The following is a 59,910-nucleotide window of genomic DNA, read 5'->3' as shown; positions in this document are numbered from 1 at the left end:
CTCCCAGGACTGTGCTAGGGTAGTACAAATTAACACTTGTCTGGAGCCCACAAGGGCATTTCCTGTTCTGAAGGAATGCCCTGCCTAAGGGATGTCTTTGGGGAACGAGGCTGGCACTATCCTTGTCATGTTTTGGGCCATAATCCTGAGAGTGTCCCGGGCAGCCTCAAGTAATTGTTAATATACAGTTGGACTCTAGCCAAAAAGGTGTGTTCAGAGGTAAAGTATGGCTGCATGTGGGTCAGCAGTGATGGAGCAGAGGTAGGAAACGGGCCGAGTGATTCCCTGGTGGTCCAGTTAATCTTGGGCCTAGACCAGGACCAGTGGAGGGTGACTGGTTGACTTGGGGGCTTCCTAGCTCCACCTCTTACTTGCCGTGTCCCCTTGGGTGAGTTGTTTCTATCAGTAATGATTGTGAGAATAAATGTTAACATTTACAAAATGCCTGACAGAGTATAGATGCTTCCTAAGTGATGGCTGTTATAGTGTTTATAATACCCTGAAAGGTCCTAGGGGGAGAGCCAAGGCAGAGAAGGGTAGGAAAGGAGGATGCCTAATGAACTAAGTCTCTGGAGGGCCCAAGACCAAGGTAAGATTTAACCTCTGGGCTTCATGCACTAAGTAAACCCAGATTCTCTGAGTGAGTGGTGATGAGAGGGAGACAAAACTGCCCAGGGTTGGAGCCCCATGGCACCACTGCTTAGGGGTCACATTTGTGTAAAGGCATTGACCTCTGAATGTCAGATGGTAACATATGTTCAGTGAGAACAAGGGAAATGGACAAAATGATTACAAATGATTTCTGGCCTTTCCTCCTCTGCCTCTTGAGCATTCATATTTGTTGTTTTACCTTACCCTCCGTCAGCCTGTACCCAGGGATGTTTTGGGGTGAAGGAAAAGATGCTTATAGCTCTGTGTGGGCTTTTCCTAGGCCAGGGATCTTCATTCTTCATTGGGAAATACCCCAGGTCTCAAGGTTTCAGCAGGAAGACAGAAAGGGTCCAAGACTGGGACATGGGAACCAAACCCATTGTCTTCTTGTGAATGTTATCCAGGCTTTTTCATGCATATCTGTGCTGTTTTCCACCCTGTCACTGGGTACTCCCAGATCATAGACCCCTTGTCTGCTAAGACATCTGTATCTCCTCCAAATGCTTAGTACCGGGCAGTGCACTCTTGGACACTTAGCGGATGTTGCCTGTTGCTGGAGGCAGAGAGGACTCTGACCTCCCCGTCTGTATCCAGAACGGGGACTCACTATTTGAAGGGGGGCAGGGGAGCTGCTGCCTTATTCTGCACTGCACACCATCTGTTGTGTAGGAGCTGTCTTCAGCCAGTGATGGAATCTACTACCATTCAGTCTGCTCCCCTCCGCCACCTCCTGTCTGTAGCCTTGTAGGGCAGAGAGAGCACGTGGCCTGAGTTGCATGTGCTACTGGAGTCCTGAAGTCTGCATGGAGAAGGAACATCCCAGGCTTTCCCTCTCTACACCACAGTCTACATTCTGAGATTTCCCAAATCCATCTACTACACAATTGAATTCCTGAGTATGTAGTGGTATCTTTTGCTCCTTAATTCTTTCCCAGCTTCATCTTGTTTCAGATTATAAGCAGCCTGAGGACAGAGCCAAAGCTTTCTGTCTTGGTTCGTCTAAGAGTATGGAGCACTATACTGGGCACATAGAGACTTGATCAGGACCCCAAGCAGTGCCCCCTCCTCGCCTTCATCTCTCCACCGAGGGAGAACCCAACTTTCATGTCTCACTCCTACTCGTGTGGCTGTTCACCAATATTCATGCTTGCTGGACTGTCAGAAGATCCTCCTTTCTTTGTCCTCTGACAAGAGATGAGCAGAAGGCTAAGAGCAGCTAGCCGGGCCCCAGAACTCCCCAGCTACTCTGATCAGACACCATTCCTGCTGGCTCTTCTTGCACTGGTTCCCCTAGCACAGGCCAGAAACAGCTGATCAAACACATCAGGACAAGGTCAGTCCAGGGACCCACAGTTCTCTCCAGGGAAGGTTTCATAGACCTGCCATCAGGAGGGTCTGATAAAAATGGGCTGGGGGTAGGGAAGGAGGCCCCTGGGGCCGGCACAGGACTGTACAACTTTTCATTCCATTTAAAGTTGAAACCTGTGCTCCACACGGTGCAAACCAAAGCAAGCATTTCCAAGGAGGCCAAGGCTAGAATTGCCTCTGAGCATGGAGAAATGAAGCTAAATGAGTAGCTGTGCATGCATTTATGAATCTGTGGGGGTGAGAGATGTCAAGTAAGAGTGAATGTAGGTTTGGGAGCATGGGATTGTTAGATGGCCGCAGATGACTTAAGATCCTCCCTTACTAAACTATAAGCCATTCAATGCAAGGACTGTGAGTTATCCCTTTTATTGACAAGCCCCTCCCTCATTCCACCCCACCTCATCCCTCATCCAGGCGGTTAGCACAAACCCTGGCACATGTCTGTAGAACTGAACCAACAGGTGTCTGAGTGCACAGATCTGTTCCAGACCTAAAGTGGTGGAAGCCTCTGAGGTCCTGTTATGTGCCTAGTCCTTTGTTAGATGCTGCGGAGGGTGGAGGCATGTCAGGCCAAAAGGAAGCATGGTTCCCTTCTCCTGGGCAACTGACAACCTGGTTGGCAAGGCAAGGGTTGTATATGAGAAACAAGTGCCAGCACCACGCAGGCCAGTCTAGACCTAAAGCTCGGGGTAGTTTCAGATGCTGTGCTTATTTTCTTGTCTTTTTCATGGGGTGTGTGGGGGGGGGGGGGGGCGCAGAATGGTATTTTTTAGAAATATTCTCTTAATAATTACTGTTAATTGCTTACTACATGTTGTACACTGGACTAAGAGCTTTATATAATTCTTATTCATAAAATCATAGCTCCAACCCTGTGATGTAAGTGTAGTCATTATCCCTGTGTTACAGACAAGGAAACCAGTGCCAGAGAAGTCAGATCACTTGTCCAGAGTTGCGCAGCTAAGAGCAACAGAGCTGGGATTTGAACCCTGGCTGTCGGACTGCAGAGCTGACTCTTTAACCACTGTGCTGTATGAAAAAGGATTTCTCATATAATCTTGAGTCAGCCAGGATATTTAGCTTATCCAAACTTCCCCTTCCTTGAGCTGCCTGGTTTGTCACCCTGGACTGTTGTCATGGCTCCTACCCAGTCTCCCTACATGCTGCCTCTCCTTTCTCCTTCCTTCTTCCATCCCACCTAAAACTTGGCTTTTATCAGCTGGAAGTGTGGTGTCCAGGAGGAAAAAGAGCTGTGTCCTGTGCCTTGCTTTGGGACTAGATCAGTTATGACCTGGGACCTGTCACTTTTTGGGACCCCTGCTGCCCATCAGAGCTTCTCCACTCCCCAGTGACCCTTCATGAGACCTGCCTCAGTTTCCCTGGTGGCCAGCGGAGCTCCCTTGGCACAGGTACTCAAGGTTGGGTTCCTGGCCAAGGCCAGGCAGCTCGGGGAAGCATCTTGACTTCTGACTCCCCCATCTCTCTCCTGATCCTGGGATCCTAAAGGAAAAATGTTTTCCAGAACAGCAGCTGTTTTATTGGAGAGTATTGGATCAGAGGACAATATAAAATGCAGTGCATAGTTGGTGGGAAGGTACAGTAATGCAGCTACTGTGGAAAGCAGTATGGCGGTTCCTCAAAAAGTTAAACATAGAATTATCGTATGACCCAACAATTCCATTCCTAGGTATAGACCCAAAGAAACTGAAAGCAGGGACTCAAACAGATACTTGTACATCAATGTTCATAGCAGCATTGTTCACGATAGCCAAAAATGTGGAAACAACTCAAGTGTTCATCAGCAGATGAATGGATAAATAAAATGTGTGACATACATGCAATGAAATATTATCCAGCTATAAGAAGGAATGAAGCTCTGAGACATGCCGCCACATGGGTGAGCTTTGAAAACATGCCTAGTGAAATAAGCAAGGCACTTAAGGACAAATGCTGAATGATTTTGCTAATGTGGAATATCTAGAAATAGCAAATTTGTAGAGACAGAAAATAGATTAGAGGTTACCAGGGAATGAGGGGAGGGGAAAGGAGGAGTTGTTGCTTAGTAGGTGTGTCTGTAAATTATGGAAAGTTTTAAATTATTTTTTTAATGCAGTGACTCAGAGCCTGGCTTTCGAGTTATTCAGATCTATGTTCAAATCCCTTTCTGCCCCTTATTAGAGATGTGACTTTGGGTAAATGAACTTCTTTATCTTGATTCTCTTGTCTGTAAAATGGAGGCAGTAAAAACCTGAAGGTAATTGTGGAGATTAAAGATAATGCATGCCAGCCTCTGGTACAGGTCATGGCATGTAGCAAGTGCTCAATAGAAATAGCACCAGTCATGTTACGTGGGGATGAAAGTTCCGGGTCCCATGCGGAGCCCAGCTGGGTGCTTCTGAAGCTCATTAGGTAAAGGAGGCTTCTCTAGGAGAGAGGAAGACAACACTGTGTCATTCCCAGGTTGGACAGTGAGTCCCTGGAGGCCAGGGCTTGGTCCTAGCCATCTCTTTTTCCCCCGCTTCCTTGGGGCCTGACACATGGCCTGGCACATAGCTAGTGCCCAGGAAACATCTGTTGAATAAACAGGTGAGCAGCAGGACCAGGAGGAGAGCCAGGTCTGTAGATGCCTAGTCCAGTTCTCCTTGGAGCCTCCAGAACAAGATTCTGCAGCCCAGAGGGTGTCATAAATGCAGGAGACCTCCCAGGATCAGTGTGCTTTCCTGGATCTGACCTCGCCCCAAGGCCCTGGACCCTTTGGCCCCAGTGGAATTGGTGTCTTCTTCTGGCATCAGCAGAATGGGTTGTCTTGGCCTATTTGGTACCCCCATTTCTGTCCAAGTGGTGTATTGGCTTGGAGCAGGAAGAGGCCTCACCAGGTGGGGGTAGGACTGCCAGGCAGGTGAGGCACAGAAAGGAGACAAGGTGGCAAAGGCTTGGCCCAACTCAGGAACCCGTGTTTTTGTATGGGGAACAGTAATCCCAAAAGGTGTTACACTTGAGTGGCATGTTGCTATTTTCAGATCATTTTCACATACATTATTTCTTTTGATCCCTACAGTGACATGATAGATTTAGAGTAGTAGAGTTTATTGTTAACCCCCTTTTATAGTGAAGGAATTCAGATGTGGCCTCACCTGCATCTTAAGGTTCCTCAGCTAATGAGAGGTGGAATTGGAGTCCAGTTTTCCCACCTCACTGGGTGGCCCCTTGTGTGATCAGAGAGCTTTCAGTCTTTTACGTGTTTAATTCTGGCAGCAATGCTCTGAGGCTGGAGGAGCAGGAATTACTATTTTGCAAACAAAGAAATTGAGGTTCCAAGAGGCCATGTCTCATCCAGAGTCACACAATGGGCATGACCGTGAAACTGCCGTCAGAGCAGCTGGACCCGGCACTATGTCCTACAAATCAAGGCCTGGCACTGCGTCCACTTTCCAAGGAAAAGTAAAACATGCCATGTGAGCGAGGGGACTCAAGGCTCAGCCAGAGTCCTAGTCTTTGGATGGCCAACAGCCACCATGTGTTAACCTTGACCCCAGCCAGGGACCTGCGCGTCATTCCAGGCCTTACTGCTGCCTGCCAGTGTAGGCACCACATAGGCAGCCGGTGCCCAGATCTGCATTGCCTGGTGGGATTCCTGTGATGTTTGTCCACAATGGTGGAACTGTCCAATGTGGTGGCCGCTAGTCACGTGACCGGCAAGTACTTGAAATGTGTTCAGTGTGGCTGAGGAACTTAATTTTCCATTTAAATAGGCGCATGTGGCTAGTGGCTACCATGTTGAAGAGCATAGAACTGGACAGAGGGGGCCGAGGGTCACACGGGAAGTGGCTGAGCCTTAAAACCCAGGTCTGTCAGATTCCACAGCCTGTGGCGTTTCCACTGGTGCCAAGTGTCAAGAGGGAACGGCACTGGGGTGCTAAGCGTTGGCTGCAAGGTTAAAATACTTAGTTTCTTCCATTAAGGCTCTCCCTTGCTTTATGCTCAGTCAGTCAGTTCTGTCCCCACCCTGCACTCGCCTTCACCGTCATCCTCATGTTGATACCATTTGCTAAGCTCCGGTCACCCCCAGGCAGTGCACCAGGGGCTCTACCTCCATTGTAACTGCTCCTGATACTTGCTGTAACACTGGTACTGTCACCCCATTTCACAGACAAATAAGCTGAAGCTCTAAAAGGTTAAGAAACTTGTCCAAGGCCACCCAGGTTTTGCTGAAAGTGTCACATTGATATAAAAACAAAACGCCCGTAGCCCGTATTGCTCCTGTTTCTCTCTAACTCCACACCAGAGCTAAAACAAAATTGGAAGATGCCACAGAGGCCGTCAGGAAACCCCTCTCCTGTCATTTTTTGGAAGATGTCATCACACTGGCATGCTACCACCACTGGGCACAGCTAGGAGTTCTGCCCCAGGGAGACTAGGGAAGGGGACCAGTAGAGGAGCTGGGAGGGACAGGCAACAGAAGCAACTAGGTTTGGAAAGAGGAAGCTTCCCAGAGCTGGGAGAGGAGGGGTTGGCCAAGGAGAAGAGTGGAGCATGGGGCAGAGGCTATCCCTGTGTGCCTTGGTCTGAAATGAACTGGAGCCCAGGGACAGAGAATCAGGGCTGTTAAATGTCAGCCCCACTGCTACTCAGCGCTGTGACTTTGGGCAAGCTGCTTTTCCTCTGAGCCTTATTTTCCTTATCTGTGAAATGGAGAAGATGCTAGTCCTCGCCTACCTCTTAGGAGTATAAAATTGTCATGAAGGCCCTTCTGTGGTGTCGGGACAGGGAGGGGCTCAATAAGTGGTTGGTTAGCTTCCCTGGGCCAGACCCCAAAAGACCAGCTGTTGCAGGAGGAGGATGTGCTTCATAGCATGTCCTGTGGGACAACAGGGCAGAGGAGGTCTATGCCAGGAGCCCCAGCCCCGGCCTCGGCGAGGCTGTGACCTTAGCACCAACTGTGAGAAGCGAGACTGGTGGCTGGTGCTTTGGGGCTATGAGTTTTTCAGGGTAGGCCTGTCTGCCTGGGTCTTGGCATGGTGGAGCCCCTGATGCTTTATCAAGGCCAGAACCCCCAGGTTGATGGGAAGGCTCCCTGAACCCACCACTCAGGACCTAAGAAGATGGGACCCCCCTAGCTAGCATGGGCTGCCCCCTAACTCCTAAGCAGAAACTTCCCCACAAGCCTCCCTGGTGGCCCACACCCAGACTGCCAAGGGGTGGGAGGAGGTGGCTAGGCCTCCAGGACCCAATATGGGGCCATACACACAAGCCAAGCACCCATCAGGGTCAAACTCACCTGCCCCTTCTGTCCTCCTCCTATGACCCACCCCCAGCCCCATGCTCTGCCAGCCTCTTCCCACCCTGCTTCTCCCCATCCTTCAAGGCCCAGCCCAAATGTTTCCCACTCCAGAAAGTAGCCTCTAGATACCACAGCCAAGAGTGACTTCCCCGGGACTCCTCCGATACCTTGTAGAATTTGTTTTGATGTCCTAGTCTCCACAGAGCCCTGTGCCTCTAGTGAGTGACACAGAAAACAGAATGAATGAAGTAGCGGAAGAACAAAGAAAATGCCAGGCCTCAGGCTTCCTGAAACAAGCACTGGCCCCTGCCACACCACTCTCACATCCCTAAACTCCTAGAATTCATTTGTTAGGCAAGTATTTATCAAGCACTGACTACAGGCCAGACTGTTCTAGGCACTAGAGACATTAACGTGAACAAAACAGGCTAAAATCCTGGCCCTCATGGAGCCCACCTTTTAGTGGGAGAGACACAATCATAAGTCAAGTATACAATGTGCTAGATAATGGTAAGCACCAGGGAAATACAGTGGGGTGGGGGTGGGAAGGGTCCGGCAATGTTGTGATTTCAGAAAGGGGAGCCAGGAGAGACCTTGCTGATAAATGTCATTTGAGCAAAGTCCTTATGGCTTTGAGGGAGCAGCCCGGTGTCCAGGGGAAAAGCCAGTGCAAGGGCCTGAAGCAGGAGTACGTATGGCCTGGTTGAGGATTACTAAGGGAGTGAGTGTCGCTGAAGGAAGTGGGCAAGGGAGAAGAGGAGTAGGAGATGAAGTTAGATTGTTCCTACAGTATGCAGAACCTTCCAGGTCATTTTAAGGATTTGGCCATTTCAGGGTTTTGAGCAGACAGGTGCTATGGCTGCTGTGCAGAAGATAAATATAGGGGGCAAGGGTTGGATGCTGGGAGATTACTTAAGGGGCTATCATATTACAGCAGGGATTTCACAAAAATAAAACGTTAAAATGAACAAAAATTAAAACACTCAAAATAAATTTCTAAGTGGCTCATTTGTTAGCCAAGGCTTGGACCAGGGTGGTAGGGAGAAGGGGTCAGATTCTGAAAGCCAAGCCAACAGGATTTGCTGATGGATTGGATGTGGGCTCTGAGAAACAGGCCTCAAGGATGACTGCCAATGATTTTGGCCTGAAAGTGAAAGAATGATGTTACCATGTGCTGTGATGGGGAGGGCCTCAAGAAGGCAGGATGTGGAGGAAAGATACGGAGTTCACTTAGGGACATACTAAGTTGAGATGCGTATTAAATGCCCAAGGAGAGATGTAGCACAGGCAGTTGAATTATGAGCCTGGAGTCAGGCAGGGGTCAGGGGTGGTAGCAACCACCCTGTTAAGAGGGCCTGTGTTGTTTTCTGGGTGCCACTGGCACTGGCATCACGAAGCTCTCCTGGAGACCTAGAATGCTGCTCAGTTCCACCACATCTTCGCTGTGGGGAGGACACCAAGCGTCACAGTCTGCCTTTCCTTTGTTCATTCATCCGTTCATCCATCCATCCATCCATCCGTTCATCCAACATGGCCTCCACATCTGTCTTGTGACCAACACAGTGCCAGGCACTGGGGACACAGGTGAGTAGGACGGCCTGTCCTCTCACCTCACAGTCTGTTACAGAGTCTCCGTCCTCCTCAGGCACCACCTCTGGCCTCCCTTGGCCTCAGTCTCCCCAACAGTAAAATGAGGAGTTTGGACCAGACAATATTTAAGGGCTCCACCCACTCAGACCTCTGCAGCCTCACGAGGCCAACTTGTCCTCTTCTGAGCTGGGCTCCTCCAGCCTGGGGGGAAGGATCCATGCCAGCTTCCTTCTCCCAGAACACCCATCTGACCAGCAAATGTGCGCTGACATCAATTTTGCCGTCTTCATGTTCCACCAAGAAGTGGTTAACTGTGGTGAAGCAATAAAGTCAACTTAGCAAGTGTGGTGCAGGCTGCAGAACTCAGGTGACATGGGTTAAGGCATGCATTCTCAAGGGGGCAATATAGCCCCCAAGGGGGTGAAAATTGGCCATTGAGGGGTGAAAAAATATCATTTTACATATAAAGTATATACATACACACTATATATATAGTATATGTTTCTATATATGGTATATACACAGATCTACAGCATATCTGTAGTGTTAAAATTTCATGGGGTAGAAATTAGGAGGGTAAATGTCTAAAAAGACTCCTTAGGAGGTATAATGAAAAAAAGGCTGAGAAGCATCGGGATAAGGGAAGGAGAGGAAGCGTCAGGGCTTGGAGCATGCACTCCTTCAGCCAAAAACAACGATGGGAGAGAGAGAACTCAGCGCTGCCTTAAGAAGCACACAGTCTAGTGAGGGGCCAGGAGCTGTGCCAGGGCCATCGGGTGGGAGCAGGGCAGGGAGCTGGTGAAGGCTCCGGGGCCTGGACAAGGCAGGGCTGAGAGGGAAGCATAGCCAGGGGCCAGGCCAGCCTATGGGCTCCCAGCGACCTGGCTAGGCTGGAGAGAGCAGGTGCCTACACAGATTCCCTTGGGTGGGGGGTGGGGGTGCAGAGTAGAGGAGGGGAGGGGAAGGAAAGCTGGGAATTTCCTTCTTTCATATCTTTGGCTCAAAATAACATCTTTCCACGGGAAGATGCCTGGAGCCCCCCCCCCCCCCTTACAGCTTCATCTCTCAACTTCAGGCACTGATCTTGCTGGCAAACTAGTATAGTAGAAAGAATTCTAGACCAGGTGCCAGAGTATCTGGGTCCTGGTCCCAGCTGTGATCCTGATGTGTGAGGATCCTTGAACTGGCCACATCCCCTCTCGGTCTCAACGTTCCTGTCTCTAAAATGGGAGATAAACACACTGCCTTCCTGCCTACTTCCCACAAGGGTTGGACTAGGGAGGCACCTAGGAGCCATCAACCATGGCCTACAGCTACGTGAGCTCTCACACACACACCAGTGATGAGGGATTGCTCCCTAATAGGTGAGGAGACTGAAGCATCGAGAAGGTAGTCACTTGCTCAAGGTCACACAGGTAAGTGGGTGGGTGGGTGGGTAGGTGGGGATTTGAACATAATGGCCAAAAGCAGGCACTGGTGGGATGAGAAGACACAGAGGTTGGGGTGGGCTCAGGCTTTCCCATGGGGGGCCTTGGGCTGCCTGTCAGAGAGCCACGATCTCTCCCTCTTCTGGGGGCTATTGGCAAGCAGAGCACCTGCTGAGAGGTGGGCTCGGGGCACAGGAAGCCCTGGGGACCCTAAAAGCTGTCTTCCCAGATTTTTAAACTGTCAGAGGGATCTGCTTAGAACTCAGATCTGACCACACCGGGCCCTGGCTCCAAGCCCCCCACAGCACCTGAGATGAAGTCCTGGCAGCTTTGTTGGCCAGAGGGGCCCTTGGAGATCTGACCTCTGCCAGCCTCCCAGCCTCATCACTCACTAGTCCCTGCCTCAAATGTCTCTCTCCAGAATGATTGGATTGCCAGTAGCCTCCCCTGCCACGCTGCTTGGCCCCATTTCTGGGGCAAGAAGGAAGAGCAGCTCCCTGCTCTCAGCCTCTGTCTGTGCTGTCCCCTGTCCCTCCTCTTTTCCTTGCCAGCTCCTGCTCATCCTGATGCCCTACTGTGTGCTGCTGCTGCCTCTCGGTCATTCCTTGATCCTGGAACTTAGCTGGTACTGAGTTGTCTCTGTGCCTGGTCCACAGGCAGCCTTGCGATGTGTTCTTAGCTCCATTATGCATATGAGGAATGGAGTCTTGAAAAGTTAACTAACTCACCCAAGGCCACACAGCTATTAGGAGGTGGAACCCCGATCTGAGACCCTGACATCTCTCAGCTATCTGGAAGAGCACTCACGGGGGAGAGGGGCAAATTGTGAGATGTGCTGCAGAGATGAGATGGCCTTTCTAGACCTTCCCAACATAGGACTCTTGGGCCCTGATGATAGTAATGATAGCTCAGATGTCACCTTCTCACAGTACCTTCCTTGTCCGCACTGCCTCAAGCTGTCCCCACATCACTTTCCATCCTTTTATCTTCCACGAATTTATTCATAGCACTTACCACGATCTAACATTTTATAAGTTTCTCTACTCCTGGGTCTGCCTCCTCACTATGCTGTAAGCATCCAGGGGGCTGGGACTCTGGGTGTCTGCTCCATCAGTGGATTCTCAGGGCCTAAGGCAGCCTCATCAGTGCCTTAGTATTTGCTGAACGAATGAATATCGTGTGCCAAGCAGCGTGCTAAGCCGTCTGCGTCTGTCACATATTTGATCCTCCCAGCAATCTTCTGAGGTCGGAGTTATGTGCATTTTACAGAAAAGGAAAGGGACTCCTGCAGAATTTGGCCCAGGGTCACTGATAGGGGTAGCGCTTGGTGCGGGTAGTCTGATTCCAGAGCCTGCATCCTTGGCCACAAAGCCAGGTGCCAGGAAGCAGGAGCCCAGAGAGGGAAGGGAATTGCCCGAAGTCACCCAGCCAGCTTGGTGGAAGACAAGGGCTTCACGACAGCTTTGTTCTTGGCACAGCCCTCTGCTGGGTCCCCCGACGGCCTCAGGCGTGGAGCAGGTCATCTTTTCAGTTCTTCCACTACATCTTTTAAGTAAGCCACATAAGGGCTTTGCAGACTTCCTAATTGTCCACAGTTCAGCTTCGCCGTTTTTCCTCCCTTTCAGCTTTTTAAAGGAGCTGTGGCGTCATCAATTCTCCAGCTCCCCACCCTTGGTGAGGTCTCAGACCCAGAATGGGATCCTCTGATGACTCTGGCTGGAGCCTTTTCAGCTGCTCATCTGCCTCACAGCTGTTCGAACTCTCAGAAATTATGCCTGCCCATCTCGTTCTAATGATGTGTGCCAAGCTGATGTCAGAGAAGACAAGCCCTTGTCACCCCGACACTGCCCATGAGACCTAAGTTCCACTCCTTACTGGCCAAGGGACTTGCAGCAACTTCCTTGCCTTCTGGCCTCAGTCTCCCCAACCTGTACCATGGAGGGCTGCAGTCCAGTGTCTTAAGGGTTCTTCCAGGTGTTCTAGAACAGTGCGGACCAATAGAAATAGAATATGAGCCACGTGTCATTTTAAATTTCATTTAAAAAGGTAAAAAAAAGAAACAAGTGGAATTAATTTTAATAATACATTTTATTTAATTTAACCCAGTACATCCCAATTATTTTCATTTCAGCATGTGATCAATATAAAAATATTAGTGCGCTATTCTACATGTTTTCATCCTAAGTTGTCTCAATTCAGACTAGCCGTATTGCAAGTGCTTCACGGCCACATGCGACTAGTGGCTCCCATATTTGACAGCGCAGTTCTAGAATTCTCTTCTTGTCCTCCCTCCCAGCCTTTACTCTCAGTCACCCAGGAGAGCTGGTGGCTCCTTCCTGGGGCCGGGGGCTGCGCTGGTTCTCCCATTCCCCTCCCCACCTGACCGAGGGCCGGTCGGGACCGCAGTTACAGGACCCCGGAGCCAAGAGCTCCAACTCTGCGGCTGGTGAGGTGGTTGGCGTTGAGGCTCCCTGTGGCCCCAGGAAGGCTCCCCTCCCTGCTCAGCTTGGAGGAAAATGCGGGAGGGGAAGGTGACATCTTGTGGAAAATAGATCTTAGAACCTGAGTGTGCCCGCAGCTCAGCTTCACCTGAGCCGGGCGCTGGGCTAGCCCTTTCCCTGCAGCATCTCATTTTGCCTTCCTGAGAGCCCTGAGAAATGTGACACATTCTTGTCCTGATTTTACAGAGGAGGAAGCAGAGGCTAAGAGAGATGAAGTGACTCCTTTACTCCTAAATCCCTTTGATTCCCTCTCCTCTTGCACATGTGAGTCCATGTGTATGTGTCCCCGCACGTGCAGGGCCGAGGGGCTGTGTGGAGATTACCTCCCTTCCCAACTTTCTCGGGTTCTTCCTCTTCATTTCTCCGCTTCCTGCTGTTTTCCTGCTCTCTGCTGTCTGCTTGCCTCTCCCTCTTGGTCCTGAGTTCTCTGTGGCTCTCACTGTGTGTCTGGGCCTCTCTTGCTCTCTTTTCTCTGGCTTTTGGGTCAGTCTGTCCCTGTCTCTATACCCCGCTCCCCTTTCCCCCCTTCCCCCCACTTCTCCTGCCTTTGCCCCCAGGTCCTCTTATCTTTCCCACCTCCTTTCTCTGCCGTTCTCTGCGCCTCAGCTCCCCCTCCCCACTCCCCCACCCTCGCCCTGCCAAGTCTCTAGCTCTTTCCAATCTCTTCCTCCTCCTCTCTGTGTCTCAGCGTCTCTCTCTCTGTTCCTCCGTCTCTGCTTTCATGTCCCCTCCCTCCCATGGCCCCCTCTCCTGTCACTTGTTTTGCCTCTCCTCCGTGAGTGTGGATGAGCCCGGCTCCTCTCAGCCTCTGCGTCCCTCCTCCCCAGGAAGGCAGGCGGCTGCGGTGGCAGCCAGCTAGGGTCCCCACTGGATGACAGCCGAGCCCAAGCATCCCTCGGAGCTGTCACCGAGGAAATCACACACCAGCGCCTGGAATTCAAATTAGAGTTTTGCTGAAGCTGCTAAAACACATCAAACACTATCTTTGAAGTCCGTTAGCAAGCTGGTCATCGCTCCTAAATGAGTCCCTGCTGGAAATGAGATGGTGGCAGAAGGATTGGGCAGGGTCACCAGCCCGGCGCTGCAGGTGGGGGTCACCCTATCCCCCAGACCATGGCCCCCTCAGTGTGCCCAGTGGCCGATGGTAACGATTTAGGGGCTTCCCCAGAGCATGCTCACGGAGGCTCCCCCAGCCTTAGTGGACCAAGATCCCACTGTCCCGTGGTATGTTCTCCCCAGGGCACCTCAAACCATGGGCTAATGGGGAAATGGCAAGAAACAAAGACAGGAGCCCTGAAAGGGAGCCTGAGGACAGTGGGTCCTAAGTATGAGCTCTGGGCACAGACTCCCTCTGCTGCTCACTCGCTATGTGATCCGGGGCCCTTGGCCTTGCCGCTTTTGCTTCCCAGCTGCTAAAGCAAATACCATGCAACGGGTTGGCTTACAACAAGAATTTATTGGCTCGCAGTTTCAGAGGCTAGAAACTTCCTCCTGGGGTTGGTATCTTGTGGCTGGCTGGGCTATCTTTGGGGTTCTTAGCTTTTCCATCACATGGCGATGCACATGGCAGCATCTTCTCCTTTGTCCTCTGGGTTCCACTGAGCTTCTAGCTGCCCCCCATGGCTTCTCTCTGTCCAATTTCCTTTGCTTGTAAGGGCTTCAGCCCTATTGGATCAAAGCCCACCCTCCCTCACTTTGGGTACACCTTAACTAGTATCTTCAAAGGTCCTATTTATAATGGGCTTCCACCATGGGACCAGAGTTAGGGACCTGGATATGCCTTTTGGGGGAAACATGATTCAATCCCCAAACACCCCTCTAGGGGTCCTCTGCAAAATGGGAGCAGAGTATTCATGAGCAGTGCTGTGGCGAGGGTTAAACAAGTTACCCATGGCGGTTGCCCAGCTCACTGTTCTTCCCCAGTGAACAGCCGTCAAGCCAGAATAATAGAAAGCTGTATATGGTCATTAATAATAGTAATGGCAAATTGTGCCGGGCACTGTTCTAAGGGCTGCATTTATGTGAGCTCATTTGGTCCTCAGAACAACCCTGGAAGGAAGCTACTATTATCTTCATTTTACAGAGGAGGAATACGGGGCCAGAGAAGGAAAATAATTTGCTAATGGTCCCTCCCTCACCTACCAACTCCTCCACCCCACCCCGCCCCGGCACTGTGTCAAGAGTCCCCAGTCCCAGCATCTGGAGTGCCACCCTGAGTCCCATTTGCCAACTGCCTGCACTAACTTTCCCCTGGCAACCCTCTCTACACCCCTTTCAGGTCCCTGACCCCATGTCAGTCTCTTCTGACAGGGTGACTTACTGGATGCCTGCAGCCACCCTCCCTTCCAGCTGGGCTCCCCACTTTTCCACCATCCCCTGCTCCCCCCACCCCCCAGTCTGACCTTTTCCACCATGGTAACCCTTTGGGATTTGGTCTTGTGACAACCACCACCAGATGAGGACAGGCAGTTTTCAGCTCAGGACCTCGTAAGTCCTTGGCACCCTGCTTCCCATTAGCTATGACAGATGGCCCCTGGAAAGGGCAAAGGTAACTGGAACTGAGGTAGGAAGATTGAGCCCACGAGAGAGGGGCCCAGGAGGGAACAGCTGGCATTTGTCACACCCGACCCTGTGCCTGGCACTTTAGAAGGTTGGCCCCCAGCTGAGGGTGCCTGTGGCCCAGTGGGTGGAGCTCACCACAAAAGAGGAGCTGGCCCTCAGCTCTCCAGGAGGGCAGGACAACACAGGAGGCTTGGCCCCAGAAGTGGCAGCACACGGCAGGTCCTCAGGTGCTGTGGAGCCACGGTGTGGAAACTGGTGGTCACCACAGGAGCACACGGGGACCCTGCCGATTTTGAGCTGCCCCTGCATCATTCACTCACCGGGTAAGCCTGTGCTGATGCCGACCATGTGCCAGGCCAAGCCTTGGAGAAGATGCCACCCCAGCCCTCCAGGAGCCTGGAGAAGAGAGACACTCCATCCAGGGGTGTGTGTCACTGGGCTAAGTACTGCGATGGGGCAGTTCGGGAGGCTGAGACAGCCCAGAAGAGGCACCCAACCCAGACTTGGGAGCCAGGGAAGGCTTTTGGAGACCTGAAATTTGAGTAGGAACTCACCTGGCGAAGTGATGGAGCAGGCAGAGGGAGGGTATACCAGCCAAGGGACTGGCAGAAGGGAACAGAGAGACCACAGTGAATGTGGGAAACCGAAAGTTCAGAGTAGTATTGCTTAACTGCTTAGAGTTTGGGAAGTAGGAGTGATGAGACCCATGGCTGGAGAGGTAAGCAAGAGGCAGGACACAGTACTGTCTTGGTGGGGAATTGACACAGAAGACTGGATTCCTGAAAATTCACTCTTAGAGAATTTGGTGACCCAGTTCGGACTCACAAGCATTCCCCGAGTGCCTTGGACTTCGTGCTGTGGGACAAGAGTGATGCCTTCCAGGGGAAGCCTCCAAACAGGCCTGCCTCACCCCAACTGCCCAGCAGGCTCCACGGTCCCACAGCCAAGTCCAGGCCACCAACACCCTCGCCCATCTTCAGAGAAGCACAGGATGCTCCTGGGGCCCAGGCAGACAGGGGCTTTTCAGAGAAGGAAACTGGGCCCCAAGGAAGGGGAGGCCTCATCCAAGGTCGAGTTAGTGGAGGGGCCAGAACTCAGGGCCCAGACTCCCATCCAGGGCTCTCAACTAGTCCAGCTGGGACTGAGGGCAGACAATGGGGCCCTCGACCAGGACATTTCCTCGATGGCTGGCACTGCTGGCTGCATCCAGTGAAGAAATATCACCAGGAGCTGCTGTGTGCCAGGCAGCGTGCTGCCTGCTGGGAGGCTGTGCTCAGGGCAGGAGGAGGGGTGGATGTCAAAGTCTTTGCGGAAGGATGCGGGATGAGTGGGTGCTATGCAGAGATACAGTGTGATCTGAAAGAGGGCAGAGGCTATGATGGTTGAGCTGTGGAAGAGTGCCAGGACCCCCACCCTGGGCCCCAGTCACCCCCTCCTTAAGCCAAAGGGCTGCAGGGACCCTCTCCAGGGGCCCCGTCCTACCCTTCAGTGCTGCTCACGGGCCTGTGTGTGTGAGCGTGTTGTGTGCACGGCCTGCATGTGCACATGTGATGAGGAGGGCTGTGACAAGTGCCCCAGGTGTATTTCGGGGCCATTAAAGCTCCGTGTTTAATGACTGGAGCCACAGTGGTCATGCCTGTCACCAGGGATTTCACGGGCTCGCTTACATCTCTAGCTTCCTCCGTAGGAGACGAGACAGAGACAGAGACGACTTCATCATCCCCAGCCCCCCAGCCCCACAGTGATGGTGGTGAGAGGAGGTGGTGCCAGAGCGCTGAGCTCCAGCATTGGGGTTCACAAGCTCAGGGGAGGGGACGGGAGGTGACAGGACAAACCCAAGCCCAGACTGAGGGCTGGAGCAGACCCTCTGGGTGGGTCCCGGGTCACAGTTGGGTTGCCAGATGGAGGCCAGGAACGCTAGGGTTCAGCGAGAGGGGGCTGCAGAAATGGGGCTGGGAGAGCCAGAGAGGAGAGAGGAGAGAGCTGTGGACTCCGGGCTGCACGGGGACTCCAACCCCCGCAGGGAAGCCCCTCGGAACCGCAGGGGCCGGCGGGGAGGGGGCTGTCCTTGGGCTGACATCCACCTGAACAGGGCGGGCACCCAGCCAGGACTGGGAGCACCTTGGGGGCCAACCGGCCTAGAGATCAAGGGCAAGGTGCAGGGATGGAGGGCTGGATAGAGGGGGGGGGCCTGAGTTCTGGGCTCGGACCAGCCCCTTCCCTGCTGGTGCCTCTGAGCTGGCCACTTCCCCGGCGAGCCCCCATTTCTCCCCTATTAAGTGTGGGTAATCACAAGCGATTCTCACTTTGGCGAGTGAGATGGACAAAGGGACAGGTGTTGACCACACTGTGGGCAGGGCTGGGATGGGATTAGGCCCAGCGCCCACCCTGAGAGCTTCACAGTGTTAGGGTGGCGGTGGCGGAGGTCAAGGGTAAGTCCTGCAGGCCCTGGGGGACCCCAGCCCAGACCCCAGGGCTTCAGGAAAGGATCCAAGGAGGAGATGATGTCCAGGCCGAGCTCTGGGGGAGAAGCAGAAGTCAGGTCCCGAGGGGAAGAGGCAGGGAGAGGGGAGGGTGCCAGGCAGGAGAGGGAGGGGTACAAACCCAGCCGCGGGGAAGCAGAGGCCGGGCTGCACAGGGCCTGGCTTCTCAGGCTGCGCAGTTGGGCTTTCTCCTGGGCAGTGGGAGCCGCTGCCGTGGTGGGCAGGGGCGTGTCGGATCCCACGAGTGTTTTAGAAGGGGTACCCTGGCCATAGGGAGCAGCAGGATTGGAGGTGTGGGGACCAGGAGAGAAGGAAGTGCTGGGATTAGACAGAAGGGTTAGGAACGAGGGCTGGAGACGGAGCTATTCCCGGGGTGTCGCAGAGCCTGAGCCCCTGCCCAGGCCAGCAGGAGCCAGCAAGCTCCCGGTCTGGGGCCACACTGTCCCCACCCATCAGGAGCCCCTCCACAGCCCGAGTTTGGGGCCTGTCACCAGCAGCCCTAGGACACGTCCCCGCAGAGACACCTCCTGACGGACCTGCTGCCCCGCTGGCCCCTCACCGGGTAACCTGCTCTCACCAGGAACTGTCCTTCAGCCTCACCCCAGCTCCCAGCTCGGAGCCAGGGAGGGTGGGGCCCGCGGGCTGAGACGCTGCCTTTCCTCCCAATGGGCGACCTTGGGCCTGGCCGAGAAAGAGGAGTGTGGCCGGAATCCAAGCAGCCTGGGCCACAGCGGGGTCCACTAGGCCCCCAGCAGCTCTGGGCTCTCACCCCCTCTTCCACTCTCATCCCAGGGGGTAAATCTGCACTTGGGACAATTCCAAATTGAACCGGACTCCTGGGAGTCCTTCTGGCTGACTCTGAGCTCACCGATGGGGCTCCAGCTCCCGAATTACACTCTACCTCCTTCCCAAGGATCCGCCCCAGCGTGGCCTGGCCAAGCGGGACACACCCAGTCAGGGAGTCAGATGCTTTTGGGTTCACCTCTTCCTGCCTGGCTGACCTGGGACAAGGTGACGCCCCCATGGAGCAGGTGAGCTACCCCTGTGGTATTTATTCGTGAGGCACTTACAGTGAGGGCGATTGTGAAATGCTCAACCCACGGTGGGCATCTTACAAACGATGTCCCCTGCCCCTTTGGGGCCACCTTCCCATTGCCCTCCCCACTGAGGAGCAGGCCCCGGCCCGCCTCCCCCCAGGGCTGGCATGAACAAGCCACTCGGGGCCGCCATGGCTGATGCAGGTGGGGCCAGAGCCCTGGGCAGGGAGCCAGGCTTCGGGTTTGGGTCCCAGATGTGCTGCTGGCCCTGTGACCTTGGGGAAGTCGCTGGGCCCAGTGGTCGCCCCCTCCCCCTTCCCCACAGGTGCACTCCGTCACCACACCGTTCAGCCCCCTCCTTTGGCCCTTGTTCATGTTTCCATCTCACTGCCGTGAGGGGACCCATCCAGGGTCAGCTGACCCATCAGACCAGCAGTCCCCTGAGGGCAAGCGATGTGTCCCCAGTACCAGCATCCCCCCCCACCCCCAGGGCTCAGAAAGCACAGGTGAGGGGAAAGGGATGGAGGTGGAACAGGTATTCCAGGTGAGGGGTGACCTGTCCAGGTGGAGAGCTAGGAGGTGTTCTCTCAGTGCACGGTACAACAACTGAGGCCGATGTTGGGGCTGCAGCCCAGTCCGTGCTGAGGGGACCGTAGGTGGCCATGGGGTGGCAGCAGGGGTAGGGGCTGACCTCGGACCAGTAGTGACCCTGGCCTCCGGCTCCTGCAATCAGACCTTCCGGTGGGATGGAGCCGCCACCCCTCCCACCGCACCCTTCTGCCTCAGCAGCTTTCATGAAAAGCAGACGCAGATCTTTAGAGCTGCTTAGCATCACAATATGTTTCATATCAGGTGTTACCAAATCGCCCCCTAAAAGGCTTCCCTGCTCCAGAGAGGTGCCAACCCACCCAGCCACCCACCCACCACAAACACAGGCAAGTCACTGTCACCCAGTCTGTTTCACACACACACACACTCACACACACACACAGACACGCACTGGCTGCCCCCATCCTCTCTCACTCTCACACACACACACAGTTGCCCCCATCTGTCAGATGTTGACGTGGGCTCATCTCCCGGCAAGACAGAACGACAATGACTTTATCGGGGAGACTGTGCTCCTCTTTCTGACCCTGAGCGCGGCCTGATGGGCGGACATGGGGCTGGTCAGGGGAAGGTGGGCAAAGGGCAGTGACTCACCAGAGGCCCTGCGCCCTTTTCAGGCAGGTGGTGGTGCCCCATTTTACAGGTCAGAGCCTGAGGCTCAGAGAGGTGACGTGACCTCCCAAAGACACACAGCCACACAGGAAGGGTCAGGCCTGGGATTTGAACCAGGTCTGATTCCAGAGCTGCCTCTTGGCCACCTCCCAACAAACCTGGACACTTTCTCCGGCTGCCGTTCCTGCACCCCGTCATCCAGACTCCCCACCAGGAGGGCCCCTGCTCTGCCAACAATCAGGCTGAAGAGGTCAACCCCAGCTCTGATCCTGACCCCGCCCTGGCCCCATAGCCCAGCCTCTCCCAAAGGCACCAGGGGAGTCCTCGGAGACGCCCAGACTGGGCAGGCTCTCTGCTGCATCCCCTGAGGGTGCCCACCACTGGCCTCTCCTTTGGGCCCTTGAGCCTCTTTACCTTCTGGAGTGAATGGAGTAGCATCCCCCCAAATCCACATCCACCCGGCACCTCGGAATGTGACCTTATTTGGAAATTAAGGGTCTCAGGATGACATCACCCTGGATTTAGGGTGGGCCCTAAACACGGTGACCGGGGTCTTTGTAAGAAGAAGAGAGGCCCTGGAGAGGCGCAGAGAGATGCTAGCCACGTGAGGATGGAGGGGGTGCCTGGAAGGACGCAGTCACCAGCCAAGGGATGCCAGGGCTGCAGCCCCCAGAAGCCAAGAAGAGGCATGGGATGGATTCCCCCCCAGAGCCTTGGAGGGAACCCACCTGCCAGCACCTCCAGGACTGGAGAGGATGCCTTTCTGCTCTCGTGAGCCACCTGGTTTGTAGTGCTTTGTTCTGTGGCCCTGGGAGGCAGAACATCTACAGAATCGTAGGGGGCTCACGGAAAGGTCAGCAAACCCACCCGGTCACCCAGGACCAACGCGGCATCTGTCTCCCCATCACGGCCGGGCTGGCCCCTCATCCAGGGCCTTTCCACTCAACTGAATCCTCACCCACACACCCTGGACCCAGCCATCACACGACCAAGAGCCGGGCCGATGCGAGTGCGAATCCTGCTTCTGCCACTTAACAGCCGTGGCGGCTCAGACAAGTCATGCCCCCTGCCTCCAACTCTCCTCACTTACAAAGTGTAGACAGCAATAGTAGAACTTTCCTGAAAGAGGTGTCACTAAGGTTAAGCAGCATGGTGGATATTCCACCATAGCATCCTAGAACGGTGAAAGCCCCTGAAGCCCCCACGTGGGGAAGCCCCCCAGGAAGGCATCGTGGTTCATCTCAAGTCCCACAGCCAGTTAGCGGCAGAGTCTGGGAAAGAATTTGTGAGTCTCAGTTCCAGAACTGGCCAGGCCTCAGAAGGGGTCCAGGGCCAAAGCAAAAACTCTTCATGGGGGGCTGCCAGTGTGCTGGCTGCTAGGACTGCATCCAGGAAAGCAGGGGTGTCCCTGCTCTCACAGGAAGGGGTGGGCATCAAGGGGCCACATCCAGGAAGGGGGACCCCCAACTGAGCAGGGGGCGCCAATGGGGGCGGACAGGGTTCTGAGAGAACAGACCCAGGCCAGGGTCAGGAATGGCCTCCCTGGGGGAGGGACGCCTGAGCCCAGAGGGGAAGGATGAGTTGGGGGTAGCGGGGAAGGGGGTCCCCACAGGGGGAGCTGCCCAGGAAAGGGCTGGTGGTGGGAGGGAGCACGGGGCCCCAGGAAAGTGCAAAGGAGGGCAGTGTCCAGGATAAGGATTCGGAGAAAGCAGAACATGGTGGAAGGTTCTCCTTGGGGGGAGGGAGGACACTGGGCAGCAGCCGACATGACCCTTTGCACTGAAGGACATTTCCAGCCATGGTGTGCCCTGAGCCCAGCGACACAGGCACGGCAGTCCCCCCCGTGAGAGGTGACGCGGGCTCAGACCAGGCCGGTGAAGATGGAGAGGGCAGGCAGCAGGTGAGTGAAATCAGCAGGACGTGGCTTGTCCTGAGCCCGCAGCCGGTGGAGGAGGAGGTGCGGGACCGAGCGCAGGTCCCAGGCCTGGGCCAGCAGGTGGGTGGCCGGGGCTTGCAGGCTGCGGGCCCGGGAGAGGAGCCGGATCAGGAACAAGACGTGTCTGTCAGGCAGGTGGAGTTCGAGGGGCTGGGGGGTGGTAATGGACTCGGTAGGGGAAGAGAAAAGGGAGCAGAGCTGAGGAGACTGTAGGAGCCAAGAAATGGGGGCAGCATGCACAGCTCACTCAGGAAGTTTGCTGGGAGGGAGAGGAGAGAGGGAGAAGGCACAGGAGCAGATGAGGGAGCAAAGGAGGGTTTTTTTTTTTCCCCAGGACAGGAGAGGACGGAGCAGCCCAGGCTCTGAGGCCCGTCTCTCTCCCACCGCCATCCTACTCCGCTCTGTGGCCTGCCGCTGCTTCCAAATGTGGAAGGGATTGATTATGTGTGAACAGGAGGAAGCAATTAGTCTGTGCATGTCTGGCCATTAATGAGCCTCTTATGTATTTATAACAGCAGCTCACTTTCCCTCCAACTTCAAATACCCTGAGAACAGCCAAGAGATCTCTGTGCAGCTACCCTCCTTGATTCGGAAGCTCCTAATCTTCACTAATTTACAACCCATTGACTCTTACTTTGCACACAATTCTAATATGCCTTTTTTCCCTTGTAGTCCACAATAGATTAGACGTGGCGGTTTAAGAGGTGTTGGGAACTGTAGAAGTGGGAGCACTAAGAGAAGAGGGAGGAGCCAGAGATGCCACTAAGGCTGAGCCATGGGTCCTTGAGTGTGCGAGCCCATCAGTCTACCCTCCGCTGTGTCCTCACGGGCACCTCTGGCTTCTACTGTCCCACAGGCCCAGTCTCGGACTAGATCATCTCAAGGTCCTTTTCTACATCATGATTTTCATTTGATGCCTCGGAGCCACCAAGAAAGAGCTAAATTACATTTGGTATTTTCTGCTTAAAAGGGAAGTTTTGTGAAATATTTTAAATTGTGAATTTTAGTTTAAGTTTTGGTGCCTACAGTTTCTGAAATGCTCCCTCATGTGCAAGAGCAGTTTGTAATTGCCCAGTTAGTGACTGGTTTCCCCCGTGGACGGAATCTGCGTGGAAGGACGACTACGTCTGCCAGACAATGAGATGTCCAAGGCAGGGACAGGGTGGTTCAAGGATGGGTGGGGATTTAACCATTAACCACTGCTCCCCCCCCCCACTCCCCCCACCTCCCCGCACACCCTCCCACCCCACAGGCACGCACTCATCTCATTTCCTAAAATGACCCAGGAGTTCAGCCCTCGGAGTGAAAAACTGCCTGGCTCCAGCCACCTCCTCTGAAATTGAGCTACGCTTTCCAGCCTTAGGCCTCTGCAGGCTTCCAAGCGAGTCTGCACCCACCAATTCACTTGAGCCTCACCACAGCCCTTTGAGTCAGTGGCATGACCCTCATTTCTACATTTGAGGAAACTGAGGCTCAGAAAAGTAAAGTGAGAACAAATACTCCTGGGAGGGTCCAAACCAAGTGGGACTTGTATGATGTTCTCATCTGCCCTCCCTGCAACTCCACCCGCCAAAGAGAAAGATACAGAACTGGGGGCTAGGGGGTGGCTGAAAGTAGGGGAAGGGCTGACCAGAGGCCGCCCTGCTTGGGCAGGTCCGGCTGTGCCCACCCACTCCCACCCCTGACTCGCTTGTCCTGGAGCCCAAGGTCCCAATTTGCCAGTGTGCTAGTGGGAGCCAGTGAGTGCTGTTTGGATTCCCCCACCGGGAAGTCAAGGTCAAGCCCACCCAGAGGGGACAGCTTTGCACCTGAGCAGCAATCCGGAAATCCAGCTGCCCTGTAACCCGGAAACTGCTCCCTGGCAGCCAGCACGTGGCAAACCTGAGCAGCAGGGAGTGGGTCTCTCCCACGCCTGCCCATGCAATCACTCAGTCCTTCAGCAAATGCTCACAGAGCACCTCCTTGTGTCAGGAGAACTCAGTGCGCCCCATGCCAGGCCCTCCCAGCTGTCCTGCCACTGCCTGCCTCAGATGATAACTGGAAGGACCATCTCCCCGAAGGTCCTGCTGCAAGTTGCCACTTTGAAACCCAGGAAAGGCAGAGAGAAGTGGAGGAAGAGGGAGACCCCAGGGAGACCCCAGGGAGAGGGCTCACCCGGGCTGGCATCCTGGGAGTGTCACAGGGAGCGGGGAGCCAAGCGAAAGCAAGCTGCTCCTAACATCCCAGGGAACGTCTGTGAAGTGATTTTGCTGAAGAGGATTCGGAATATGGAGCAGACACTCTGAGAGAGAGCTGCCCTACACGCTCATCAAGTCCTTCAAGGTCCCCACTTCCAGAAAACCCACTGTCTTCAGTTTCCTCACCTGCAAAATGGGCAAAGTCCAGGTTTGCCTGGCTCTCCCTCGACCTGGGGATGCAGAACCCCGGCCTCCAGCAAAGTCTCCCCTCACCCGGTCGGAGGAGCAGATGCCCAGGAGTGCACATGTCTGCATCCTACATGGCATCTGCATTTTTGTGTCCCTGCTCTGCCCACTCTCCAGACATCCCAGCTTCCATCTGAGGAGACTTGAAGGGCAGTCTGGTGTCCCGTGGGCTAGGTCCAACCTACCCACAGGTTTGTCCAGATGCTGAATTAGTTTGCCAACTTAAAAAATCAAGCCCCACAAATACCATGTAAAATTTCCATACATAAAACTTCTCTTGAAAACTCAGGAAAATCGAACTTACATCCCTCGGCTGCAGCTGGGAACCCCATCCTGGCAGGGGTCATGTGGGCATGTGAGTTTGCCACTCCAGGTCTAGCCCAATCTGCTTCCCTTACCCACCCCCCAACATCACTGAACAATCACTAGCTAGCGTCTGCTTCAATGTCTCTCATAATAGGGGGCTCACTGCTTTTTTGAGGCAGTTGGTTTGTGTTAATAGAAAGGGTCTCCTAAATCAGGCTGCCATCCTCCTTTCTGTAAATGCAGAGGGAAGAAATGAGCCTTAGAGTCCCTGGGATCTGGGCCCCTCTCCAGCATTTAAACTGCTGTATGATCTAAGGCAAATGACAGCCTTTCTGAGCTTCAGTGTCCTTAGCTGTCCCTGCAGGGCCTTTAAGGCTCAAACTAGACAAGTTTGTTACACACCTAAAGCAGGGTCTGGCACAAGGCATAGTCCCCACTTGGCCTTTGTCATCCATGTAGCCTCCAGCTGTAGGTCCACGCTTTCCCCGTGACCACAGAAGTTGGGGGTGGAGGGGCCAAGTAAAGAAGGGTCTGTGCCAGTCGGAAGTAGCTCAGGGACTTGCCCCTGGCAGGCCACCCATTCTTGAGGTCCTGCCCGCAAGTGGTTGCAGGCTCCTACTGGCTTCCCGGACTGCCTGGGTCACCATGTGCACCTGGGCTTGAGTGCAGCAGGCCAGGCCTGGGGAGGGAACCCTCTGCCCTCAGCTGCAGCCTTCCCAGGGTGAGGCCTCTCTTCTTGGGAATGGAACTGGAGGTGGGGAAAGTCATGGGTGAGAAAAGCAGGGATTGGTAATCACCATCATTCCAACAGCTATTGCTATTGGCCCTTGGTTAGGTGCCTTGGCTAGGTCTTGGGTCCTTTCATTTAATTTTCATAACCCAGGACACAGAGGATGCTAGCTTGTTTTTACAGACATGGAAGCTCAGAGAGATTAAGAAACTTGCCTAAGGCCACACAGACAGGATTTATACTTGTGCTTGCCTGGTTTCTGAGTCTGCTCTCATGACCACTGCACTCTAAGGTCTCCCTAAACTCAGAGTGGCCCCGTTGGGGTGGGGTGGAGCAAGAGGGGGCTTTTCTTAAAGTGCCTCTGAGTTTGTCTCTGAGCCAAAGTCTCTGAGCTTCTGTCCCTGTGCACTTGAGTGTGTTATGCGCTGGGGACACTTCGGGCACGTGTGTCTGAGGGTCATGCGTGTAAGAATGAGTGTGCGGGTGGATGGCAGCCGTGTGTGTGTGTGTTTGCGTGTCCACATGGGGAATCCCCCGATGGCCCTGTGTCCCGGTGGCGCGGGGGCGTCCCTGAGTCAGCCACGCCGGGCTGCTCTGAGTCCGCGTGTGGGGCGCGCGCCGCCTCCGAAGCTGCGGGCAGGTGGGAGTGTGAGCGTGCGCACGTGCGGCGTGGTGTGCGGGGCCGATGGCCGTGGGGCGTGCGGCCGAGGGTCGGTGGCGGCCGTGCGGGCTCCGCGCCCCCCGGCCTCCCAACCCGCCTCGGTGCTGATTGGCTCCGCGCCGTGACGGGCCGGCCCCCGCCCGGGGCGGCGGCGGCGGCGGCGGCGGCGGCGGGCGCGGGTGCCCGCGTGTGCGCGGTGTGCCGGGGTGTGCGCCGGGGTGTGCGCCGGCCGCCGGGTGTGCGGGAGAGCGAGGGAGCGCGCCGCCGCGCGGGCCGCCGGGGCCGAGCCCGAGGGTGCGCGGCGCCCCCGCCCGCCCGGGCCCGGCCATGGCCCCCGCCCGGAGCCGCCTGCCCCCAGCGCTCTGGGTCGTCACGGCCGCGGCGGCGGCCACCTGCGTGTCCGCGGCGCTCGGCGAAGGTGAGCGGCGGCGGAGGCGGGGCGGGGCGGCCGGGGGCTGGGGGCGCGGCGCGCGCTGCCCGCGGCTCAACTTCCTTTTCCTTGACCCTGAGTGCCAAAGGGGTTCGGATCCCACGGCCTGGGGCCCAGGGGCGGCACCGCGGGAGAGACCGGAGTCAGGGGACAGAGCAGTGGAGATGGGGAGAGGACTGGCAGACAGGGACCTGAGGACTTGAGGATGAGGGACACAGCACAGGGGACTGGGATAGGACATGAGGACAGGACAGGGATGCGTGCTGAGGACAGAGAATTGAGGATTGGACACTGGGACAAGGGGACAGAAGACGAGAGGAGAGGCATGGAGGGCAGGGGGACAGGAAGCTAGGACAGGAGTGGGGCTGAGGACAGGACAGAGTGGCAGGCACTGAGGGACAGAGGGACCCAGGATGGGAGACACGGTTCAGAGGGTGAAGAACAGGGGGCTGGGGGCTGCATTTATAGGGACCGAGAACTGAGAATTGAGGACCCAGAACAGCAGACAGGAGGGGGTCCGGCAGGGATCAGGGGCAGGCAGGGGTTGACAGTCTTGGGAGTGGGGTGGGGGTCAGAGGGTCAGGGGCTGGGGGCTGGGTGTTGAGGGACAGTGCAGGGGAGTGACCGCGGAGGAGAGGCAGCTGCGTGTGGGCAGGAAGAGGGGCCTTGGGAGAAAGGACCTGAGTGGAGAGAGCCGAGGGGGCTGCAGAGGTCTGAGCAGGCAGGGGCCTTCAGGACAGGGGCCTGGCCAGGGGCAATTGGTCACTCAGAGGGCACAGAGTGGGGGAGCGCGGGCAGGAGCAGCAGGAGTGGGCTGGACAGCAGGAACTGAAGGGTGGGGGAGGAGACGTCTTCTAGTGGTAGGGGGCTGAGGACAAGAAGAGCTGGGAGGGGCACCCATCAGGCTCCTCATCACCCAGGGCCTGCCCCCCTCTCTCTCTCTCTCTCTCTCTCTCTCTCTCTCTCTCTCTCTCACACACACACACACACACACACACACACACACACCTTAGCCTCACTAGACACTCCAGGTCCAGCCCAGGATGCTCTCCTGGGTTCTGCTCCCTGTGCCCCAGCTCCTGCCCTGGACCTCCTCAGCTCCCCCAGGAAGCCTGACCTGGGGCTCTGTGTCAGATCCTGGAACCAGTGTCCCGGACCCAGAGCTGAGTTCTCACCTTGGCAAGAAGAAATTACAGACTCAAGGGAGCTCCAGAGCCAGCGTTCATCTTCCATGCTCCAGCTGAAACTCACATGCACGGATCCAGCCCCTCACATGCAAACAGCTCACAGAGGTACAGCCACAGCCACTAATACACACATGGACATGGACACCCACACGGACACACATATGTAGCCAACACACAGAGACTCAGGTCTGTAATACTCACATGCAGGGACAGGCCCACACACATGCACACATACACAGAACATCCAAAGACATATAAATGGAAATGCAGCCAATATACATGTGCACAAGCACACACATGCACACGTGCACACAAACATAAACATATATAAGCACATGCATATCCACAGACAGACACATACACATCAATCTGCATTCACACCCAAGGAAACGCATGTGCACAAAATAAACCCACCCAGACACAGATATACTCAGTTTCCAATGACCCCTGGCACAGAAGGGAGCGGGGACCTCTGCAGGGTCCCTGTGAGGTGAGATGGCTGCAAGAGCAGAGCCAGCCGGGGGCCGGAGGGGGCGGGGGGCAGTGAAGCGGTGCAGGTTCCTAGGATGAGTAGCAAGGCTGGGGCACCAGGAAAGACCAAGGGCAGTACCCCCACTGCCCTCCACCCTGAGGAGGGCATGGGCTTCTGGCTGCAGGACTGGGGCACAAGGCCTAGGGCTGGGTGGGGGAGGGGCCATGTCTTTGCCCAGCAGGATTCTGAGGAGGTCCACGGAGGCTCTGGGAGTTAGGGATGCACCCACCACTCCCGGGGACGTGACCCTGCTCACATGCTGAAGGCAGACCATCGGCCTGGGAGAGAGGACATGTTCAGGGCAGGGGCATTAGTTGGGGAAGAAGCAAAGTATGGGAAGAGGCAGGCAGGGGAATTTTTGTCCAGGGCAGAGGGAGGCATTGTCCAAGGGCCAGAGTCCATGCCCTGTCCATCCATGCAGGAGGGAACCTACAGCTGGGCAGGGGTTTACCCACGCCCATTAGCCGGTCATGGGGTGGAGACCTGGGGCATGATTCCAGGTGGGACAGCCAGGAGCCCCTTGTAGCATCATCCCAGGGCCAGTGCAAAGCCAGGGCCTGCCAGGCTTGACTGTTGAAGCTTAAGGAGGCGGGTTGTTCCCAGCTGGGGCCCCACAGAGGTGGCAGTGCCCCAGCCTGCCCAAGTGTCCCTGTGCCAGGTCCCTTACAGTGGCCCTGTGGGAGCAGCCACAGGTCCGGGAAGGGCCCTGTACCTGCAGAGATGGCCCCAAGTGCCACCAGGCTCATGGCCCCTTCTCGCTCTCTGGAGTGGATTATTGCACCACTTTGGGTTGATCTCCGAGGTAGTCACATCCCGCTGACATCCCTTGGCTACCCCGAATTCTCCAGCCTCACCATCCTGCGCTGCATCCTCGGGGAATGTAAATCAATTTAAGTATTAGTCTCAGCGAAATGGAATGGGGGAAGGTGACGGTGCTGGAGAAAAGAAATCGCATAATACCTTCCACAATCGAACAGGAACAGCTTAAGAATTATCTTTGCTTCTCAGAGCAGGAGAGGGATCCATCTGATCCCCCAGAACAGCCCCAGCAGGAAGGCCCAGGAGGGATGCCTGCAGGCTTCCTGTAGGTGAGGAAACTGAGGCAGAGAAGCTACATGATTCCCTTCATTGACAGGTCTTGAAAGACCATGAAATCCAATCCTCCCATTTTGCAAGTGGGGAGATAGGCCTCCCGAGGGGAGGTCACAGAGTCCGGCAGTGCAGGAAGAGGGACAGAGCCCAGCCCTGGGGACCAGGAGGGCCTGAATTTCCAAGGGGGCTCAGGCCCGGGATGGGTGGGCCTGATGCTGGAATATTCTCTCCATTGATCTCCATCGATCAAACCTCCGGTGGGCTCGGGGCTTCCCTCTCGGGTGTTCCCATCCGTGGAAGGGACGTGAGATGGGGAAGATGGAGATGGAGATGGAGGCAGAGTGGAGGGAGGCAAGGGGAGAAAGGCCCCGAGGAAATTGGAGCAAACAGCCCTGGCATCCTGTAGCCCTTCCTGAATCCGATGGAATTGACTTTTGGCTTGTGTTTGGATTATCTGAGCCCCCCTGGCCAGCTGATCAAGAATCAGCAGCGAATGTGGTGGGGCTCCCCTGGGGATGGAAGGGCCTGGAAAGTGGAGTCTGCAGGTGGCTGCCCCTAGAGTCGGCGGGGAGGGGGGACAGAATTCTAAGCAGTGGACATTCATTGGGGTTCCCCTCCGTAGGGACAGATCAGAGCAGCAGCAAAGCCGGGAGAAGGGGCCATCAGCCTGACATCCACAGCCGGGGTGTGGGGTGCCGTGGGGGAGCCTGTAGGCCTGTTGCTGCCACCCTCTCCCCAAACTGGGCGCTGCTGGTCTGGGGGAAACTGCAGTGCGGCCCCCTCCCCCTCCCCCCAGCCAGCAGGAGGAGAGAGCTCGCCTGACCCAGTTTTCTCTCCATTGCCTGGGAGGGAGGGAGGGAGAGAGACGGCAGGTTTTTCTGCCTGCACCCCTGGCGCAGGCCAGCTCAGGGAGGGGAAGATCCCTCTGCGGATGTTTGCTCCATCCCTGAGCCCACCTTGCTCCTGGAGACCTAGGGAGGAGCGGAGGGGCTCCCTGCCTGGTTCTGCCAGCCCCTTCTCCAGCCTGCCTCTGGGGTCCCCGACAGAGGGGTGGGGAGGGGAGAGGAAGGAAGAAAAATCAGCAAATCAGAGCCTCTTCACTCCAACATTTCCTGAGGACACTTGTCTCCATCTTCGAGGGGCAGGCTCAGAGCTTTGCCAATCTCGGGCCAAAGGACACCCCACATCCCTGCAGGAAAGCTCCAGAAGGGCTCGCCTTTAACCCTCTGTGACCTGCCCAGGCCAGCTGATTGGGGTAGATGGAAGGTCATAGTTGCTGGCTGGGAGAGGAGGTACATGGAAGAGAGTGAGATGAAAAGCCTTGGGATTCTGGAACCAAGAACCCTCTCATGTGACTATCACCAGATAGAGCAAAAGGAAACAGAGGCCCAGAGGGGTGAAGGCACTCACCCAGGGAGTTAAAGACAGAGCTGGTGTTTGGGCCCTGATTTTTTCATTCAGTGAGTGGGTAGGTTTGAGGAGAGAGGCAGGAGGGGCAGGACTTTGAGAAAGGGTTCTAATGTTTGTAGGGGCCAGCTCTGGACCTCCATGCTTCCAGATGGCTTCTTTACCCTCACCCAACCCTGAAGTATTAGTATGCCCATTTTAAAGATGACAAGATCAAGGTTCAAAGAGGTGAAGTCATCTGCACAAGGTCACCTGCTAGTAAGTGGCTGTGATGAGCTATGAGCTCAGGGGTGTCTAACCCAACAGGGGCTCTTTTCTCTACCATACTGTTGAGATTGTTCAGGGTCCCCTTGAGGACCTGGCCCAGGAGCCCTGGATAGCTGCCCGACAAGTGCTTGTAAAATAGACTTGCTGTTTGGACGAGGAATCCAGGTGGCAGTGTCTGCGGTTGCAGGTGCCCTGGTTGCCAGCCCTGCCGGCTCCCGCTGGGGCTCTCGGCATATCCTCGGACTGCTCCGAGGCTGCATTTCCATCTGGGAAATAAAGGGGATGATGACCACTCTCAGGGTTGTGTGAGGCTCACCAGTGATGTGTCTCCAGTTCCCCTTGCCAAGTGAGCACATGGTAGGTGCTCACCAAAAGGCAGCCCTTCCTTTTCGAAATCACTCCTTTCGAGTGCACACGGAGGACCTGCGAGATGCCAGGCCCTATCCTGGGGGACACTGAGGACTGGAAAAGTGGGGCTGGCTGCAGGTGGAGAGGCAGGACTTCACAGCAAACATTTGGGTGCTTCTGAATCCAGCGCATCAGGCCATCCTCTCAGCAGCCCTGTCAGACAGGAGCTTCTCTCACCCCCATTTTACAGAGGAGGAAACTGAGGCTCAGGAAGGTGAAAGGACTTGTCCAGGGCCACACAGCTTGCAAACTGCGGGACTCATGACCCCAGGTCAGGCTGCCTTTGCGGGGTTTGGGGAAGGGGGTTGCAGGGTCTGACGTGCTCTCATCTCCCGTTTTGCAGTGAACTTGCTAGACACATCGACCATCCACGGGGACTGGGGCTGGCTCATGTATCCAGCTCACGGGGTGAGTAATGGGCAGTGGTGCGGGGGTGGGGGGAGCCATTTGCTGAGCCCCAGGTCAGTGTCTTCCCCCTGTGAGCAGAGAGAGCCCTGGAATGAGTCCCTCGGGGTGCAGAACCCAGGTGCTAAGCAAAAGATTTGAAACCCTCGTGCCTGTGTCCTGGGGTTACAGGTTTACCATGTGCAAAGCCGGGTCCAGGGCAGCCTGGGATGTGACAGTGTCCAGGAACATGGCCAGGGGCTGCGGTCTGGCCTTCCGTTCCAGGTGGCCCTCGTGGCTGCCCCTTCCTCAGCAGGAGCTCCCAGGGCCCCTGGGGCCTACTCTTGTTCCTCTATTCCCTGTCAAGCCCGTCTGGGTGGCACTGCGCACCCCCACATGGGCGAGCTCCCAGACCCATTTCTAGTCTCCGTGGTGACCCAGGGCTCTGCCCATCAGGTCTCCGTGGGTTGTGTGCGCCCAGGAGACACCCCCTCCTCCCAGGAGTGGGCACAGTAACCCCGGGCACCCTGAGGCTGCACTCCCTCGCCCCTCCCCTGCTCTCACCCACTTCCCAGGGCCGCGAGGATGGAAGCCCGTGAGCCCTGGTGGGGATCCTGCTCCACCATCGATGAGTGGGTGACCTGGGTCTCTACTTCACCTCCCCGAGACTCAGTTCCCACATTTGTAAAAACAGGGTGAGCAGATGACAGCCTCATCGGGGTGGTTGGAAGGAAGTGCACGTGCTGTAGTCTTGGCACGTGGTAAGCCCTGAACAAATGGAAAGCCTTATCATTATCAGTGTTATTTGTGTTTATTATGGTTTTCTCAAGTAAATTTCCTCCCATGACTGTGGTTGGAATCCCACAAACACACCTCATAGACATGAGTACATCGCACACCTTTGTCCGTGTGCTTTCAGCCTCATGGCCCTGGGGACAGAGGGATAATAACATTAATGCTAATAGTGGTCATAGCACAAGAGTTGACACTCATGAAGGGTGAGGTTTTCATCCAAGCTCTTTGTGGCTGGAGGTCGTGATGGAGCCCCCAGTGCTCTCTTTCTGGGGTCTCGTCAGCAGGCGGCAGTGAGCTGAGTCGTCTGTTATCAGCCCTCCACGCACCAGGCTCCAGGGAGCTCGAGAGCCAGGAGGGGATCCCTTCTCACCACCCAGTGCCTCCACCTGAGATCGGGAGGCCGGGCCCTGGGGGGAGCCCCGTGGCTTCCTGGGCCTCAGGCCTCTCATCCAAGAATGGCTCTGGGGCGGGTAGCTTGGGTAGGAAGGGGCTTTGGCAAGCTGAGCTGGCCCTGCGCCTGGTGGGGGCTGGCGCTCCCGGCCAGGGGAGAGGGCTCCAGTCTCGAGCCTGTTCTCACGCTGACCCGGCTCGGCCGGCCCTTGGCTGAGTCGGCCTTTTCCCTGAGACCCAGCAGCCAGGAAGGAGCAGGCCCGGCCCCCCGGTCAGTGCTGGGTGTCTCGGTCCGTCTCTCCCGCTCAGAGTTGAGGACTTGATTTTCAGGGTAAAAAGGAGTCGGAAGGGTTTTGAGCAGGTGAGGAACACGGCCACGTTTGTGTTTTGGACGATCTCTCCAGGGCACTGTAAAGCATGGCTCAGAGTTACCTCATTTCATTTGGGAGTTAGAACAGGTAATAACAACTTATATTTGTATGACTCTTCCCAATTCACAGGCATTCTCTCATTTAATCCCCACAACCAAGCCTGCAAGGCAGGGGCAACCCCCTCGTCTCACAGATGAGAGAGCCGAGGCTCAGAACTTGCCCACTGCCAAACAGGTTCCAGGTGATGGCGAGCTGCATTCGGACTCCAGTCTGTCTGGCCCGAGCCCATGTTGAGTCCCTGTGCCCCCTTATAAAATGCAGGTGCTCAAGCCAGGTCCGGGTCCTCATAGTGAGGGGGTGGGAGGCAACCCTGCATGGTCTGCTGAGCCAGGGACCACCCCTCATCTTTATGGGGCCTAGAGATTGGGGTTACCCAGAGAGGAGAGAAGGCTGGGCAAGAGCCCTAGCTCCCAAACCCTAGACCTTGAACCCATGCCCAGCTAGCAGGTGAAATCTGCAGATGTCCCCACCCCAGGGATCTGGGGAGGGGTCTGGGAGTCTTTATTTAATAAGCTTCCCATGTGGTTCTCCTGCCCGGCTGGGAATGGGATCCCTGGAGATGGCATTTGAAGTGCCTTCCACCCTCTGAATCTGGGGTTTGTTACACGGCCTGGATCATCCTTGGCTGTCTCCAGCATCAGAAAAATTACCAGATTGTCGGGCAAGTGGCGCAGGGTAAAGGGCAAGGCTGTTGCGGCCAGACGAGCTGCTGCTCTGCCTCCCCTAATCAGTGCGGCTTCAGCGAGTCACTTATCTCACCTCCTTGTTTATTACATGGGGACAGTGATAGCACCCTCCATGCAACGGGATGAGGCATGGAAAGAGCCTGGCATTTTACCCCTGAGAAACCAGAAGCTCTGAGAGGTTAAGCAACTCTACTAAGGTGGCGGGAAGTTTGGCTCCAGCACCCGGGCAGCTAACCGGGCTGCAGTCCCTCCCCCTGCGAGGTGAGGGGCATGTTCAGTTCATTGTCTCCCTTGCGCCTCCCCTCTCCACCCCGGGGTAGATGGAAGGGGCAGGCATTAGCTACCCCATTTTACAGATCTGTGAGGGAATGTGATGTACCCAGGGCCAGACAGCTGGTTCTCGGCATCCTGTTTCTAAGAGAACGGAGTTCTAGAGTGATGGGGGGAGTGGGAAGAGGACTGTGGTGGGGTCAGTTTCTGGGCCAGAGAAGCAGCTGGGGTGGGAAAGGCACCCAGGACTGCACGGGGGTGCCCCAGGTGGAGAACAGGCTGGTTCTGCCCTGCGCCAGGCCTCCAGGCAGCGTGCTAGGCATCTGCGGCAGCTCCTGGGGCTGGCAGGGCTGGGCCAGGGCCTTGGCACCGGTGGGGCGGCTGGAGCAGGCTCAGATCAAGCTGATTAATTCATCCAGGTCCCTGGAAGGAAACAGGGAGCAGCTGGCCAGCTCTTTGGTGCTCCACTCATTGTGACAATGACTTTAGCCCCAGATGTGACGCAGAGCTGTCCAGGGCTCCTTGCTGCAGAGGAGAGCGTGGAGCAGGGGTCCTTCCTGGGGTGGGGGAGAAGGATACGTAAACTCATCCAGGTGAGGCAGGCACCCGTGGCTGGGAAGAGGCTGCAGTTCAGGATCCGATCAGCCCTGTTCACCGAGTGCTCTCCGTGCAGGCCTGAGCTAAGCTCTTTGCAGGCTTTTTCACTCTTGCTCCTCCATAACCTCTTTGAGCTCCGTTTTACATGTGTGGACGCTGAGGGTAGAGACCACACGGTGGCTGAGGCAACGTCAGACCGAGAGGCAAGAAAGGACTCAAGGTGCCTGTGGTCCCCATTTTAGCACTTGTGGAATAAGCACAGCACCCCACTGATTCTCGGAGCACCACGAGCAGTGGTCTTCAACCCTCACCCCCTTTTTAAGCAGTAGGATCTTTAGTTCCTATTGCACATTGATCCCCAATGGAGAAAAAGGATCATGGTTTGGGTGGAAGCTGGGACAGGGGCCTGGAGCCCCGTCTCCTCCACCTGCTCTTGTCCCCTGAGCTCCTTCTCCTCAGAGCTCTCAGGAGTCCACGAAACTCAGTTCAAACATTTCTGCTCCTGGCCCACCTGCACTCTGCAGTTAGGGACCAGGGGCTCAGAGAGGGGCAGCAACCTGCCTAAGGTCACACAGCAAGTTTGAGACCGAGCCAGGCCTAGAGCCCAGGCCTCTGGATTCCTAGCCTAGTGCTCACTTCACATACTGGGTCCTCAATAGGAATCCTCTCTGTGGTCCATCGGGGTTACTCCGCATCCCTGCACATTCCTTACTGTTCCAGCTTCGTGGCCGTTGCCGGCTCCCTTTCCTGAGGATGCCATTCTTCTTCCCTCCCCTCTGTCTACCACAGACCTCCCCATCCCTGCACGTTCCTGCTTCCCAAAGGGTCATCCCAGCAGGAGGCCCTCGCCCGTGCCCCTGGATTCCCAGCTCCCGTTGGCCGGCCACTCTCCACTGCCTTGTCTGACGGACTGTGATCTGTTCAAGGGCAGGGGGCATTTCTAGTTTATTCTGAATCCCTGATGGTTGGCCAGCACCTGGCACCGAAGCAGTCACACCCTCTTTTCCCACCTCCTCATGCTCCCTTGGGTAGGATTCAGGCCAGACCTGGTGTCCCCAGCATTGGGGGAGGGGGGGTGGAGCAGCAAGGACAGCAGGACAGGTGGAGTCCATCTTTCAAGCAGTCACTCAACCAGCACCAATGCAGGGGGTACTGCTGGAGGATTTGAGGCCGGAGCGTGACATGGTCAGGTTCATGCCTTAGAAAGATGCCTCTGGCAGCCGATACAGGAACTGGACCAGTAGGTTCCCTGACTTCCTCAAGCAAGTCCCCCCATCTGGAGTAGCCACATAGCAACATATGAGGTCCAAGTCTTTGGCATCAGAGGCCTGAGTCCCGGTCCCAGCTCCCCCACTTGCCAGCTGTGTGTTCTCAGGCATGAGGCTGCCCCTCTCTGAGCCTCTATTTCCTCATTTGTAAAAAGGCAGCAAGTAACACTTCCCATAAGGTCTGGGGCACCTGGGGTGACTGTGTGTTCATGGTGCCTGGTGTCTGGTGGCTGGGACAACCCACTAGAACATCAGCCCCCCCCAAGGGCAGAGAACATTCTAGCCGTCTCGGCCAGGACATTCCCAGCACAAAGAGTGTGGCATATGGCAGGCGTGTCTGGCCAAAGAACGAGGTGTTGACCCCCGCCTGCGGGCTGTGCTCTCTGTGCCCACAGTGGGACTCCATCAATGAGGTGGACGAGTCCTTCCAGCCCATCCACACCTACCAGGTGTGCAACGTCATGAGCCCCAACCAGAACAACTGGCTGCGCACCAGCTGGGTGCCCCGCGACGGCGCCCGGCGCGTCTACGCCGAGATCAAGTTTACCCTGCGCGACTGCAACAGCATGCCCGGCGTGCTGGGCACCTGCAAGGAGACCTTCAACCTTTACTACCTGGAGTCAGACCGTGACCTGGGTGCCAGCACCCAGGAGAGCCAGTTCCTCAAAATCGACACCATCGCGGCCGACGAGAGCTTCACGGGTGCCGACCTGGGCGTGCGGCGTCTCAAGCTCAACACGGAGGTGCGCGGGGTGGGCCCGCTCAGCAAGCGCGGCTTCTACCTGGCCTTCCAGGACATCGGCGCCTGCCTCGCCATCCTCTCTCTCCGCATCTACTACAAGAAGTGCCCTGCCATGGTGCGCAACCTGGCCGCCTTCTCGGAGGCGGTGACCGGGGCCGACTCGTCCTCGCTGGTGGAGGTGCGGGGCCAGTGTGTGCGGCACTCAGAGGAGCGGGACACTCCCAAGATGTACTGCAGCGCCGAGGGCGAGTGGCTGGTACCCATCGGCAAGTGCGTGTGCAGCGCCGGCTATGAGGACCGGCGGGACGCCTGTGTGGGTGAGCGCGCCGCGGGCATGGGCTGGGGCCAGCGGGGCGGCTCGGCCTGGTGGGGGGGCTGCCGGGAGGTGAGAGGGGTGGCAGGGGCGTCAGGAGCAGCAGGCATCTGGGAAGCACCTGGGAAGATGGGCCAGTTTCCCCCTTCCTTTCCCCTCAACCCAGTGTTCCTCTGTCAGCAAATACAGCAGGACACCTGTGCGCAGGTGGAGGGGGAGGGGTGCAGAGTACAGCCAGGTGATCCACTCGGAGGGCACAGGTAAGGGCACCTGTGTGACTGGCATTCTCCTGGGTACATGCCTGTGTTAGGGAACTTATGTCAGGCATTGCTCTAAGCACATTGCATGTATTAATTCATTTAATCCCCACAACTACCCCATCGTATAGAAACTATTATTATTGCAGGTGTATAGATGAGGAAGCTGAGGCACAGAGAAGTGGAGCTACTTGAACCAGGTCACACAGCTAGGAAGCGACAGAGCTATGGTTTGAACCCAGAACTCTGCCTCCAGAGTCCATGCTCTTCACCACTAGGCTTCTAGCCTGGGGTGGGAGGGGTGGTGGTGGAAGCAGGACTGGGTGAGCGAGTGCAGCAGGCAGGCACGGTGAAGGTTTTCAGGCAGGAGCACCCGGGAGGCACAGGCTAGGTTGGATGGATGTGTCTCTAGGGCACCTGAGCCAGGTACAGGGGAGCTTGTCCTGAGGCTTGTGGGAGAGGACAGCCAAGGTCCTTGTGAAGGGGGACGCTGAGAGTCCCGGTCATCAAAAACCCTGACATCTATACCCATGGGTACACTGCTAGGGTTCTCCTGTCAGCGCCTAGGAGCAGGGCATGCATCTGCATGTGTGTGTGTGTACATGCATGCAGGTATGTGCATGCATGTGTGTGTGTGTGTGTGTGTCCAGCAGACTGCTCTGTGGTGGCAGTGCAGGCAGACATCCTGGAGGACAGGGGACACGAGGAGAGCCCGCGTGGGCTGACAGCTGTCACTGATCTCAGCCTGGGCTTCCCTCTGCCCTTCCTCGGCCTCCCCAGGGGCTGGACACCTGGCAGCACAGACACCCAGAGTGCAGCAAAGCCTGGCTGTTGGGACCATCGGTTTCCCTGGGGTGAGTGGGTGCAGGAGAGGGGGATGTTCCCATGCAGAGAGACTGGGGCCCATCCTCAGGGAACACTGGGCTGGGGCCCTGGCAGCCCCTAGCTGTGGCCTCCTAGCTTTTTGCTGCTGCCACTCAGGCTCTGGGGCTCCTGGGGGGGGGCTGTCACCCCCCTTGGCACCCATCTCTCTGTCCCTGGGGGACCGGAATGGTTCCTTGGTGCTAACAAGACTTAGCAGGACATAGACCAGCAGTTACAGGTGATACACTAGGGAGTTATAGAGTCCAGCTTGGTCCAGCTTAGGTGTCGTCTTGCCAAGATCTCTAGAACCAAGACTAACCGTTCGGCCACCAGGCCCTTCCCAGCCTTTCCCTGGGGTTTGCTGGTTCTTTCTTTGCACCTCCAACTACTATGAGTTTCATGTCTCCCGAGGCACCTCCTGTGACGTCTGCCTGTTTCTGGATTCGTCCTCCCCGCTGTGGCCCAGCTGTCCAGGCTCCCCAAGCCACCAGCCTCTCCTGGAACTATGGGGCAGTGGTCATAACAAACATTACAGCAAACTGATGCCTTTGCCGCTTGCACAAAATTTGCTCATTGTAACAAGGCAGGTATTATAATAACATTTTGCAGGTGGAGAAACAGAGACTCAAGAGGTCGCGTCACTTCCTCAGGTCTCCCAGCTGGGGAGAGGAGGCACTAACCTGGGAGAGGCGGTGACCTAACCCTGGTGGCTTCTCCTTCCAGAGCTGGCGCCCATCATCCCCTCATCCTGATGGGGACGATAAAGTACCTTAGCAACGACTGCCTGAGCGTTTGCCGTGTGCCAGGCCCTTTCCTGAGGCCTTCTTACACATTATGCCAGCGACTCATTCTGCTGCTCCTCGTCTTGGTCCTGGGCTCTGGGGACACAGGCTCAGGGTGTCTCTGCCTTCGGGGAGTTCACATCCCCAGGGGATAGTTTCTCCTCCTTGCAACTGTGCTCCAAGCCAGTATCATAGCCCCCTTTTGCAGGTGAGGAAAACTGAGGCCCCTCAGCTACCAAGTAGTGGAGTAGGCATCTGATCCCAGGTTGTCTGACTCCAAAGCCCTGAACTGCTTCCTCTGTCTTCAGCACTCCACTTCCCTCCCTCCTCCCAGGGGTGGCACTGAAGAGTTAATAACTGGTACAGTGTAAATTGTAACCACGGGGCCGACTGGCCAGTGCATACTGGCTCAAGGTCAGCCCTGCTGCCCCTAATTCTGAATTTAGCCAGCCGGCACCCAGTAAGTTGGTGGTGTGTACAGCATGCACAGAGACATACTTGCCCGTAGGCCAGAGACTTGTCCTGGCTTGGTGACTGGGCCTTCACTCATTGGTCTCGGGTACTGCTCCAGCCTCATGCTTCGCAGAGGAGGGAGGGGGAGCCCAGAGCAGGGCTGTGTCTTGCCCAAGGTCCACAGTGGGCCCAGGGCAGGGTTCTGGCTGGAGACCCCAGGGCCAGGAGAGGCCAAGGCCTCTCCCGTTCCCTAGTGCCACTGGCACATTAATAAAAAATGATAAATGCCAAAGCAGAATTAGGAAATTGCAGCCTATTTTGAATTTAACATTTAAATCACAATACAACATAATTATGCCAGTTGCACGATAATTACAGGTTTCATAAAATAAATTAATTCATCGTGTGCTGCAGGCGGTGAGATTTGGGAATGGGGCACTAGTTTTAAGTCGCATGAAGAGACATGTTTCTCCACCCTGGGGGGCTTCTGTGGCTGGCCACGTGACCTCAGTTGGAAAGTGGGTCAGAGGTCCTAGGGACAGAAAAGAGAAGGAGTCCAGAGCCTGAGGCTGTGTGGGCAAGCACCCTCCAGCTCTGGTTGCCTGTCATGCTCGTTTTGCCCATGCAGCATCCGATGCCGGGCAGCACTCAGTTTTACAAATGAATCAAGTATGGCCCAGGAGGCGACGGGGCCCACCCAGGTGGCACCACTCTTTAGGGGCCTCACTGAGATCAGATGCAGGCCTCAGGGACCCGTGGGAAAATGTCAGCGCCAGACAGAGCTGGTCCACTTTACCCGTGGGGAAGGAAGCCCAGAGAGGGGAAGCGACTTGCCCAAGGGCACACAGCTAAGAGTCGGATCAGATAGATTGCACGTCTTCCAACTCCAGGACAGAAATCCCCTCCCTCAACCCCGCCCCTGACACTACACAGTTCCTGACCCTAGTGACCCTCCCACCCCCAGTTGCTCTGCTCCCCTCCCCTCCCTCACTGCGGAACAGGGAAGGGCCTCTCAGGGCCTCACCCCATGGAGCCGGGAGTCTGAAGTCCTGGTTCCCATCCTTCCTGTCACCTGGACACAGAATATAAATCACCCTCCATGGCCCTAATCATCTTTCTATAAATATCAGAGAGTCTCATCTCAGAGGGGAGCATGAACGACAAGCTCTTTTGCCTTCCTGACTGTGTTTAAAATCTGATTTAGAATTAATTTCCTTTTGGTCCTCCACGGCGGACACCTTATTTGTCAAATCTTCAGCTCCTTGCAGGAAGGAGGAGAGAGGTGACCGGGGCCTCCAGCAGCTGCCAGCCTGACAGGCAGCCTGGGCGAGGTGCCCTCGGCGGGGGTGGGAGACCCTCCTGGCCCACAGCCCGATGCCCAGGCACACAGAGGCTCCAGAAGCTCCCCGAGTCGACGGGCAGGGCCGGGCCCCAGCCCAGGGCCGCTCCATCTGTCTCAGGCATTAATTCCCGGCCTAGCCTCCAGGTCTCCGGGTTCCCCCAGTCCTGGTGATTAGTATTCTTGTTAAAGATTATTTTATTTTCACTGCGTGGATTAATCTGGCCCTGACACGTTATCGCCATACGGGTGTTAGCCGAGCATGTGAGAACCATTCAGGGTGGCCCAGAAAGCTCTGTGCCCTGGGCAGGTGGTGAGGAGGCTGGTGGAGCAGAGGCCACGGCCTCTGAGGCTCCCCCACCTGGGTTTGCATCCCAGCTCAGCCGGGAACCTGGGGCGAGGCACCCAAGCCTTCCAAGCTTCAGCTTTCTCTTCTGCCAAACACATGCATTCATGCTGATGAGGTAGAGTTGTAATAATAGGTGGCAGGAGCATTCTGGCAGGAACTTACCTATATTAACTCATGTAATCCTCACAGTGGTCCTAGGGCGTGGACACCTTCATCCCCATTTTACAGACGATGAAACTGAGGCCCAGCCTCTTGCCCAGTGTCACAGAGCCGAGGTAAGGCGCTTCTGCTCTTCATTGACAGGGACAGGGGAACCTTATAAGCCCAAGGGTCTCATGCCTGGCTCTCTTCAACATCCCTCCAAGACGGCACGGCTTATTTGTCTGTTGAAAACTCCTTGAAAGCAGGACAAGCTCGTGTTTATCTCAGGTCCCCACTGTAGAAGCTCAGTAAGTGTCTGAAGGAATAAAGAAGGATGGAATATGCAGATGAGGTGTTAATTGCCATGGATCCCATAATTACAGTGAGGATTACTGTCATTCAACTTAACAACAGATTCAACAAATATTTGCTGATGTGGTGCAAATCCTAGGCCCAGGGGAACCTCCCTGGGCTTGGAAGGAGGCTCATGGGGGCCTCGTGCCAGCAAGCGGATGCAGCCCACATGCCCCCAGACTGTGCCTCCCAGAGGGGCTCCTGGGAGGAGGTGGCCTGGTCACGGTAGGTAAACAGGAGCCCCCACAACTCTGAGCTCCCAACCCCAAGCCCAGTCCCCTGGCAGGCCTTAGCCTTCTTGGGCCCTCTTGGGGTAGGAAGAAGTTTCCTCAAAATTAGAGCTCGTGTGCCCCAACTCCCCAACCTAGGATCCCCTCCAGCTCCAGCTTCTGAGTCTGGGAAGCAACGTATGGGCATCACCATTTCTCCTGATTTCAGCTTTTCTCTTGAGTTTGTAGAATTTTCAGATTAGCCTGGGCTGGCTGTTCCAATAACCCAATCATCATCCACAGAAGAAATGCTCCAAAAGGACCTGATGTCTTTTCAAATGAAGCTTCTCTCAAGTTCTCAGTTTCCAGGATTTAGTGGAGAGAGAATCCCAGTGGCAGAATTCTTGGCAGTGCCCACTGCAAAGGAATTTGGTTCCCTGGAGGGGTCTGGGAGCTGCCCGGCTGGGTAGCATTTGTCCCCTTGAAGCCATGCTGGGCACTGGGGACTTCGAGATGAGGAAGGCACGGAAGGAGCTCCCATCTATTTATCAGGCCCAGATAGATAAGTGCAGCCAGTGTTACAGGTGTGGGGAGAGACTGAGCAGGGACTGCAGGAGGGGGAGCGGTGCCCTGTGTGTGTGTTTGTGTGTGTACCTGTGGAGGTGTGGAGATGTCCAGAAAGTCTTCATCAAAAGGACCATTAAAATGAATCTTGAAAGAGGAGTTTGGTGGATGGAGGAGAAAAGGCACTGAAGCAAGAAGGCACAACATGTGCAAAGGCCCAGGGGCAGGGAGCAGCCTGCGGGGTGCGGGGAGTGGCTGACCCTTCAGTTTGGCTCGAGGGTAGGGTATGCAGGGTGGCACTGAAGGAGGCCGCAGGTAGGTTTTGGTCTTGCAGGGAGGGCTTTGAATGCCAGGCTTTATTGTCTCAGTCACGGGGCGCCATGAGGGTGGTGAACAAAATGACAGGTGGGTGTTTTAGAGACATTCCCTCAACTTGGAATATCCTTGCTCCCTGCACGGCCGACTCAGACGGCACCTCCCAGGACAGGTCTCCCCCAGCTCTCTCTAGGGGAAGGTAGCACCTCTCTTTGTCATTTACCCCCCATCACAGCGTCCTCTTTATTTTCCTCCTAGAGATAATCGCAGCTGGGCTCACTGTCTGTCCACCCTCTAGAATGCCAACTCCAGGAGGGGCAGAGTCCCTGGGCATCATGGTCACAGCTCTGTCTCCAGGGCTAGAACAGGGCCTGGACACAGGAGGTGCCCATCTCTGTTAGTTGAATGAATGGTGGTGATGGCAGCTGGGGTTGGAGGGGACCACGTGGGAGGCTGCTGTGGGCATCCAGGTGGTGGCAGAGGCTGGAGAGGAGGGTCACATATGAGGGTCAGACAGTCCCAGACACGGTGACAGCATGGGCTTGGGAGGGGAGGGAGTCTGTGTTCCGGATGATCAGCATTATATGGAGAGCTTGTAAATTGCAGAATCCTAGGCCTCACCCCTGGCCATTCTAACTCGGGGTCTGTGACGGGCCGGGAATCTGTATTTTTGTGGCATTGGTGCAATGTCTGCCCGTGGGAACCACAAGTCTCACCACTCCCTCTTTTCCCATCATATAACCCACTTCCCCCTTCCCCACCCAAGTCATTGCCCTGGAGCTTTGTCCCCTCCTTCCATTCTCAGCCCCAGGGGCCCCCACTCCCCAGGCTGGTGTGTCTCCTGAGGACGTCCCTGGAAGGACAGAGTCTGAGCCTGAAGGCAAGGCCTGAGGGGAGGAGGGGCGAGGGAGATTTGGAGACGCTGAGGAGTGGGGATCCTTCCCCAGGTGTCCAGGTCTCCAGTCCCAGCTGGGCACCAACTTGCTGAGCAACCCTGCTCAAGTCACAAGGTCTCTCTGTGCTTCAGTCCTTCCGTCTGCCCCTCTCTCCCTCTGGGGGATCTACCCGGTAGCTCCGGATCAGACAGACAGCCATAGCTGCGGCCCACCAGGCTGGCCTGGGTCACCTGCAGCCGCCTTCTCCTCCACAGCCTGCAAGTTGGGCTTCTACAAGTCAGCCCCCGGGGACCAGCTGTGCGCCCGCTGCCCTCCCCACAGCCACTCCGCAGCCCCCGCGGCCCAGGCCTGCCGCTGTGACCTCAGCTACTACCGTGCGGCCCTGGACCCGCCATCCGCAGCCTGCACCCGTGAGTACTGCCCCAGCCTAGGAGCCCTTGACAGCTGGGCTGTGCCAGGGCCCCGGGCTCGGGCCCCACGGGTCTCAGGGAGCTGGTTCTCTGTGGCAAGGCAGGGACGGGCTGCTCTCAGGCCACCATTCAGCCTGGGCTGGCAGTGACTTTGGCTTTGACTCTCTGGACTCCTGGCCTTTATCACGTGCCGCTAGGCACCTCTCCTTTCCTTTCCTTCTTCTCTGCTCCCGGGGGCAGATGAGAGCCGGGTTCCTGCCCTTCCCAACTGGGTGGCTTTGGTTATTCCTGACCCAACAGCGATGCCAGTGCCAGCGCTGGGGTAGGCGAGCCCAGGTGTTTGCTCTTTTAAGTGTGTGTGCGTGAGTGTGTGTGCGTGAAGTGTGCATGGGTGCCCGCTTGGATGCTTGCATGCGTGTGTCTGATTCTGTGTGTGTCCTGGGATGCTGTCAGTGCTGTGTGTGTGACTGTGTGTCTGTGTGTGTGTGTGTCAGCAGCTGCTTCCATAAAGGGTGTCTGCATAGTGTTTATATGCCTGAGTGTATGTGAGTACTTGTACACACATTTGTAAATTATGCTTAACTGTGTGAGTATGTGGAGGGTGGGTATATGGGTGCATGTGCACCTGGGTACCTGAAGGGAACCCGAAGCCTCCTTGAGGCTTGGACATCCATGCATCGTGAGCTCGGCCTGTGCATGAGTGCGTGTGCGCAACTGGCCCTTCCCAGGAAGCGTGTGCCGACAGGGTGTGGTGGCGTGTGCACAGCGTGGAGGGACCCTAGGTAACCGTCTTGGCTGTTCGGCCATGTGGCTTTGCGGTTCTCTCCTGTCCCCTACCCTGGGGGCTGCTCACTTGCCACCCAGGTCTGGGAGGAGCTGCAGCCAGCTGCTTAACCCCCCCCCCATTTGCCAACCCTGGGCTCTTGTGGTGGCGTGAGGGGTCCCTCAGACCATTCTGACTGACCCCCTTCTTCCCCTCTCTACCCCATGAGCACCCAGTCCCAGGCACCCTGCACATGGCAGGTGAAGGTGAGGGTCTGGAGTAGTCACATGTGTGTGCAGACACACACACATTGTGCCCTCCCTCCCTCCGCTGGTGCTGCCCAGGCCCATGCATTTTCCCCATGAGGATGCCAGGAGATCAGAGCAGCAAATGGAAAGTGTGTGGGACCCGCCAGGGTGGAAGGGGTGGCTGAGTGACACGGGAAAAGTTGTGGGCCCCTCAGGCAAAGTGAGCCCGGCTCTAGGTCATGGGCATCTGTAGCCGGCTGGATGGACTCTGGTTTCTTTCCAAATCCATAAATCAGTACCTGAAGGTTCTAGAAACCTTAACACTAAAATACTGGGTTTTTAGAATTCCATACCAATTCTCTTCTCTTAAGATTCCAAGATTCTCTATTATTCTGAGTTCTATGTTTCTGTTTTCCAAAGATCCAAGATTCCCTGCCCGGGATTCTGAGGCCCAGGGGTTCCCACAGCACCCCAAGCCCTCCAGCTCAAATCCCCACTCCTAGAGGTCTGCCCCAGACCCCCGGCCCACCCTAATGCTCCTTCCAACCAAGTGGCTGCCCCTCCCTCTTCAAAATCTTTGTGCTACTCAGACTGGGGCTCCCATTCTGGGGTTGAGGGAGGCACACAACGTGGGGCTTCCTGGGGCCCCCGTTACTCCCAAGGGAGTGAGCAGTGGCATTCTACATGAAATCCAGCAGAGAGGGGGAAAGGAATGAATGTGGAGAGTAAGCAACTTGGGCATTTCACACCCAGGCTGGGTACTTGGGCACCCCCAGGGCTGTGCAGTTTCTCTCCCAGTCTGGATGAAAACTTGGGGGAGCACAAACCCCTCTAGTTCCCTGGGGTCTCTGTGATCTTACTGGGATGGCTTTAGATTTCCCTGCCCAGACCCTGAACACGTGGTCCCAATCTGATGACAGAGACGCAGCCTCCAGGTGCCTCCGGAAGGATGGAGTAGACACAACCTCATCCTTAGGGTGCTCCAACTGCGGTGGGGAAAACACAGCCCTTCCCTTGGGGAGCCCCCAGGATGATGGGGGAGAGACCAGACAAGCCCAGATAGATTCCCCCACTGCTGCCTGTCCCTTAGACTCGTGTGTCTCTGCTCCCAGGGCCTCCCTCGGCACCGGTGAATCTGATCTCCAGTGTGAATGGGACGACAGTGACCCTGGAGTGGGGCCCCCCACTGGACCCGGGCGGCCGCAGCGACGTCACCTACAATGCCGTGTGCCGCCGCTGCCCCTGGGCGCTGGACCGCTGCGAGGCGTGCGGGAGCGGCACCCGCTTCGTGCCCCAGCAGACGAGCCTGGCGCAGGCCAGCCTGCTGGTGGCCAACCTGCTTGCCCACATGAACTACTCCTTCTGGATCGAGGCCGTCAACGGCGTGTCCGACCTGAGCCCCGAGCCCCGCCGGGCCGCGGTCGTCAACATCACCACGAACCAGGCAGGTAGGCGGAGACGCGCCATCCCCCAGCACAGCCCCGGAGCCCCGTGCCCACCCAGGGGTCAGCGACTCGCTGTGAGCTGTGGGGCAAGTGCCTCCCTCTCCTGGTGCTGCCCTCCCCACCAACACTTGGAAATAGAGGCTCTTCATGTCCTTAAAAAACAGAGCACATTCTGTAAGTGGGGAGAATACAATAAATGCCAAGGCAGGCTAGCAGGGTGGCCGAGGGTCTAGGATTCTGGAACTTTCTTTCTCTGTTTTCCTAGTGCAGTGGTACGTGCCGCAGGTACTGTGGTGAGGCTTAAATGAGAGAAATGAAAATGCTTAGCTCAGCGCCTGGGCCATGGTACATGTTCAATAAATGGCATTAAGGAAATAAAATCACACTGATTGTCGTCTTCCAGAACAGTTGCTGCTGCTGGGGTGGATTTGGGCTCACTGGTTTGGGCAACAGCCATTTATCTATGTTTCTAGGCAGCTGTTAGGCTGAATTCACCCCCTGGAGCCTCTTTCTGGCGGGTCCTACCTGTCAAGGACAGCCTGACCCTGGAGCCCACCATGGCCGTTTTCCTTGGATGTGCCAGGACCCCAAGCTTCCTCTCCCACTGCCACCTTACACCACCACACAGCCTGGCACAGCAGACACGACTCCTGCCATTTCACAGAGGAAGAGACTGAGGCTCAGATGCTGCCCACTGTCCCCCAGATAGGAAGTGGCATTCAGGATGCAGACCCAGGCCGGTCCCACTCCCTCACGAAACAGGCTCCAACTGTGAATCCAGGGCACCCCTCTCCAGGGTCCCAGGGCATTCATTCGAGATACTCTCCAATTCAGCAAGCATTTGTTGAGTGCCCACTAAATGCCAAGCCCTGCCCTTTCCCGTTGTCCTTAGAGCAACTGAGGCAGGTGGCTGGCTGGCCGGGGAAGGGGTGGTGGTGGAGTGAGACTATCCAGCTGCTTTCGGGTTCCATCCAGGATACCCCATCACTGAAGAGGAAGACAAAGCCCTCCTGGAGCCCAAGTGCCCTTCAGCAGCCAGACCATTTATCTTCACATTAAAACTTCACCTCCTGCATAAAAAGCTATATGCACTTGCCATCTATTTCCTCTCTTCTCTGGGCTTCTTTGGGCAAATCAAATCAAGTGTCTTTGCCCACCTATCCACAGAAGTCCCACACCCCCACATTGCCACATCCAGGGGACATTTCCTTCCCTGTTCTCATCAACATGGTTGTCCTCCCTCCTTCTGGAAACACTTTGCTCTTTGCTTCCATGACCCCTGCACCGCGTTTCGGTCTACCTCTCAGGCCAGTCCTCCTCCGTCTTTGCCGCCTCCACCTCCTAAACAGCCTCTAAAAGGCAGGAAGTCTTGGCTTGTCCTGGATCCCCCTCTCTTCCCTGTTTCCCCAGGGCTCATCTTCTCTGGGTGATTGCAACAAAGCCGGTGGCTTTGAATTCCACCTTCGTGCCGACAGCCCCCAACTTTATGTCTCCAGCTTACACCTGTTCCCCGAGATCCAGCTGCCCACTTACTTCCCCGCCTGGATGTGTAATGGAGTCCTCAAACTTGCCACCACCCAAACCTGCACCTTCCACAGTCCTCCCCATCTGAGGAAATGGCACCACCATCATGGAGCTGCTCAAGCCCAAACCTGAGAGCCAGCACATGCCACATCCAACCATCAGCAAGTTCCACTGGGCCTCCCTTCGAATCACGGCATGAATCTGACCCCTGCTCGGGCCTCAGCCCCACGGCTCTGGTCCCTGCTGCATCGGGCGTTGCCTGGACAACCCCAGGAGCCACCTCCCAGCCCCCGCCCTTGCCGTCGATGATTTTACCCACATGTCATATCCTTTAAAAATTACAAGTCAGGTCAAATCACATGTGAACCCTTTAACAGCGTCAGCCTGAACTCATATACAGTTCACACGTCTTCCATGTGCGTCTGCGTGGACCCCTGTGAGCTCACCCTGGGCCCTTGTCCTGCTTTTCCTTCCGAATGACGTGCTCTTCCCCCACCTGTTCCCGTGCTGGCTTCTTCTCGCCTGTTCTTCAGGTCTCAGCTCAACAGTCACCCCCTCAGGGAGGCCCATGCTGACCGCCCCTCCTCAAACAGCCCAGCCCTTCTGGGGCCCTGCGGAAGGCACTTTCCACCACAGCACCCTCTTCGCTTCTTCCCCGCCACTCACACAACCGGCAGTTATCCTAGGCGTTTGTTCTCCTGTTTATTCTCTGTCTCCCTTACCAGCCCATAAGCTCTTTGAGAGCTGTCTTGGTGCCTGCTGGATCCCCAGGTCCTAGTCCAGGGCCTGCAGGCGGTGGGTTTCAGTGGATCCTGGGGGGAAGCCCACAGCTCGGGGGTGGGCACCTGGGGCAGAGGATGGGCATAAGCACATGGGTGAGGTTAGTCCTCAGAGACCTCGGGCTCCACTTGCCCCTCCTGCCTGTCCCTCCCTCTTCTTCCTCACCCCCACCTCCTGCCTGTCCCTCCTCTTACTATCCCCTCTGGTCTGCCCTTCCTTCCACTTCCTCCCCACCTCCTGCCTGCCTCTCTCCTTCCTGCCTCCTGCCTGCCCCCTGCCTTCCCTCCACAGCCCCCTCCTCCCTGGAGCCCTCTCTTATGCCCCAGTCTCATTTCCCTCTGGCCCCTGAGCCCTCAGCTCGCTGTGTGTTGCCCCACTCGTGCACCTTGGGACTTCCTCTGTCAGCATCTCTGTTTTTTAAGAGACAGTCATGTATTTCTGGCACTGTTATGTGCCCCTCACGTACCATGTCAGTCTCATCTAAGCCTCACCTCCTCCTGCTTGCAGCACCCACTGCTTCACTTTATGGATGGGGAAACTGATGCCTTGGCCAAGGTCGCAGCTAGCAAGAGAGGATGGAACCCAGATCTCATTCCCAGGCTTTAGGGTTTCCCTGTACCATACTCTTCCAATTTAACTCTGGAGTTGCTCCTTAATTTTTCATGTCAATGTCATTCAGCAACATTTATTGGGCACCTACTGTGAGCAGTCTCTGCATTCAGGGAGCTCCTAAGTGTGCAGGGGAGACAGAATACCTGAATATGAGGAGAGAACTGGCCACATGGGGCAGGTGGAGGATGTGGGATGTGTCGGTGGGGTGAGCAGAAGGGAATGAGGAGAAAGAGAAGCCCCCGTGGAGGGCTGGCCCCCGTGCTGGGCTCCATTCATGCTCCATTATCCTGTGGGGTGGGGCTGTGTCACTTTCACAGTTGGGCTGGAGGGGCAGGGAGGAGGGGGTGCAGTGGGTGGGTCCCTCAGCTTGGCTCTGGTGCACCAGCAGCTGGAACCCTCCCTGCCACTCCCCAGCCGACTCACCTCAGGGGTAATTATACTGAACTTGGGTGGGAGGGAGGAGGGAGAGAATGAATGGACGAATGAGGGAATGTGGTTGAATCAATGAGGCAGGGAACGGATGAATGCCCCAGTGTAATGGGAAGCATACCTGAGCCCCAAACGACCCTTCGCTAAGCATCCAGGGCCGTCCAGCCACAGCCTCCAGGCCCAAGCAGCCCAAGCAGCAAGGGTGAGGGTCCCGTTCTTTCCACTCTCCCCCTCTCTTCCTTTCCTCCTCCCTCAAGTGCTCCTGAGGGCCTCCCCCACACCAGGCGCTGGGCTGGGGGTGGGAGACACGGAGCTGAGACGCGTGGGGAGCTGGGGCCCCCAGCAGACAAGGGCAGCTGCCTCCCCCAGGCTTCCCAAGGGGCAGGCCCGGCCAGAGAGGAGGAAGAGGAAGAGGAGGCAGTGAAAGAGGGACGGCCAGGCCTGGTCTAGTCAAGGCGACCCAGCTTCCCAGGCCAGTACCCGGCTGTGCCCACCCCAGGGCACTGACCATGCAGCAAAGCTCTGCTGGAAGTACTGGTGGGGGCTGGCTCTCCGGGGCTGGGGCAGGACAGCCAGCCCGCCCAGCATGGCCTGGCCCAGGGTCCTGGGATTGGGCCTGGGGAAGGGGCGGGAAGAGGACCCCCCGATTCGTGTGACCGAGGCCGGGCCCCCCAGCCCCCTCCCAGGTGGTGGTGATCCGCCAGGAGCGTGCCGGGCAGACCAGCGTCTCGCTGCTGTGGCAGGAGCCCGAGCAGCCCAACGGCGTCATCCTGGAGTACGAGATCAAGTACTATGAGAAGGTGCTCGGCGGGTGGGGTGGGTGGGGGACAGAGGGGCCTGGGTGGGGGTACAGGGTGGGGGGGGGAGGTCAGCTGACCGCCCCTTCCGTGGGCAGGACAAGGAGATGCAGAGCTACTCCACGCTCAAGGCGGTCACCACCAGGGCCACCGTCTCGGGCCTCAAGCCGGGCACCCGCTACGTGTTCCAGGTCCGAGCCCGCACCTCGGCAGGCTGCGGCCGCTTCAGCCAGGCCATGGAGGTGGAGACCGGGAAACCCCGTGAGTGTGGGGAGCCGGGCGGGCACCAGAGGAGGGCTCTGGCAGCAGGAGGGAGGGAGCCACCTGGGATGGCTCCTTGGTGCCCTCCTTCTCCTGTGAGGCTGTTACTGTCATTTTAGCTGGAGAGAAAACTGAGGCTCAGAGAAGGAAGGCTGCTTGCCCAAAATGACAGAGCTGGTCATAGTGCCATCGGTCCTGGCGCTTACTGAGCATCAGTGTCACTCACAGCATTGCAGCACCTTTGCCAGCATCACATTATGATCGTCTGGAACAGTGTCTAGCGAGAGGGTATTTTCCACCTCCCCATTTCCCAGAAAGGAAAAAGGAGTTGAGAGCAGGAGAGTGATTTGCTCAAGGTTACCCAGCAAAACGAGATTTGGACCCAGCAAAGCTCATGCTCCTTCCCGGCATCATTGCGCCCCCAGCTCTAGGGCACTGGTTCGCAAGAGCTCGTCCTCCGACCAGACACAGCAGCAGTACCCGGGAGCTTGTCAGAAAGGCCCAGATTCCTTGGCCCCACCCAGACCTGCTGAATCAGAAACGTTGGGGGGATCCCCAGCCACCCAGGTTCCAACAAGCCCTCCAGGGGGTTCTGAGGTCCACAGGCATTGGAGAACCACGTACTTAGGGGCTGCTGCTCCCCTCTCCCCCTGCCCCATCCTCTCCGGCTCATGGGTGCCTCTCCCCGAGGCGGGCACCTCCAGGTGGTGGTGCCCAGCCAGAATGTTCAAGGCTGCGTTACGACCCTTCACCTGGCACCGCCTGAGCATCTGTGCGTCTTGATGTGCTTCTCTACCCCGTGGAGAAGGCCTGGGTGGGGATCCTGCCCCCAGCACTCCCCTTAACTGTGCATGGCCGTGAGTAAGTTCCTTGAGTTCTCGGAGCCTCGGTTTTCTGTTCTGTAAACTGAAGGTAACGCTAGAGTCTCCCTGAAGGGACTTGGGGAGGGTTACCTGAGATGTGAACATGGACCCATTAGCTCTGTCACCCTTATCGTTGGGCAGGACAGGCGCTTTGTGGCTTATATTACAGATGTGAAATTGAGGCTCAGAGAAGTTAAGTGACACTCCCCAGGTCACACAGTCCCAGGAAGTGGTGGCCCAAGAGCCGGGAAGCCAGGAAGCCTCAGGCAGGATGGTCTCGGAGGGAAAGCTTAGTTGAGAGAGGCGTGGGGGCCGCGAGGGAGGCACCCGCTGCCCCGCCTCAGGGCTGGCTCGCGGCTGTCTCGCGGCTGAGAAGGCTGCCCCCTGGGACCTGCCCTCTGGGCTGCTGGAGCCCTGGCAGTGAAGTCAGGACCAAGTGCCCCCACCCCCTGCACACACTGAGCTCCCCCCGCAGGACCCCGCTACGACACCCGGACCATCGTCTGGATCTGCCTGACCCTCATCACAGGCCTGGTCGTGCTTCTGCTCCTGCTCATCTGTAAGAAGAGGTGGGTGGTCCCGGACCTGAGCTGCCCCAAGTCCCTCCTGTCGGGCGCTGCTCCTCCCGCCTGCCCCAGCACACGGTGGTGCCCATGTGCCTGCTGCTGGGCTCACTCTCAGACACACGGTCTCGTTTAATCCTCACAACACTCCTGTACAGATTCTGACCTCATGGGGATCAGAGAGGTTAGGCTACTTGCCAAGGTCACATAGCTGGAAGAGGCCAGAGCTAGGGCATGACTCCAGATCTGCCAAAACTAGAGACCTGCTCTTGGTCACTCTCCCCTCTCCCAGTCCTTTCCAGAGGGAGGTGGAGATGGGACAGTGAGCTGAACATGGGCTTGGGGTCCCTGACAGCAAGAAGCAGAAGGATCATCTCACTCACTAGATGGAGAAACTGAGGCCCTGGGAAGGGAAGCAGCTGGCCTCAGAAGCCTCATCTCCCCACCCCTCCCCAGGAGTGGTTTCACAGAAAGGGCACTGATAACGTCCTAGGCTTTGCAGTGAGGCTCAAATGGACTTGCTGGCACTTTGTAAATTATAGTGTTTTGTAAATGTCATGACTGTCATAGTGCAACTGGGTTGAAAGCCTGAGAGTGTGGCCTCTCCTTCACAGACTTCATAAGTGCCAGTCTCAGGGGCAGGGGCTGGGGTGGCAGGGGAAGGCGGGTCCAGGGCTGGAGCTGGGGTGGACCTGGCCTCAGGCATAGGGTGCCCACCCTCCATCCACAGGCACTGCGGCTACAGCAAGGCCTTCCAGGACTCAGACGAGGAGAAGATGCACTATCAGAATGGGCAGGGTGAGTGCAGGGGCCCGGGGATCTGAGGGCCAAGAGGGGGTCGCAGCAGGATCCAGGGCCTCTCCTGGGGTGGGGCAGGTGGGAAGGGAGAACGGTGCCACAAAGAAAACACAGAGCCCCCCGAGACACATACCAGGATGACACAGAGACCGGAGACCCAGAGGTGCAGTGCCTTTTAACTTTCTTGGGTTTGCAGACCCCACCGAGGATGCTAGGGACCCTCTCCCCAGGGAAATGCACAAGTGTGCATGCACATACACAGTTTTGCAGTCAATTTCAGGGAGGTTCATATATACTTGAACAAGAACCCCCTACTACAGAGGGATTTTCAGCACCATGGAGAGACCCCAGAAACAAGGCAAACATGGGACATGCATGCCTTCACATCCCACTCCTGTGCCCATGGCAGACAGTAGTAATCAGTGATGGTGCTCATTCCCATTGAGTCCAAATGGAGCCTCAGAATCCTTCTTAACACAGTCCTCTAGGGAACCACTTTCAACCACTGAAAGTTGGCCCTTGTGGAGAAATGTTTTTTGCCACCTCTCTACCTCAGAACTTTCTAGAAAGATCTTAAGGACTCTAGAAGTGATCCCAGAAAACATACATGCTTGGAAATCACTGGAGACCGCAAAATCCCATAGAGACCTCAGAGCTACTCCATACAGACCCCACTTTTACTTGGCAAGCATTTAGTGCCTACTGTTTGCCACCACATCTGGAGATTCTGAGAGACACCACACTCCACCCCCAGACCCATCCCAGGGAACGCTGGGAGAGAGAAATTCCTCCTTGAACCCACTGAAGGCCCTTCTCCCCTGGCCCCTCAGCTCCCCCACCTGTCTTCCTGCCCCTGCACCACCCCCCAGGGAAGTTGCCAGAGCCGCAGTTCTATGCAGAACCCCACACCTACGAGGAGCCGGGCAGGGCGGGCCGCAGTTTCACCCGAGAGATCGAGGCCTCCAGGATCCACATTGAGAAAATCATCGGCTCCGGTGAGCCTGGGCGCTGTGAGGGTGGGAACTGGACAGATGGGGCACCCAGGGGAGGGGGCACCCAGAGCAGAGACGGAGGGGAACCGAAGAGCCTGACATAGCCAAGACATGAGATGAGGGGTGCTTGGGGTGTGTGAGGCTGGGGGAGTGTGAGGTGCTGGGTGAGGGGAGGAGGGCCCCACCACCCTCTCCCTGCCCGCCCCACTCGGGGTCTACAGGAGAGTCTGGAGAAGTTTGCTATGGGCTGCTGCGCGTGCCGGGGCAGCGGGATGTGCCGGTGGCTGTCAAGGCCCTCAAAGCCGGCTACACGGAGAGACAGCGCCAGGACTTTCTGAGCGAGGCATCCATCATGAGCCAGTTCGACCACCCCAATATCATCCACCTCGAGGGCGTGGTCACCCGGGGTAGGTGCCAGGCCAGGGCTGTCTCCCCCTGCGGGGCCCTCCTGCCTGGGACTGGGCTCTCCATCCATCCCCCAAATCACCCTTCTGTGCTCCTGCCTGGACCCTGTCCCCTCAGCTCAGAGAACCAGATGACTCAAGGGAGGGGTGGGCAGAGTCTGGGACCCCAGTGGGAGCCCTGTGCTCCCTGAGGCCCTTGGTGCAGGCCCAGCTCTGGGCACCCAGGGGATGGGGTCAGTAGCCCCGATCTCCCCACCAAGAGCCACCCTGTCCCCACCTCCCCCTGCAGGCCGCCTGGCAATGATTGTGACCGAGTACATGGAGAACGGCTCTCTGGACGCCTTCCTGAGGGTGCGTGTCCTGCCCCCCAGCTTTTACATGGGTAGAGGGGAGGAAAGTTCAGCTCCAGTGTTGGGAGATGATGTGAGGCTCCAAACACACCCCCAGAGAGCTTGGAACCAACAGATCTAGGGAAGGGGGAGACAGAAAGAGGGAGGGGGTCTTACGGTCGGGCAAACTGCCTTCCCGTCACCCCCACTCCCACCCCATCTCACGCAAGCCCCTCTGCTCCCTGGTTCCTACCGCTCTGCCCTGCACACTGTCCAAATGGGGTGCCTCTCCCAGGATCCAGGGCCCCACCCCCTTGGAGGTGTGTTGCCGAGGAGGGCAGTTGGAAATCGCTAGATTCCTAGCCCCAGCCCTGCTACTTGTTTGCTGGGTGCTCTCAGGCAGTGGCTTAACCTCTCTGGACCTCTTCTCTCCTGCAAAGTGGCTAAGCCGTTGCTGCTGCCTGCCTGTCTCCCAGGTTGCAGCGAATATGTGAGGCCACGAGAGATTAACCTGCAACCACAGGGTGCTTCACAGACAGGGCACCCTTTGTAAAGGGCCGAGGGCCGCCTCAACCCTGAAGGGTCGTGCGGACGGGGTGGGCTCCTGTCCATGAGCCAGGCACCCTGCCGGGCCTCCCTGAAGCCCAAGCTGTGTCCTCTGCAGACCCACGACGGGCAGTTCAGCATCATGCAGCTGGTGGGCATGCTACGGGGTGTGGGCGCCGGCATGCGCTATCTCTCGGACCTGGGCTACGTCCACCGTGACCTGGCCGCCCGCAACATCCTGGTGGACGGCCACCTGGTCTGCAAGGTGTCCGACTTTGGACTCTCGCGGGTGCTGGAGGACGACTCCGATGCCGCCTACACCACCACGGTGAGCCGCCCACGCGCCTTTCCTCTGGGTTTCGGGGTGGATCGGGGGGCCTGCCACTGCTGCCAGGTGTAGTTAAGTGACCTTGGCGACCCCAGGGCTGCCTTCAACCTGGGCAAGTCCTGCCTCTTATCCACACCTCGGTTTCCCCCTCTGGGAAATGGGAATGTTCTCGCCTGCCCTTTTCTCTATCATCCACCACTCTGTCATGCATTCGAGTCTCTCCAAGTCACACTCAGAGTCCATATCTGTCTCTAAAGTTCGACTAAAAACTGACAGTTTTCAGAATGTGCCTGTGGAGATTTGGGTTTCTCTGGAGGTGCCGTGGGGTTGGCCCACCCTCCCCCCAGCCTCAGCCAGAGACGTCCCTCAACTGTCTGACACAGAGCCTCTGCAAAAGGTTTTGCTAAGAGAAAGGATTTTATGACACCTGCACCCCCAAAAAAAGGGAGGAGGAAGAGAAGTTAGAAAGCTACCAGGCTGTGAACTTTGAGCCTCCCTCACTAGTTCAGGCTTCGACCAGCTATTACGAGCACCTTTATGTGCCAGGCACGTCGCACACTTTCTCTCCTTCTGTCTTCACCACGGCCCTGGGGGCTGGTCTCCCCCAGCAGAACAGGGGCTCTTGGAGGTAGAGGCCGTGTCGCCCCCATTGGACAGCAAGTTCCCCAGCATTCAGGCCCCGGATGTGGGGTAAGGAAAAGCCCCCAGCCTGGGTCCTGTGTCCACTGCAGGGAGGGAAGATCCCCATCCGCTGGACGGCCCCCGAGGCCATCGCCTTCCGGACCTTCTCCTCTGCCAGCGACGTGTGGAGCTTTGGCGTGGTCATGTGGGAGGTGTTGGCCTACGGGGAGAGGCCCTACTGGAACATGACCAACCGAGACGTGAGCAGGGGCCCGGGCCGCGCGGAGGGGCTGTGGGGCCTTGGCCTGAAGAGCTGGCCCCCAGCCCACCACTGTCCAACCCCCCAGGTCATCAGCTCTGTGGAGGAGGGGTACCGCCTGCCTGCACCCATGGGCTGTCCCCGCACCCTGCACGAGCTGATGCTTGACTGCTGGCACAAGGACCGGGCCCAGCGGCCTCACTTCTCCCAGATCGTCAGCGTCCTCGATGCGCTGATTCGCAGTCCTGAGAACCTCAGGGCCACAGCCACCGTTGGCAGGTGCCTGGTGCCCATCCCAGCTCCATCCAGGCCTGGCTGTCCTCCCAGCCCTGCCCCGGGCACCAGGCCGGGACCTGACCTGCTCCACGTCCCGGGATGGCTCTGCCCTGACCCCCTAGACCAGCCCCAACCTGGGCCCCTGACCCTTGCCCAGCCTGGGCCCCTGACTCCTGGCCACCCTGACTTCGCCTGTGTCCCCTGCCCAGCCTGGGCCCTTCCTCCGCCCACTACTTCCAAGCCTGGGCTCTGGCCCCTCAGGCCCCCTGCCCACTGCTGAACCTCCAAGCTTGTGCCAGGGTCTCTGAGGAAGGCAGAGGCCCTGGCACACCACTTACCAAGGGCACGTGTGCGACAGGTGCCCGCCCCCGGCCTTTGCCCGGAGCTGCTTTGACCTCCGCGGGGGTGGGGGCCTCACCGTGGGGGACTGGCTGGACTCCATCCGCATGGGCCGCTACCGCGACCACTTCGCTGCCGCCGGCTACTCCTCGCTGGGCATGGTTCTGCGGATGGATGCCCAGTGAGTGAGGGGGCGGGGACGGTGGTCCCCTCGGGGGTGGGGGCAGCTGCAGGGGCTGGGCCCGGCCCTGGCTCCATGGCTCCCAGCCCCCCCGGCTGACCTGGCCAACACCGTTACAGGGACGTGCGCGCCCTGGGCATCACCCTCATGGGCCACCAGAAGAAGATCCTGGGCAGCATCCAGACCATGAGGGCCCAGCTGAGCAGCACCCAGGGGCCCCGCCGGCACCTCTGACCTGCAGCCCATGGGGCTGGGCAGCCACCAGGCCAGCCCCAGCTCATGCTGGGGGTCAGGCCATCCGGGAAGGGGCCTTTGGTGCCCAGCATGGCCAGGACGCGTGTCCCTGGGGCAGGGCCTTCCCTTTTTGAGAGCTTGGGGGCCTCAGTGGGTCCCCCAGTGATGTTGCTCACCTACCTGCACACGCACACACGTGTGTGTGACTATGCTTGTGTGTGCCATGAGGTATGTTCTCACAAGGTCATGGAAGCTCGTGTGCACATGCGTGATCACACGTGTGCCCATCTGGTTACTTCCTGGCGTGGATGTGTGCATGTTAGTTTGCGTGTGCTCATCCATTAAGGTGGGGGGCACATGTGCATGATCACGGAGGCCGTGTGTCATGTATGAGGATGCGTGTCACGGGTGTGAACAGGGAATGCAATGTGACATGCACCCAGGTCCCAGCACCCGCAGGCGCTGGGGAGAGGCTTACACCCGCCTCTCCCAGCTCCTGGAAGCTGGAGCCAGGGCCCATTTCTGAACCTCACCAGCACCAGGCCCACCCTTGTCTCCTTCCGGGTAGCCCACCCTGGGCCATTTCTCAGGTCTGGGCCGTCCCTCTAACTGGGGGGGAGGCCCCCTGCAGCCCCTACCCAGCTCCCATTGCTGCTTCAACAGGAAAACAGGGTTCCTAGCCAGTCCCCCTGGCCACCTTCCACATGGGCATCCCCGCAGAGCACACGAGATGCCCTCAGCTGGGCTTGGCTGCTGGGCCAGGGTCCGGGGGCACTCGCCTCTGGTAATGTCTCCTCACTTGCAAGTCCCTTTGCCAATCCCTCACTGCCCATCCCTGACCTGCCCCTTCCCCCATGGGTAGCATCAGGGACCAGGAGATCCTAGCTCTGCAGCCCCAGGTCTTCCCCAAATGGGGAAACCGAGGCCTAGGGCAGAGGTGTGCCTTGTGCAAGGTCACACGACTGCCAAGTGTCAGAGCCAAGGCCTCCTGCCTCCCAGCCTAGGGCTCTTCCCCCCTGCCCTGTCCCACACACCCAGCTGTGGAGGGGGTGAAGGGGCTGGGAAGCCCCCTCCCTGCTCAGAGACTGACCTTCCCCCTGACGGCCCACCAGGGTATGTAAATATCTTTTTTCTACCATGTCAGAATATTTTTTTCCTCACTCCTGAAACAATGCAAAAATGGTCTTCAAAGCACATAACCACCACCCAGGGTGAGAGCGCCCCATCCCCGAGGAGGTTTGGCAGTCAGGGCCCAAGGAACCCCACCTGGCAGGTTGGCCTGTGCCCCCTGCCGGTCCCAGAGGGAGGGGCGAGCCCTGCTCCCGTTCCTTGCCCCAACCTTTCCCCGTAGCCAGCACAGCTGTCCCGCAGAGACACCAGCACTGAGCCCCTTCTCCCTCCTGCAATAATTCGGGAGCCTCAGCCCCGCGCAGGTGCCGCAGCCAGCTCCCGACACCTCTGTATATTATGTTCCTACATAGCCGAGCTTTTCTTCCTTCCTATGGAAGTTGGAAACGTGGTCAGGGCACAATCCTGGGAGGACCCTGTTCTCCTCTCTTACTCCCACCCACCCCCACCTGGTTCCTGGGCTCGGGTCCTCACAGTCTAGGGGCGCAGTGGGTCTGGCACTTGCAAAAGTGTGGCCCCTGTCCCTGGTGTGGGGGCCCCATTTGGGACCCAGGGATCTGCCTCTCTGTGGTCTCTGTCGAAGTCTTGAACCTGCCCACAATGAAAATAAACTCTGCCTCATCTTTTCCTGTGCCCCTTATCTTTTTCCGTACTTACAGCCCCAACACACCTCCTGGTGGGGAAGGAGCACCCGTATGCTGAGCTCCTACTGTATGCATCCCACACATTTTTCCCCTCTGGTGGTCCCATCTATCCTAGGAGGTAGTATCTGTGCACCCATTTTACATGTGTGGAAGCTGAGTCCCCGAGAGGCCAACTTACCTAACATCAAGTATGAGGAGGGTGCAGAATTGGAACCCAGGTCTGTAATTCCAAAGCCC

At 56.9% G+C, this 59,910-nt stretch overlaps 1 protein-coding gene across 2 annotated transcripts; it reads left to right on the top strand.

Moving 5' to 3' along the window:
• The first annotated feature begins 31,851 nt into the window (after positions 1-31,851).
• On the top strand, positions 31,852-59,641 carry EPHA8 (EPH receptor A8). Of its 2 annotated transcripts, none has more exons than XM_037818438.1 (16): positions 31,852-31,908; positions 36,717-37,380; positions 44,154-44,309; positions 46,433-46,768; positions 50,786-50,910; positions 51,006-51,168; positions 52,507-52,600; positions 53,325-53,392; positions 54,223-54,387; positions 54,606-54,791; positions 55,078-55,139; positions 55,782-55,991; positions 56,723-56,872; positions 56,960-57,150; positions 57,506-57,667; positions 57,787-59,641. In XM_037818438.1, the coding sequence occupies exons 1-16, from the start codon at positions 31,891-31,893 to the stop codon at positions 57,899-57,901; spliced, it is 2,865 nt and encodes a 954-aa protein (XP_037674366.1). In that variant the 5' UTR covers positions 31,852-31,890; the 3' UTR covers positions 57,902-59,641. The 2 variants fall into 2 exon arrangements, with proteins under 2 accessions (XP_037674366.1, XP_037674374.1); XM_037818446.1 differs by having other exon boundaries at positions 54,262-54,387; positions 57,787-57,927.
• The last annotated feature ends 269 nt before the right edge of the window (positions 59,642-59,910 follow it).

This window comes from Choloepus didactylus, chromosome 2, assembly GCF_015220235.1.
Source record: "Choloepus didactylus isolate mChoDid1 chromosome 2, mChoDid1.pri, whole genome shotgun sequence".
Taxonomy (NCBI): Eukaryota; Metazoa; Chordata; class Mammalia; order Pilosa; family Megalonychidae; genus Choloepus; species Choloepus didactylus.
This window is presented reverse-complemented; position numbering and strand designations above follow the sequence as displayed.

Excerpts from the sequence above, each read along its gene's own strand:
- EPHA8 (XM_037818438.1), top strand. Across the intron at positions 46,769-50,785 it reads CATCACCACGAACCAGGCAG|CCCCCTCCCAGGTGGTGGTG; the intron begins GTAGGCGGAGAC and ends CGGGCCCCCCAG. Across the intron at positions 50,911-51,005 it reads AGATCAAGTACTATGAGAAG|GACAAGGAGATGCAGAGCTA; the intron begins GTGCTCGGCGGG and ends TTCCGTGGGCAG.